This window comes from Dermacentor silvarum, chromosome 8, assembly GCF_013339745.2.
Source record: "Dermacentor silvarum isolate Dsil-2018 chromosome 8, BIME_Dsil_1.4, whole genome shotgun sequence".
NCBI lineage: Eukaryota > Metazoa > Arthropoda > Arachnida > Ixodida > Ixodidae > Dermacentor > Dermacentor silvarum.
The window spans coordinates 121,324,562-121,396,650 of NC_051161.1; the positions used below are offsets into that span (position 1 = coordinate 121,324,562).

At 47.2% G+C, this 72,089-nt stretch overlaps 9 non-coding genes across 9 annotated transcripts; all 9 read left to right on the forward strand.

The window, feature by feature from the left end:
• Positions 1-19,519: 19,519 nt before the first annotated feature.
• Positions 19,520-19,593, forward strand: Trnat-agu (transfer RNA threonine (anticodon AGU)). The gene has a single exon. It is a non-coding gene; the product is annotated as a tRNA-Thr (tRNA).
• A 1,815-nt stretch (positions 19,594-21,408) lies between these two features.
• Positions 21,409-21,482, forward strand: Trnat-agu (transfer RNA threonine (anticodon AGU)). The gene has a single exon. It is a non-coding gene; the product is annotated as a tRNA-Thr (tRNA).
• Positions 21,483-23,403: 1,921 nt separating this feature from the next.
• On the forward strand, positions 23,404-23,477 carry Trnat-agu (transfer RNA threonine (anticodon AGU)). The gene has a single exon. It is a non-coding gene; the product is annotated as a tRNA-Thr (tRNA).
• Positions 23,478-25,337: 1,860 nt separating this feature from the next.
• Positions 25,338-25,411, forward strand: Trnat-agu (transfer RNA threonine (anticodon AGU)). Its single transcript has one exon. It is a non-coding gene; the product is annotated as a tRNA-Thr (tRNA).
• Positions 25,412-26,644: 1,233 nt separating this feature from the next.
• Trnat-agu (transfer RNA threonine (anticodon AGU)) lies at positions 26,645-26,718 on the forward strand. The gene has a single exon. It is a non-coding gene; the product is annotated as a tRNA-Thr (tRNA).
• A 2,958-nt stretch (positions 26,719-29,676) lies between these two features.
• Trnat-agu (transfer RNA threonine (anticodon AGU)) lies at positions 29,677-29,750 on the forward strand. Its single transcript has one exon. It is a non-coding gene; the product is annotated as a tRNA-Thr (tRNA).
• A 1,325-nt stretch (positions 29,751-31,075) lies between these two features.
• Positions 31,076-31,149, forward strand: Trnat-agu (transfer RNA threonine (anticodon AGU)). Its single transcript has one exon. It is a non-coding gene; the product is annotated as a tRNA-Thr (tRNA).
• Positions 31,150-34,525: 3,376 nt separating this feature from the next.
• Trnat-agu (transfer RNA threonine (anticodon AGU)) lies at positions 34,526-34,599 on the forward strand. The gene has a single exon. It is a non-coding gene; the product is annotated as a tRNA-Thr (tRNA).
• A 2,856-nt stretch (positions 34,600-37,455) lies between these two features.
• On the forward strand, positions 37,456-37,529 carry Trnat-agu (transfer RNA threonine (anticodon AGU)). Its single transcript has one exon. It is a non-coding gene; the product is annotated as a tRNA-Thr (tRNA).
• The last annotated feature ends 34,560 nt before the right edge of the window (positions 37,530-72,089 follow it).

A 72,089-nucleotide genomic window follows, 5' to 3' on the forward strand; every position in this document is an offset into this window, starting at 1 on the left:
GAAGTTGTACGAGTGCACTGGCTGCTCGTTGCGTGGCAAGTGTCACGAAACGCGGTTACAATACTGAAGTTTCCTGCATATGGCGTGTTTCAACGCCATATATGCAGGAAACTCTGCGGTGCCGCTATCGATTTGTGCCGGTTGCTTGCGACATTTGCGTAGGTGAGCTAATCCGCGCCACTCAATAGTTCTAGTACACTCTAGCTTCGTCATCCAAAGGGAGATGGCGCTAGTTGACGAGGCATGGTAGCCTGCCCGGTGGCTAGACGGTTGAGCGCCAGTAATGTCGATGTCACACAAAACTAGTGTTCGGGAGCTCGTGCAAGCATAAATGGTCGGCTGATAAATTTTTTTTGGTCCATGTGCAAATATACGACATTATAGTAACACCGGGGCGCCATGGAAAGTAAATACCGCAATGTTTATCTGTCTGGCGATGGAGTTCAAGAGCAGCACATCGCAGCTATCGTATTTTACTTGCTCGGGATCGACTCGTATACATAGAAGCACGGAGCAGCACGCTTGGGAACACGTGTTGAAGTAATTCCTTACAGCAGTTGCAATTAACGTACACATTTTCAAGATAATACGTATATCAATCAGAGCATGCTTCTCATTTCATTGAAATAGAAATAGCGTGCTTCGTTTAGTTCGCCGAGGAGACCGAGAAAACCAACTGCATACCTCATATGACACATCAAAATCGAAAAAAAAAAGAGTATTCAGTAATCATTTTCAAAACATATCACCCTTACCGCGTCACTGGCTTAACAGTTCTTTTCTGTCTCGTCGTGTGCCTTTGACATTCTTTTTGTCATATAGCAATGCGAGGAATGTGATGCTGGCGGTGCGTCACCTCCGAAAAAACCCGACGCTGAAAGGGATAATTAACGCACACACTTCAAACTTTCCGTACATGTCACCCGTAACATAGCCCCAATTCTTTCCAAACTGCTGACACGTCTTTTTTTTTTTTTTTTTCGCCGCGGACAGGAAACTTTGCCAGCGCTCAATGTAACGTATCCCTCAAAAGAGGCTGACAACGAGAGTTCATTAACTTTTATTTAACAGTTAATGTTAGCTGTTACACTTCAATGTTAGCCTCCAAATCATGCCTAACATCGCACAGCAGCAAAGTGCTGGAGTGCCACTCAGTTGGCTTTACCACTTCGCTTTAGATCTGAATGCGTAAATTCAAATAAGTGTTCGTATTTCTATATACACAAAACTGGCAATAAAACAAGATATCTATGAATTACCTCCAGCGTATACACCGCCAACAATAATTGGAAGGAATGATATCGCGTCGTGTGCGGTTTCCAAGAACGTTTTACTCTGCAGCAATAATAATAAGATTTGGCAGCCGCATGAAAAATTTGCACGGCCATCTTTGTTGGCGTTATCTCGTGGCGTCTAATATGAAGCTGTGACAACACTATAAGAGGGATGCAGGGACAATTTTAACATGAAAGTGTTTTATGCCGGGGTCCACCAAGACTTCACTGACGTATTTCCGTCACGGAAATACGTCCGCGACGATAGATCGCCGAGCGTTTAACCCATTGCGCCACAAACGCATTTGCAGAGAGCTACACAGACGCGCCTTATATATCTAACACTCCTCCGTGTACCCGCGCTCTTGCTAGGTGGCGTTCTAGGTGGCGTTCACCGTACTCAGCACAGCGGAGCGTGGCCTCCGCAATTAGCTCTGAAAATGTTTCTGAAGTTGATCGCGGAGGCTGCAATTACGACGCGCTGTACGCGCTGATTTGACTCGGTGACGATTCAGTTACGTGCTTTGTCTTGCGCGTTGTATTAGTGTGTCAGTTACGTGCTTCGTCTTTCGCGTTGTGCTAGCGTGTGCAGCGTAGTGCAGCTTCCATATGCACGACGGTTGCTCATGGTCATCGACGTTGGTAGTCGTGATGGAGGAGACGTGCCACCAGGCGTCAGCGTGGGTGCATCAACGCCTAAGGGCGTTTTAGCCACAAAACACCAATAGACATTATATATCAATGTGCAATAAACATTACACTACTTCTGTGAAGACACGTTTCACTTTCGTGTTCTATACCGATTCCTATATAAGAGGGATCAACCACATTTTTTTAAACCGATAACGTTCACGATGACCTTGTTTTTTCTTCTTTGTTTTCTTCTTCTTCTTCTTCTTCTTTTTTTTTTTTTTTTTTTTTTTTGAGGCGCGCCAGCTGTTTGCGACGCCAATGCCATTTGAGGAGTTGATGCTGAGCTAAAAGAACTATATATATATATACAACCCAAGAGGAAAGTATACGTTCCGGAAAGGCCGAGCGCTTGCAAAATTACTAAATGAGTGCCATAAAAATGTGCCGCAAAAGATCGAACGGAGCATAAAACAGGTTCGGAAGCGAGGAGCCCGTAACGACCAAGTGACGATTTTCGGGAGAATTGTTTTATTGGCTGTTTGTATTGCGGCTGCGGAATGTCACGAAGAAGTGGAGGTTAAGAGTTTAAAGGACCTTGCCAAGTTCCAACACCCAATGAAGGTTACGTGTCTTGCTTGCCATCGAATTCACATCCTAGGGCTCTTTCTCCTTCAGCGTTCTCCCACGTACAGTAAATTTTGTGACATGAATGCAGTGACAGAGCATACACGTCCAAAATAATTATCAATGTGGTCGATCTCCTTAGATATCCTTATTATTGCAGACAGTAATCAATTATTGTTAAGTACGGCCCCTTCAACTGGAAAAAGTACGACATCCCGCGCAGTGTCACTGTGCCTCGTAGATACAAAAAGCCCGCGCTTTTGAAATTTGAATAGCTTGTTAGATAATGTGGCGTCTACTCGTTATAATGCTCTAACTCCCAAGTTTATTCCTTAATAACTGCCGTAAAAGTTCTCAATATCATGTACTCCATGAATTTTTTGCATCTAACGTCCTCACAATATAGACATGGTGTCCCAGCAATCATTCACAGGGTTTGTTAAAAAAAAAAAAGACACAATACTTTTATGCGTCTGAATCGAACTGTATGTGGTTAGCAGCAATTAAAAAACACCTCGTATTTTTTAGGTTTTGTAATTATTAGTTTGTATAATTAGTTACAAACTTCTTAATTTATATACCGGGTGTCTCAGCGAACACTAAAAACATTTTAGAGGTTGCCTGTGACAGATAGCACAATTCTAGTTCATGAGTTGGTCTACTCGAAGAGGCGGACATTACTTGCACAAAAAATAGAAATGTATAATCGACTAATTAACAAAACGTCACTAATTAGGTTTCTAACCAATTACCGTATGGCCCATATTGCAATTTACAAATTCTAGCCTTGGAGTTCACTCAGAATGACACCAGTTTCGAGATATTAATTCCCGAACTTTCCGCAGAAATGCATTGTCGTTACAGTTACTTTAGTGCTTTAATGCATAAAACGATGTTTTGTTACGAAAATAACTGGAACCCCAATGCATTTCTCTGCGAAGTTCGGGAATTAATATCTCGAAACTGGTGTCATCCTGAGAATTCATTCTAAGTGGATCCGTCTTGCTAACTCCACGGCTAGAATGTGTAAATTGCCATGTGGGACATTCGTTAATTAGTTAAAAACTTAATTACTAAAATTTTTGTTAATTAGTAGATTATGCATTTCATTTTTGTCTTCAAGTAATGTACGCCTCCTTGCGTGGACCAGCTCATGAACTAGAATTGTGCTATATCTGCCACAGGCAAACTCTAAAAAATTTTAAGGTCTTCGCTGAAACACCCTTATGCACGAAATACTACAGCGCTACGTGTTAGAGAGCCTAGCGTCGAATTCCAATGCCTTGTGGCGCGCTATCCTTAGCTTGACTCTTTTTTCCGCGTTTAACATAAGGCCCGCAAACTACACAAAAAGCAGCACACTTCAGCGATTTCTTCAACTATGAACTTGTTAACGGCGAAAACAGCCTTCTCTAACAGAGACGACCATCATCTTATTTTGGCTTGCCTGCTTTTTTCTCAAATATTTGAGCTCAACAACTACGGGGGAACGGGAAAGAAGCCAGTGGTTACTGGGTTCTTGGTTGAGGTGGGGGATCGTTGTGGTCGTAGAATAATTAGGGGCTGTTCATATATCCACCGAATCAAATCGAATACAAATAGAAAAGCGAATACATAGAAAAGCGACCTTACGGTACCGAACAGAATATCGAATATTTTCAATTTCTAAACAGTTATCAAGTTCATGTGGAATCCATCAAGCAAAAAAGGCGCATCTACGATTTTTGATAGAAAGTACGTGTAAATGTCATTCGCAACTCGACGTTAGGTAAACTGAGAAGCTTGTAAATGAGATACAACTGAAATGTGATCATAGCCAACTGGCGCAACGTGGCACTGACAGTAATTAAACAAAGGTAATGAAGCAATAAGTCTAGTGCGTTGTTTTAACTAAACGTAACAATACAGCACCGCACATAGTTGAGATGGAATCTACGTGCGATGAAATGGACCAATTCTAAATTGAAAGAGCGTAAGTTTGGGCGAGTTGGTATTCTATGTCTTCGCGGTATCAATTTATGCAAAGCAATTTAGAATTGTCTTATACTTTTTAGCGCACGAAAAGGGACGATACACAGATTTACGACGCGGACACAGCGTTACACATAGTGCTGTGTCCGCGTCGTAAATCTGTGTATCGTCCCTTTTCGTGCGCTAAAAAGTATAAGACAATTCTAAATTGCTTTGCATAAATTGATACCGCGAATTCGCAGGCTGCATGTGGTGATTTATGCTTAATTAGCGACTGGACGATATTGCACTGTACAATGGATCTTCTCTACGCGTTGACTCAGAAACTGTTGTCTCTGTGTGGCAACAGACACTTCCCTGCAGCTATATCATTCGGTAGAGCCTGCACTGGGGTGCTATGCAGGGACGCCCGAGTATGGCAAAGTTCAGGATCTCCACGAGCTCTGGCGACCCCCTAAGCTGAATGAACTAATGGTATATACCGAGATCTAAAATTCAACCCTTGGCACGCCTCCAGTCTCATTGGCTTATCTAGATTCACTATTGGGTTGTCATCACTTGGGCATTACCTCAGGGGTGACCGAAGAAGAAGTCACGTGGTCAAACTATTGGCGCCTTTTTTCGTTTGCTTATCGTTCCACCCAATGCATCATTGCCTGCGCAAGTTATAGGAAAAATAGTTTTTCTGGTGGACTTTCTTACGCACTTTATTGTAGCTTATAAGCATTTATCAGAGCCATTTATCATGGATCAGAGAGCAAACGGGGATAGCCGATATTCTAGTCGACATTAAAAGGAAAAAATGGAGCTGGGTAGGCAATGTAATGCGTAGGATGCATGGATAACCGGTGGACCATTAGCGGTACAGAATGGATACCTAGAGAAGGGAAGCGCAATCGAGGATGGCATAAAAATAGGTGGGGTGATGAAGTTAGGATATTTGCAGGCGCAAGGTGGAATCAGCTAGCGCAAGACAGGGGTAATTGGAGATCGCAGGGAGAGGCCTTCGTTCTACAGTGGACATAAATATAGGCTGATGATGGTGATGATAAAGAGTGTGCAAGATGTGCACTGAATGTGCTTCAACATAATTCGCAATTTATTTATTACATTTTGCGTTGGACCGCGAGGGAACGGTGGATAGACAGATAATGTCGGAAAGAGTGGACACGTCCGTGACGCGCCCCAGAAAGGCCTGGCAAGCTGCTTCCGCCGAGTGGGTAGATAACCTTCTAAGACTCCGTGTAATTAATACATTGCACATTGTCTTCAACTTTGCTGCGAAATTCACTCGGAAGTGATTACGCAAAATATTCATTGAGGGTGTGAAGTACGGTGCATGTGTAACTTTAAATAAGTGGTTTAATTTACTCATATTCTTGTCATCCGATTTCGAGAAATTTCACGCTAAATTGATCTAGACCTCTGTGCCGTCCCAGAAGGTATGTTTCGAAATCCCTGATATTGCGTGAAAATACCGGACGCGCGGCAGCAACATGACAATGTACTACACGTAGTTCAAGTCAATTCAAGTCAATTTATTTCAGCATTTCTTTTGTACAAAAACAGAAGAATGCTAGGACAAGCACAAAAAGCTGCTAAGCTTTGTGCTTCCACCTTCATCTCCGCGCTTACGCATGAAAGGCAGTTTTTACCATAGCAAAATTGAGGAGATGGAGACGCAGCTTTTGACATCTAACCGTGGCATATAAATTTAAAAAAAATGTTTTTCAAGTTCGTAACATAACAGAAATTAATAAAAACCACCTTGAAGAGCGATTATCTATATCTTCCGCACAAAAATTAGTAGCCCTTTCCCTGTCGAGGAAATGAGGGTAAGCGAAGCTTGGTCGTGTGCTTCTTCGGTGTTCCTCCGAATGAATTGCACTGACGAGTAGTACGTTGTGCTCGAACCACAACCGGTCACACGCACTGCAACTGGCTCCGAAGTTCTGGTTGAGAAGCTCGCGTTCAAACCTGGCCGTCGCACCGGGGAAGTTGGCGCTAGCGTTGCCGAGGCACGGCCGCTAGATAAAAAAAAAAAAAAAAAAGTGCGGCCTATAAAAAAAAAAGGATAAAAAAAAGGTGCTTTTTTTTATCCAGCGGCCGTGGCCGAGGCGTGCACCACCGTTGTCGGGTTCCTGGAGGGCTCGACGACGCTGACGTTTGGCCTCAACATCGTGCCCCCTCAACTCGGGGTCTGCGGCTTTTCGCTGACGTTTCGCCTGGGCTTCGGAAGCCCTCACGCAAGAATCGGCACGTCGACGACGAGCCCTTTCCCGAGCGCGTTCATTCTGGATGGATTTTCATGACATTTCTTCAAAATGAAATCTATCCGTTACGTAAGACAACGAATGGCTCAGACCCCCGTAAACGCAGCCTCCCCATTACGACGACAGAAGAGAAGTGAAATTCTACGCTGGAATGATTAGCGGCAACGCAGGCAGCTGTAGAAGCAGACGACGAACGCGGGCGAAGTGGCACGAGCGCGTGCCGACCATGTGCACCTGTGCAGATCTGAGAACAGCTGGTTTCTTTAGCGTTACATTGACGGCGCAGGCTAGCGTATACAAGCTTCGCTTGAAAAGATGGCGGTACAGTCACGGTTTTGCGATATTTCGTTGCTAACACTAAGCGGTTGCCTAGCCTTCTTTGTTTGAAACGAGGAAGCGGCCCGGCATGCGCAGAGTGAGCTCGCGTTGACGAACGTGGCTTTATCTCGGCATTTTATTGCCTGCTGTCTTCGCGCGTTCCCCGCCATGTTTGTTCACTGACTGCTGTCGAGCAAACTCCGGAGAGCGAGAAACTCGGGGCATCCTGCATGACGCCCTTGCATCGGTGTTTCTTCCTGTAGGCCACAACAGTTCTTCTTATCAGTCATAATTGATATCCGGCAGAAACAAATATTCGACAACTTTGAATTGTTCATTCTTAGTCGAATATAAATCGAATAGCATAGACTGTTCGATTCGTATTCGAAATTTCGAATATTCCCACAACCCTGAGAATAAAGTATTGAAAATAAGCAAGAATTTGAAACACTGAAATATTTAACATAACATTGAAAGGGTACCTGTGGTACGACCCAGCACTGCGGATAGCGGAAATTTCAGCGTTGACTGTGTTCATTTAATGAAACTGGATTTGAGACAATATGACAATTTTGCGATGGCGAATTAGTGGAGCCCATCAGAAATATGGCAATAACTCATGAGTTCCTCAAGTAATTCATCATTATACTCATCTTTGCACTCACCATAATCATTACCCTATTTAAGTTCCCCGCAGGAGACAGGCCACTGGTGGTGACCTCTAGTTCACATGTGCACTTGTTCCAATTGCAGTATTGTGACCATTCAGCGACCTAGGCAAGTCAACTCGGTAAGAATTCTAAGGCTATAGCACCGGTTTCCAGTCGCCTGTCTCCGAAATCTGGCAGAAAATGCACTGGTGTTACACTTACCAATTTAAACACAAATCCTTCATTTAGCACGGCGGAACAAAACACGGATGTGTGCCGTAGCTGATAAAGCAGCCCATCTCTGGATTCCTATTAAGTTCACGTGCGTCAATGACTGAACGGTGTCAATTTTGCATCTGGAATACAGTATTCAAGATTACTAATAAAACGTTCATAAATATTTGTGTTTTGAGAGCTTCTTAGCGATTCATAATTTGCTATATAGGAGACTTCCATAACACCGACCACCCGTGCTGCGGTCAGGCGACTCTGGTCATCGGCCGCCATTGTGAGACACGGGCAGGCCCTAGCAGCCGTTGTGCTTGCATCACCGCGTTCTTCTATACCTTTTGTGCTATACTGCTGCAGCGTTCTTACTCCGAAATTCCAGATGGCGACCTATACCTGTGCGTTGCTATGCAAGCTGTGTGTATACGTGTACAGCTCCGACCATAAGGTAAACACAAGTGCGCGCAATTCAATATGGCGTTTAATGCCCCGAATTCACCTTGAAATCGACCGAGTGTGGCCGTGCCGACCGTTCGCCTGTATTTTCTCACACTAACTGTGGCAGTCGAGTGCAGCAACATTGATTGACCAGTCGCTTATTAGTAAACGCAACAGAATGTAGCGCGCATATATGCTAGTTATTAGTTTTTCACACTCATGCGCTACAGCACAGTCGCATATTGTCACGTTGTATAGTGACGGCTAAGAACCACAACGGCACAACGAAAGTCGCGAAACTGGTTATTGGGCGAACCTGTCCCCAGCAAGATAAGTAACACTCAGCAGAAAGTGCCTCGACCAGTCGCGCGGCAATTTTGCGTGTATTCGCGGGCTTCTTTTACGCTCGGAAATACGATTTTATGTAGCACGTATTGAGCAACAGAAAGCTGTATCGGGAGTTTTAACAGCGGAGCTGTTTAAGCCAGCCGTAAGTCCGTGACGAGTCGGAAAAAAAATGTCGGCCGATCCATGGCGGTAGTACAGAAGGGGTCCAAGCGCAATGGCACATACCCCTGTGAACTAGCGAAGCTGAGCCTGGCTAAGTCTAGCTAAGCATGGTTAGGACTACTTAAGCTTATTATGTCATCGATAGCCAATCGATAGCCAATCAATAGCTAATCGATAATCGATCAATAATAAATACATTCCGGGAAATGCTTAGGGTGACTTGGTGGTGCTCAGCCTAGCCCTAATACGTGGCCAATACCTTGCGATAGTCAATCGATAGCTAATCGATAATCTATCAATAATGAATAAATTCCGGAAAATGCTGGGGATGACTTGGTAGTACAATTAGTGCCATTGTATGTATTGATGTTACTTTTACTTGAAAACATTACTCATTTAACCTAGCCCAAATACGTGGCCAATACCTTGCGATAGCCAATCAATAGCTAATCGATAATCGATCTATTATCAATAAATGCCGGAAATGCTGGGGATGACTTGGTAGTGCTTAGCCTAACCCAAAAACCAGGACTAGCTAGGTACCCATCGGCTCCGCTGTCTCTTTAGCATTGCGCCTACAGTGCACGCTTTGCTAATTTTTTAAATGCGAATGCATTTCTTAGTCGGGGCATGTCAGGCGTCTGTCGGTGTCCGCGCGCCGGCAGGTGTTATCTCTCCGCTCTCACTCCCTCTCCCATAGCAACGGCTGCGGGCGCGCGCGCTTATCCTCGCCCCTAGCAACCGGAGCCCGTGGTGCGGGCGGAGTAGCGGAGAGTGATGATGATGATGATGATGATTTATTGGCATCCCCTTTGAAACGGGGTGGCGACAAATAGTCACCTAGCCTGCTTGATTTAATCAGGTATACTACACATGTTCTTTATCTCGCATTTTTGTATACCTTTTTCAAAAATTTAGCTTGTACCGCTGCCTATGATTTTAAGAGATCAGGTCGTATCCATCTTTTCCCTGCTTTTTTTCCACCAGTACTCTAATCGTCTCTTGCTGATCTCTACGGCTGATCTGTTTATGTTTCCTTCCACTTTAAACCCAAGCGCTTCTGGGAGTTGCACGTTACCTACGGTTCTCGCTGGGTGGATCCCGTCGCATTCCATTAGGATGTGCTGAGTGGTCTCTGGATCTTTACTGCAGCATACACATGTCTCATCTAGTTCCGAATATTTGTTCCGATATGTTTTCGTCCTTAGGCAACCGGCTCGAGCCTCAAATAGCAAGGCACTGCCCTTTGTGTTATCGTACAGATTTTCCCTTCTAATTTCTTTCTTCTCATTCTTGTAAATCTCCATTGTCCTTTTCGTTTCCATTCTTTGCATCCAATTCACGGTCTCTATTTCTCTCACTTTCTTTCTGATGACCCCTGGTTGTCTATTTACAGTTTCGATTATCCTGTACTTGGTTGCCAACTTCCTTGACCTCTTCCTCCATTCTGTGTCCACGCTTTTCATGTAGAGATACTTGTGCACTTTAGCCGCCCATTTATTTTCATCCATGTTCCTGAGCCTTTCTTCAAAACTAATTTTGCTTTGTGCTTCTCTGACTTCAAAAGAGGCCCAACCCATGTCTCCATGCACTGCCTCATTTGTCGTATTACCGTGTGCTCCCAAAGCCAACCGGCCTACTGATCTTTGGTTAACTTCTAAACCCGCCAATATATCCGATTTTAAGCATATAATGGCATTTGCGAATGTTAGCGCTGGCACCATTACTCCTTTCCAGATTCCACGCACCACCTCATACTTATTGTGGCCCCACAGTGCTCTGTGTTTCATTAATGCTGCATTCCGCTTCCCCTTTATTTTCAGATTATCTTGGTGGTTGCTTGAGTAATTCTTTCCTTCGTTTATGTGTACGCCGAGGTACTTATATTGCTTCACTATGGGTATTACTTGCTGTTGAGTGGAGTGAGTGGAGAGGAGGAGCTCGCTCTGGCGTGTGAGGGCGCTCCCATCGCGGGAACTCGGCGGAGCTCCCGCGTGTGTGGAGAGAGTGTAGGAGAGGGTAGGTGCTGTGCTTCGCCGCTCATTCTCTCGCCGTTCGCTCTCTCTCCTCCCTGCGCCCCACTCTCCCGTTCGCTCGCTCGCACGTATATATAAATGGAGTGAAGCGCGCGCCTCACTCTCGACCGTTCGCTGGCTGGGCGCCTCTCAAGGCGATGGCAGAAGTCGGTGAAGGCGAATGTCTGACGGCAACGGTACTCCTAGCAAGAAGTGTAATACAATCCAACCCGAGCATTACACCTCTCGCTGGAGGTGGCGTCACTGCAGTAGCTTCAACGTCATCATCAACCGGAGGAGAAGAAGCGGAAGACAAGGCTGCGAAGAGCGCGTGATGCCGAACGCAAGCGAGCGAAGCGAGCTGCCGATACCGAACTCCGTGCTCGGGAAGCCGCTGCGAAACGCCAACGCCGAGCCGAAGATCCGGAAATGTGTGCTCGATACGCCGCTGTGAGACGTCAACGGCGAGCCGAGAACGCTGAAGTTCTTGTTTGAGACGCGGCGGAGAAACGTCAACAGGTGCCGATGAATGTGTAAATGAATGGTTTCGGTCCTCGTCTCGTCATTAATTTACGCCATTAAAATTACTATGCCGTGTACTGTCGGCGCAAGAAATGCATTCGCATTTCCTCACGATTCCCTTCGGGGAGGTGGGGGCAATTTTTTTCATCTGGCTTTGCAATCTTTCCATTGACACTTTTAATCTAATTACAACACTTGAGAAGTTGATTAATTAATCAAGACTAATTATGTAGTTAGGCGGAAAGCGAAAAATAATCTGAGTATCTCCAATGCGACGGCAAACAACATTACCTTGGTTCTGTCCAGCTACGTGACATTTGCATACTTTTACATCTTGGTGCATGATAGTTGGGACGCCCCGTATACGTATAGATTGCCCTCCTCAGCTCCGTCACCCGCACCCGCAGCTGTACGTAGGTGTCTGTTGCCGATGGGACGCTCGATCGCCGCTGGCACGCGGCCTCCTAACACGGTGCTCTCCTATTCCTCTGCACTTCTACTTTTTTTTTCTCCGCTATTACTCCCCTCCTCATCATTCTTGTTACAATCTCAAGTTTTCTAAAACGGATCTGTCCCACGCGCAGTGGGAATCCCACGCACTGTGCGAGATCGCCGGCCGCCTTCCAACCATACAAAGTGAGCGAAGTTGCTAAAGAAAGCTGTGGCTTTAAAACACCGACAACCCTTTCTATGAACGTATAAGAAATACCGACAAGCTTTCATGCTAATGAAGTAACAAAAAAAAACGGAATTGAAGACCCCGAAGACTCAATTTTTCAACAAAAAATTAAAAAAATGAAATTGAACAGGAAATTAGCACAGCGAGAGATGTAAAAAATAAGGCAGAACTTATCTCATGATAACTGTCGATAGTAATGCGAGTAGCATTCGAGCGATGTAGCGACGCGCGATATTTCTGAAGTTTGTTTAACACCTGTGCTTGTCATTCTGAGACGTACGTCGCTTTGGTTATGTGCGGTATAATGCGGTATCCTCCCATGATGGTATATAGCACTCGCTTGCCATGTAACGCTTGAGCACGGCGGCATGCCGATGACTGTACTATACGCCGACGCACTAACGACTATTAAATTAGAAGAAAAAAAATGACGTCGATGGAACGACAAAGGCGGCGTATGACGACAACGGCAGGATACCAATGAGATGACCATTCGTAAATGACGATGTTGGTATATAACGACGACGTTGTGACGACACCGATAAATGAAGACAATTGTATGACGACGATGACGGCATGACGAGAGACAGGTGACAAAGATGAAATGATAACAATGGAACGACCGTGACAGCATCATGACGAACGTTTATACAACCTGCTACAAACGTTGGTCATGACCACGAACCTAGTGGTCGGAGCAATTTTTTAACGCGATAGCGTTAAGGGCCCAGTGTCGCAGAAAATCAGGTGTCGGTGTCGGCGGCGTTGTCCGTTAGAGAAAATTATATTTAGGTATAAGTATACGCCACGCCTTGCTATGCGACATGTCGTATATGCGGGTTATATTGCCACATCATTCTATCGCTAAAGTTGCTCATTCTTACATTCTTGACAAAGATTTATTCCTCGGAATGTTGAGAATGACAGCCCACAAACAAATGCAATGAAACAAAACACCGAAAGCGCATGCCTTTTATGTTATATCTTCTCAGACTGAAACATTTAAAGTGCGAAAAATAACACAAACCTGCGAATGATGTAATTTCGTTTTTGGTGCGGCTGCGCACTTCCTCCGGGATCGGCCCATACAAGTGGCCGCGTTTCTACCAGAAAGCTCGCCTTCGTGCATATAGCGTTCGGCGCCAGCGTTTCCCGGTAAACATTACGGTTACATAAGCTGCAGTTGCCGGGAAGCGTGAGAAGCAGTCAGGGATCTTTGAATGCTGTCGCGTGCCACTCTTGAAGGCGTAGCTGAAGCGTCCTCCATTTTTTTATCAACTAATTATTCAGTTTTCTTAAAGAAAACTGGGCCCACTGGGTCGGCGTAAAAGGCGTGACGACAATGACATGACGAGTGTCAGACGACAAATCTGAAACGACAACGATGGAACGACCGTGGCAGCATAAGGACCATGAGCACATACCTAATGGCTCAAGCTGGTAGGCAACTTAATTGGGGCCACTGGGTTGGCTTAAGACTCTAAATAGATGCTAATATATAATTCTAACCACATTCACGTAATAGCAACATATATTTGATTTCGACTGCAACCCTCGTATATTCGCAGGTCCCCCAATTTGAAAAAAAGTTTGGCCCGCGACACGCTTTCTTTTGAAGGCACGGTCATAGGAGACAGAGCGATGCGAGCTGCAGTGACGTCACACACACTTGATGTAAAGCAAATGAAATGTTCACTTATGGTTCACTATAAGATGAGAGTTGTCTGTACAAATTCGAAACGAAGCCACAGGTACTTAGGGTGAAGCCCACTTTCAGTTTTCTTCCTGGTGTTGTTCCCGCCTATTGCTGAAAAAATTCCCGCAAAATATTTTTTTCTTTTTGTTATGCTTTTTCTCGATGTGTTTCGCACACGTACAGAGATAACAAGAATTTTTGGGGGTATTTATATGTACCGTTACTAAAGAGTTAACAAGTGCTCGATAGCGTTATATGCGCGGCCAATGTTTCTTACGGCCCAGTAATGTGCGAGCAGCATGTTAAAGTACGCGATTCAACTAAACGCAACTGAAATTATTAATGCAATTGTGCAAAAGAAACAGCTTTGATCGAGATTGGTTTATGATTCTGCAACGTCGCGCAATTCTGCTGCATTTTTTCACACTTAACGGTGTTTTAATGCAAATTCTGCTGCCTCATGTTGCTAGAATTCAACTTCCTTTCCCAAGTCCTACAAATCGCATTCGAAATGCGCTTAGCTCACTTGCGTAAACGCCCCTCCCCCTTTTCTTTTCAGGTTAGCAATAATACAGCGGTTGTTTATCTAGAACGTATATCTGGTGTTTGCAAAGGAGGAAGCAGAAAATTTTCAATGCGTTCGATCCACATGCCCTCTATATAAGCCCGAAAATTAAAGCGTCCTTCGTAATGTCGATTTAGAGTTCAAGAATGGCAGGTAAGCGGACCAATATCCTCGGCTGCTTGGTTTCTGATGCGTCGCTGTCATCACCTTTCCCGAAGTCCGCTTCGTAAAGAGCACACAATATAATAATTACGCTCCTCAAAACATTTCGCGCTGGCCCATTCAGACAAGTAGTAAAGCGTTTTAGTGACACGCCACGTACAAATGGCTGGTGACAATCTTCTTTCTAGGGTTTTACGTGCCAAAACTAGTTCTGATTATGAGGCACGCCATAGTGGAGGGCTCCGGATTAATTTTGACCATCTGGGGTCAACACACACACACACACACACACACACACACACACACACACACACCCACACACACACACACACACACACACACACACACACACACACACACACACACACACCACACACACACACACACACACACACACACACACACACACACACACACACACACACACACACACACACAACACACACACACACACACACACACACACACACACACACACACACACACACACACACACACACACACACACACACACACACACACACACACACCACACACACACACACACACACACACACACACACACACCACACACACACACACACACACACACACACCACACACACACACACACACACACACACACGTATTCACACGTGGTGACGCGGCCTGACATCGACGAAACCTAACGAGTTTCGTCCATGAGGACCACAGTTGTCAGCCTAACGGCATGTATGGACGGACAGACAGACAGAAGGGACATAGAAGGCAAATCAAATTTCGAACACTTCTGTCAATTAAAAAAAAGATTGTTATATGGATTCCAGGTACAGATCGATGTCTTCTTACTGGGAAAGCACCCCCATGTTATACTCGGAATGGGATAAAAATAACAGTATCTAACGGGTTATCAGAGCGCTCCGCATTGCTACGTGACATTCATACTAGCCTAGCTGGGGGATTACGCCACTAGCTCTCAGAACATGTCAGGCAGGCGCGTAGCCAGGGGGGGGGGGCTGATGGGGCTTCAGCCCCCCCCGAAATTTTTTCGTGCTGGCATGCACCGCCGACCAAAACTACCACCGACGCCGGGAATAATAATAATAATAATAATAATAATAATAATAATAATAATAATAATAATAATAATAATAATAATAATAATAATAATAATAATAATAATTTATTTCCCATGAAAAGAATTGCATGGTTGGGTTCTGAATAAAAAGTTGCACGCAGGCAACTTGACCAGCCCAAAAACCCATCAAAGGCAACAGAGGGCGTCGGGCGCTCACATGTGAGTAAACAGATCGGAAGGTGTCAATTTACAAAAAAAAAAGAAATGTGTATACGAGACAGGTAGTAATACAGTTTAACAATTAGAAAAACAAGTAGTCTGCATTAACAAGCAAATATTGAATTTATACGTTATCAATATAGATTACATATCGAAAGTCTTATTATACGCAAACAGGAAAAAAAAATAGGGGAAAAAAACATAACATAGCACTATATTCAGTGCAGCATAAACTAAAGCAAATAAAGGGGGGAAAAGGCATACAGTATTGCATATGAACAAACTCATTAAACAACAAGGATTAGTTTGACTGAAAGTAGTTGTGCAGGCTGCATAAGTACAGAAGGTTCTCGTAAGGCGAGGTTATTGAGTAAAGTCGGAACTGTATGTCGAAGCATTTGTTGACCATAATTCGTTCTTGACTGCGGAATGTTCCATTGTTCAGGTGTCTTAGTGTCATAGGCTGCGACATGTTCGTGTAGGCGAGCTATGTTCAATCATTCTGCATTCTGTCTACAATGTCTTTTTCACGCTCGAAAGACATTTCGGCACGAACATTGCGTACTCGAGCTGGATTTCGTGGCACCTAGGGTGGATTTCGTGGCACCTGGGGTCACGTAACGCAAGGAGCCCCATCCGAGCACAAACTTTCAAGAGCTTTTCGATAGCCAGCGGGCGCGTTGCGGCATCTCGCAGCGGCCGCGGAATCTATGGAGCCCATGGATTTCAATTCCGAAACTGTATGGGTGTAACGCTCTCAAACTTTTGACGCGAAAGGTGCACTGACATTTCCAAAGGCGTGCTTTAAAAGATTTTCAATTCTGGAACTTTATGGGGTTAATGCTGTTATAAACTTGGACCAACATGCGTGCACTGGAGCCCTCGTGTCCAAGCCGTTCCAGAAATTAAAGCACGCGCTCGCAATCTTCCACACACACGAAAATACTAAATATTACCGTGACTGTGAGCTAGCAGATGATAATTTTGTCCAAACATTTTCAGGACACGTGCCCAATGTAATCGATCAGCTGGACCAGGGCAGGCCAAGTAAAATTTGAGAAAACAGGAGAAAGGAAATGGCCTATTATTGAGGAAATTGTTTTTGCGGGCTACAAGGTCTGGCTCTCGTTGGCCACAGGGACAGTGGCCCTATGGATTTAAGCATAGGCCCCGCTGAAAATACAGGTATTTTCAGAGCGCTTCTTCGCATGCGAGCTGATTGTGGAGATACATATCTGAAGAACCATTTGGAAAGTTGCCCCAGTAGTGCCTCGTATTTAAGCCCAGATGCAAAAAACTAAATTATAAAAATTTGCGGCGAAATTATCAAAGAAAGCCTAGTTGCAAAAGCAAGCTGCTTCTCCATACTTCCTGACGAAACGACGGACATCGCTGGAATCGAACAGCCTACTGTTTGTGCAAGGTACCTAAACAAGGATGCCAACGACATCGAGGGAGTGTTTTAGGTTTTAGCACCGGAATAGATGCTCTCCCTCATTGCCACTGCAGGTTCTATGTAAATGTGTACAAACTGTTCCAGATTCTAGTCACCCTTCCAGTGACCACTGCCAGCGCAGAGAGAATATTTTTTAACAAGCGTTTACTAAAAAACTACTTGCGCTCTAGGATGTCTGTGGAACGCATGGTTAGACTGGTGCCTCTATACACCCACAGAGACGTCGGCATCAACGTGTCCGAAGTCATTGACCGCTTCGCTCAACTTCCCCGCCGAGAGAAGTTTGTCCTTTAGATACCCAGAGGGGTCTACTCGACCAGGCCCGGCGAGCAGCTCTGGCCAGTGGAGTCTCGGAATAGGGACCCACCCACCCGCTCCCAACACCCCTTTCCTGTCCAATCAATAAAATGTTATTCTCTCTCTCCTTTAGATAGCGAAGCCGCAAAAATCAATGCAAGTAAAAAGCTCTGTTCCTTCACGTCCATAAGCTCGTAATTATAAAAACGTATAACTGTTCGTTAGCTTTTAAAACCGCAGAAATTTTAGCCGTTTATTCTAGCAGTTAGCATCATGATCAAAATTATCATGCGAATACAGAAATTACGAGGACATCAGTAACCAATTTTGACCGACCTTGCTCATTGAAAGCCCGGCCCAGGCTGCGTTTGCCAAAAACGCACTCGGATATTGGGTAGTAACTTGCCGTATCATCTGTGGCTTTCGTTTGTCCTTTTCTTTCCTTTTTAGCTACCTGCTTTTATTTCTTTTTTGAAACGAAGCAAAACCCTCCTTTAATTTTGGGTGCATGATAATTGTTGCCGCTGTGCAGGCTGGTAAATTACACATTTTTGTACCGATTTCTGCATTATTCCTCTATTATTCTACCTGTATGGTGCTGTCGCGACCACTGCATGGCCCGAGTACATATCACGATTTCTGCGATCATAGTTTTGTTCTTGCCGAGATCATCTGTCTTTCTGTGCGCAAAGTTTACTATCTCTGACTCCGCAACGTGTTTATTTGTCTTGTTTGACGCATAATATACAGTGACGTTTGCTTAAATACGTAGATTTATTGGAGACTTAGACGTATATTTAAATATTTTGTTGCGAGGTTTTGTGTATACAAGCAGTGAACTTTGTTTCCAGCGACTCGTTTTTGCCCTTTAGCGAGTTGTATCTTCGCATTTGTATATTCCATTCTATCTTCGCATTTCTAATGTATATTTTGCAGAACTCCTACTTTTATGTGACTTCCACAGATAGGAAGATGAGAGGATTGCCCTTCGGACGGCTTTGGGGCACTTAGACGACAGGCCTTTTACGGAGGAAAAGATCTTGGGCGCGTGGCCTCGTGCGTCTGCTATGTGCAGGGCTACAAAGGCGCTGCTGTGCTTTTTGAAGTGCGCAAGCCTGTATGACCGCCTGTGTCGAAACTCAGCGATGAACGCTTAACTGTAAATGTGCAACGTGTGAACTGTGAACTTCTCTCTTCCTCCTCTTTCAATCCCTTCTCCCCCTTCCCCCGTGCAGGGTAGCCTATCGGGCTCAGCATGGTTAACCTCCCTGCCTTTCCCTTATGACTTCTCTCTCTCTTTTCTACTTTTTATTTGTACTCACTGTTGCCAGTATAATCTCGGTGTAATTACAATACACGACCGGTAACAGCTGCTCCTGCGTAATCTATTGCAACGAGGGACAGCGTCATTGAGGTTTTTTCCTGGCCGTTGCATATGTGCAAAAATGTAAACAAGGTTCTTGAATGACGAAGATTCATCAAAATATTTGCCCTCAACTTATTCATTTCATGGCCTTTACGTTCTTCATATCAGCTGTATACACTGCTTTGCTGGTTTTGAACTGATATAGTTCTAATGTCCGTGTGATATTTTCTTTCCTTATTAAATAGACAAAAAAAAAACGCGGCCGCATTGATATCAGTTATTTCTACCAGAATTTTTAGGACATATTCTTTTATGAAAAAATACTTATTTTACTTGACAGTGCGTAGCGTTCAATAATTAGTTTGCAGCATCTAATATACAATGGCATTGGCAATGCAGCTATTATTCATCTATATGATCCCTCGACAACTTCTATAAGGAGGAGGCCGCGCTGCAACCTGAGCCCCCCCCCCCCCCCCCCCCCCCGAACAAAATTTCTGGCTACGCCACTGATGTCAGGCACCGAAACTGGGTCATCGTAATGAGTTCTTGCAACGGCGGTCGTCGGCGCCGTGGCTTAGTTGGTTAAAGCGCCTGTCTAGTAAACAGGAGATCGTGAGTTCGAATCTCACCGGTGCCTTTTGTCATATTTCTCTTTTTTGTCACATGCCTTTAATTTCTACGGAACATTTTACTTGCACCTGCATTCCAACCGGCCACGAGATATTATCGCTCTGTCTTTAACATTATGAGGGTGACATGACTTCTCAATTACGTGCAATGACGTTTTTGACTCGGAAAGAGCTAGTGTCTCGAGAGAAAAAGCAAAAACAAAAAATTGGCCTCATAGCTGCTTGCTTCGCTGCAAATGACGTCGAAAGACGAAAGTCTTCTGCCACCCCTGGTACGTAGCACACTCTCTTCTTCCCCCTCCCACCCCTCATGCTGTTCCCCTCCCCTCTCACTCCTCCCATAATGGATGCAATTAAGGTTTTGCTGAATTCAACTCAAATTTCCCGCGTTCTTTCTGCTCTCACGCCATCTGTTGGGACCTTTTATTACTTGCAAAGGAAATGGTTATGCGCAAACTAGACACGGACAAGCGCAAACTTTCAACTGACTTTATCTAGAGACGGACGAGCGCAAAATTTCAACTGACTTTATCTTTTTCTACGTTGTCAATATATACTCGCAATGTCGTGTGTACAACAGCGGTGATCACATGACACACTTCAAAGATTACAACAAGCCGCGCAAGAACATCATCTCAGTTTCCATCAAAGAAATTGATGTATATCACTTATACAGGTATATCCTTTTGACGAAATATAAAAAGCTTCCGTCAATAGGAGATGCCTGTTTCTCTTCTCTCTCTCTCTCGCGCACACACACACACACACACACACACACACACACACACACACACACACACACACACACACACACACACACACACACACACACACACACACACACATGGACGCACGCGCAGAAATCACACTCACACGCACAGTCACGCACACATATTCAAGCACGCGCACACGAGCACGCACGCACACACGCACAGACACGCTCACACAAACACAGCCGCACGCGTGCACCCACACACGTGGTGAGGTGGCCTGACATCCTGGAAACTTGTCGTTAGGTGTCGTCGATGACGACCACAGTTGTCAGCCTCACGGCATGTATGGACGGACGGACAGACGGAAGGGACATATACAAGGCAAATCGTATTTCGAGCACTTCTGTCAATTTAAGAAAATTTGTTATCTGGATTCCAGGTACAGATCGATGTCTTCTTACTGGAAAGGACCCCCATGTTATGCTTGGAATGGCACAAAAATTACTCCATCTCCCGCCAAAAGGAACCACGTGTGGATGCAAAGCAGCGGGGAGATGGTTAGCTTGAGCGGGAGATGGTTTCCCGGCAGCGGCCCGAGGGCTCATCGCGGTGCTGCACAGGAGAGAGAATGAAGCGCGCGCGCTCCGTCATTTTCATACGCGGAACTACCGTGGCTCCCCCAGCGGAGTATGCAGCTGTCGCACCACCTGTCGTGCGCGCCGCTCCGGATTCCTAGAGGAGAGAAAAGGAGGAGCGTAGGAGAGGATAGAGAAGGGGAGGGGACGCGCATGTGTGGGACGCGGGCGCCGCTCCGTACAGTAGAGAATTCCTAGATGAGAGAAAGGGGGGAGCGTAGGAGATGAGAGAGAGGGGGAGGGGACGCGCATGCGCTGGGTGGGGTGGTGTGGGACGCTGCGGGAAGGAAGGACAAAGCCACCGCCATAAGCTGCTTCGCATCTCAAATACAAGCATCTAACGGGTCATCAGAGAGCGCCGCATTGCTACGTGACATTCATACAAGCCTAGCTGGGGGATTACGCCACTAGCTCTCAGAACATGTCAGGCACCGAAACCGGGTCATCGTAATGAGTTCTTGCAACGGCAGTGGTCGGCGCCGTGGCTTAGTTGGTTAAAGCGCCTGTCTAGTAAACAGGAGATCGTGAGTTCGAATCTCACCGGTGCCTTCTGTCATATTTCCCTTGTTTTGTCACATGCGTTTAATTTCTACGGAACATTTTACTTGCACCTGCATTCCAACCGGCCACGAGATATTATCGGTCTGTCTTTAACATTATGAGGGTGACATGACTTCTCAATTACGTGCAATGACGTTTTTGACACGGAAAGAGCTAGTGTCTCGAGAGAAAAAGCAAAAACAAAAAATTGGCCTCATAGCTGCTTGCTTCGCTGCAAATGACGTCGAAAGACGAAAGTCTTCTGCCACCCCTGGTACGTAGCACACTCTCTTCTTCCCCCTCCCACCCCTCATGCTGTTCCCCTCCCCTCTCAATCCTCCCATGATGGATGCAATTAAGGTTTTGCTGAATTCAACTCAAATTTCCCGCGTTCTTTCTGCTCTCACGCCATCTGTTGGGACCTTTTATTACTTGCAAAGGAAATGGTTATGCGCAAACTAGACACGGACAAGCGCAAACTTTCAACTGACTTTATCTAGAGACAGACGAGCGCAAAATTTCAACTGACTTTATCTTTTTCTACGTTGTCAATATATACCCGCAATGTCGTGTGTACAACAGCGGTGATCACATGACACACTTCAAAGATTACAACAAGCCGCGCAAGAACATCATCTCAGTTTCCATCAAAGAAATTGATGTATATCACTTATACAGGTATATCCTTTTGACGAAATATAAAAAGCTTCCGTCAATAGGAGATGCCTGTTTCTCTTCTCTCTCTCTCGCGCGCGCGCACACACACACACACACACACACACACACACACACACACACACACACACACACACACACACACACACACACACACACACACACACACACACACACACACACATGGAAGCACGCGCAGAAATCACACTCACACGCACAGTCACGCACACATATTCAAGCACGCGCACACGAGCACGCACGCACACACGCACAGACACGCTCACACAAACACAGCCGCACGCGTGCACCCACACACGTGGTGAGGTGGCCTGACATCCTGGAAACTTGTCGTTAGGTGTCGTCGATGACGACCACAGTTGTCAGCCTCACGGCATGTATGGACGGACGGACAGACGGAAGGGACATATACAAGGCAAATCGTATTTCGAGCACTTCTGTCAATTTAAGAAAATTTGTTATCTGGATTCCAGGTACAGATCGATGTCTTCTTACTGGAAAGGACCCCCATGTTATACTTGGAATGGCACAAAAATTACTCCATCTCCCGCCAAAAGGAACCACGTGTGGATGCAAAGCAGCGGGGAGATGGTTAGCTTGAGCGGGAGATGGTTTCCCGGCAGCGGCCCGAGGGCTCATCGCGGTGCTGCACAGGAGAGAGAATGAAGCGCGCGCGCTCCGTCATTTCCATTTGGCGCTGAGCCGTGCTCCCTCAAGGGCTGCAGAAGATAGCGTCAACCTTTCCCTTTCCTCAAGAACCACTTATCATCATCATCATTTTCATACGCGGAACTACCGTGGCTCCCCCAGCGGAGTATGTAGCTGTCGCACCACCTGTCGTGCGCGCCGCTCCGGATTCCTAGAGGAGAGAAAAGGAGGAGCGTAGGAGAGGATAGAGAAGGGGAGGGGACGCGCATGTGTGGGACGCGGGCGCCGCTCCGTACAGTAGAGAATTCCTAGAGGAGAGAAAGGGGGGAGCGTAGGAGATGAGAGAGAGGGGGAGGGGACGCGCATGCGCTGGGTGGGGTGGTGTGGGACGCTGCGGGAAGGAAGGACAAAGCCACCGCCATAAGCTGCTTCGCATCTCAAATACAAGCATCTAACGGGTCATCAGAGAGCGCCGCATTGCTACGTGACATTCATACAAGCCTAGCTGGGGGATTACGCCACTAGCTCTCAGAACATGTCAGGCACCGAAACCGGGTCATCGTAATGAGTTCTTGCAACGGCAGTGGTCGGCGCCGTGGCTTAGTTGGTTAAAGCGCCTGTCTAGTAAACAGGAGATCGTGAGTTCGAATCTCACCGGTGCCTTCTGTCATATTTCCCTTGTTTTGTCACATGCGTTTAATTTCTACGGAACATTTTACTTGCACCTGCATTCCAACCGGCCACGAGATATTATCGGTCTGTCTTTAACATTATGAGGGTGACATGACTTCTCAATTACGTGCAATGACGTTTTTGACACGGAAAGAGCTAGTGTCTCGAGAGAAAAAGCAAAAACAAAAAATTGGCCTCATAGCTGCTTGCTTCGCTGCAAATGACGTCGAAAGACGAAAGTCTTCTGCCACCCCTGGTACGTAGCACACTCTCTTCTTCCCCCTCCCACCCCTCATGCTGTTCCCCTCCCCTCTCACTCCTCCCATGATGGATGCAATTAAGGTTTTGCTGAATTCAACTCAAATTTCCCGCGTTCTTTCTGCTCTCACGCCATCTGTTGGGACCTTTTATTACTTGCAAAGGAAATGGTTATGCGCAAACTAGACACGGACAAGCGCAAACTTTCAACTGACTTTATCTAGAGACAGACGAGCGCAAAATTTCAACTGACTTTATCTTTTTCTACGTTGTCAATATATACCCGCAATGTCGTGTGTACAACAGCGGTGATCACATGACACACTTCAAAGATTACAACAAGCCGCGCAAGAACATCATCTCAGTTTCCATCAAAGAAATTGATGTATATCACTTATACAGGTATATCCTTTTGACGAAATATAAAAAGCTTCCGTCAATAGGAGATGCCTGTTTCTCTTCTCTCTCTCGCGCACACACACACACACACACACACACACACACACACACACACACACACACACACACACACACACACACACACACACACACACACACACACACACACACACACACACACACACACACACACACACACACACACACACACACACACACACACACATGGAAGCACGCGCAGAAATCACACTCACACGCACACATATTCAAGCACGCGCACACGAGCACGCACGCACACACGCACAGACACGCTCACACAAACACAGCCGCACGCGTGCACCCACACACGTGGTGAGGTGGCCTGACATCCTGGAAACTTGTCGTTAGGTGTCGTCGATGACGACCACAGTTGTCAGCCTTACGGCATGTATGGACGGACGGACAGACGGAAGGGACATATACAAGGCAAATCGTATTTCGAGCACTTCTGTCAATTTAAGAAAATTTGTTATCTGGATTCCAGGTACAGATCGATGTCTTCTTACTGGAAAGGACCCCCATGTTATACTTGGAATGGCACAAAAATTACTCCATCTCCCGCCAAAAGGAACCACGTGTGGATGCAAAGCAGCGGGGAGATGGTTAGCTTGAGCGGGAGATGGTTTCCCGGCAGCGGCCCGAGGGCTCATCGCGGTGCTGCACAGGAGAGAGAATGAAGCGCGCGCGCTCCGTCATTTTCATACGCGGAACTACCGTGGCTCCCCCAGCGGAGTATGCAGCTGTCGCACCACCTGTCGTGCGCGCCGCTCCGGATTCCTAGAGGAGAGAAAAGGAGGAGCGTAGGAGAGGATAGAGAAGGGGAGGGGACGCGCATGTGTGGGACGCGGGCGCCGCTCCGTACAGTAGAGAATTCCTAGAGGAGAGAAAGGGGGGAGCGTAGGAGATGAGAGAGAGGGGGAGGGGACGCGCATGCGCTGGGTGGGGTGGTGTGGGACGCTGCGGGAAGGAAGGACAAAGCCACCGCCATAAGCTGCTTCGCATCTCAAATACAAGCATCTAACGGGTCATCAGAGAGCGCCGCATTGCTACGTGGCATTCATACAAGCCTAGCTGGGGGATTACGCCACTAGCTCTCAGAACATGTCAGGCACCGAAACCGGGTCATCGTAATGAGTTCTTGCAACGGCAGTGGTCGGCGCCGTGGCTTAGTTGGTTAAAGCGCCTGTCTAGTAAACAGGAGATCGTGAGTTCGAATCTCACCGGTGCCTTCTGTCATATTTCCCTTGTTTTGTCACATGCGTTTAATTTCTACGGAACATTTTACTTGCACCTGCATTCCAACCGGCCACGAGATATTATCGGTCTGTCTTTAACATTATGAGGGTGACATGACTTCTCAATTACGTGCAATGACGTTTTTGACACGGAAAGAGCTAGTGTCTCGAGAGAAAAAGCAAAAACAAAAAATTGGCCTCATAGCTGCTTGCTTCGCTGCAAATGACGTCGAAAGACGAAAGTCTTCTGCCACCCCTGGTACGTAGCACACTCTCTTCTTCCCCCTCCCACCTCTCATGCTTTTCCCCTCCCCTCTCACTCCTCCCATGATGGACGCAATTAAGGTTTTGCTGAATTCAATTAAAATTTCCCATGTTCATTCTGCTCTCGCGCCATCTGTTGGGACCTTTTATTACTTGCAAAGGAAATGGTTATGCGCAAACTAAACACGGACGAGCGCAAACTTTCAACTGACTTTATCTTTGTCTATGTTGTCAATATATACGCGCAATAACATGTGTACAACAGCGGTGATCACATGACACACTTCAAAGATTACAACATGCCGCGCAATAACATCATCTCAGTTTCCATCAAAGAAATTGATGTATCACTTATACAGGAATCTCCTTTTGACGAAATATAAAAAGCTTCCGTCTATAGGAGATGCCCGTTTCTTTCTCTCTCTCGCACACACACACACACACACACATGGACGCACGCGCAGCCATCACACACACATACAGTCACGCACACATATTCAAGCACGCGCACACAAGCACGCACGCACGCACAGACAAGCTCACACACACAAACACCCGCACGCGCGCACACACACACGTGGTGAGGTGGCCTGACATCCTCGAAACTCGTCGTTAGGTGTCGTCGATGATGACCACAGTTGTCAGCCTAACGGCATGTATGGACGGACGGACAGACGGAAGGGACATATACAAGGCAAATCGTATTTCGAGCACTTCTGTCAATTTAAGAAAAATTGTTATCTGGATTCCAGGTACAGATCGATGTCTTCTTACTGGAAAGCACCCCCATGTTATACTCGGAATGGAATAAAAATACAAGTATCTAACGGGTTATCAGAGCGCTCCGCATTGCTACGTGACATTCATACTATAGCCTAGCTGGGGGATTACGCCACTAGCTCTCAGAACATGTCAGGCACCGAAACTGGGTCATCGTAATGGGTTCTTGCAACGGCGGTCGTCGGCGCCGTGGCTTAGTTGGTTAAAGCGCCTGTCTAGTAAACAGGAGATCGTGAGTTCGAATCTCACCGGTGCCTTGTGTCATAGTTCCCTTTTTTTATCACATGCGTTTAAATTCTACGGAACATTTTTGTCACGGAGCGGCATATTTTCGAATGGTTTGGACGCCGATTAACGACACGCCGAATTACGAGCGTCAAAAACGTGGGCTCCTGACTGTGCAGCGTATAATTTACTCGACATCGACACGCCGAATTACGGGCGTCAAAAGCGTCGTGGCTGCTCGGGGTGCCATCTCGATTCCGGAGGCGACCCGGCGATTACGGACCCAGAAGTGTGCTTGTACGTCTGCGTGGTATGCCGGGTTCGACCTTGGCCCTTGACCTTGGGGGAGAGGAGAATCTGCGGTTCTTCGTCCATGGTGAAAGGGAAGCGCCCAAGATTGTTGGGGAGCAAAGAGCCGTGAATTCGGAGAACTCTACATAGCGGCAGTTTCCCTACATAGGGAACTAGGGAAAGGAGAGGATATTTAAGCGCAGGTTTTGGGCCCTGCTGATTTTTCTAGAAGCTGAAACTATGCGCTGCTGAGAAGCCGTTAGGGGGCTAGTGCCGTCCAGTATCGCCTGGGCCGCCTGGCCACGTCGGAGCTCCAAGTAACTATATAGTTGGCGTACGAGACGTCAAACCAGCGTCTGCAACGAAGTTCACGGTAGTTCGCCTCAAGTTAGCTCAACCTGCTTGAGAGAACACGTCAGATCTAGACTCCCGGGAAACCCAGCCCAGCAATTGGCATCCACCTCGACAAGATCGGACCGCCAGCATTCTTCGGAAAAGCTTTGTGCACCGACTTCCATGGTTTATGGAGTTGCTGCTGCTGCCCGGCCATGCGTATGACACCATTTGCTTTCTTTTGAACTTTGATTTCTTTTGAACTTTGCCTTAGTGAAATACTGTTAAGTGTATTCTTGTGTATTTGATCCTCGCACTCTTTCATATGTATATGTACTGTTAATTGCTCGTATTTATTTGTCTTCATCATTGTGTGATATTAAGTTCAGGTGTGTTAGTCTCTCTTGTGTTTTTCTTATTATTTTATTTTATTAATTTGTGTATATTTATCAGCCGATAAATATCTTGTTTCTTTGTTTACTCCGGACTCTGACTCTTTTCACTGTGCTCGCTTGCTTACGGAACGACCAACCGGCTTGTCTACCCCGTCGATCGACTTCGCGCCGACGACAAATCGAGGACAGCTGTGACAATATTACTTGCACCTGCATTCCAACCACGCCACGAGATATTATCGCTCTGTCTTTAACATTATGAGGGTGACATGACTTCTCAATTACGTGCAATGACGTTTTTGACACAGAAAGAGCTAGTGTCTCGAGAGAAAAAGCAAAAACAAAAAATTGGCCTCATTGCTGCTTGCTTCGCTGCAAATGACGTCGAAAGACGAAAGTCTTCTGCCACCCCTGGTACGTAGCACACTCTCTTCTTCCCCCTTCCACCCCTCATGCTGTTCCCCTCCCCTCTCACTCCTCCCATGATGGATGCAATAAGGTTTTGCTGAATTGAATTAATATTTCCCGTGTTCGTTCTGCTCTCGCTCCATCTGTTGGGACCTTTTATTACTTGCAAAGGAAATGGTTATGCGCAAACTAGACACGGACGAGCGCAAACTTTCAACTGACTTTATCTTTTTCTATGTTGTCAATATATACTCGCAATGACCTGTGTACAACAGCGGTGCTCACATGAAACACTTCAAAGATTACAACATGCCGCGCAAGAACATCATCTCAGTTGCCATCAAAGAAATTGATGTATCACTTATACAGGTATCTTCTTTTGACGAAATCTAAAAAGCTTCCGTCAATAGGAGATGCCTGTTTCTCTTCTCTCTCGCACACACACACGCACACACACACACACACACACACACACACACACACACACACACACACACACACACACACACACACACACACACACACACACACACACACACACACACACACACACACACACACACACACACACACACACACACACATGGACGCACGCGCAGACATCACACTCACACGCACAGTCACGCACACATATTCAAGCACGCGCACACGAGCACGCACGCACACACGCACAGACACGCTCACACAAACACAGCCGCACGCGTGCACCCACACACGTGGTGAGGTGGCCTGACATCCTGGAAACTTGTCGTTAGGTGTCGTCGATGACGACCACAGTTGTCAGCCTAACGGCATGTATGGACGGACGGACAGACGGAAGGAGACATATAGAAGGCAAATCGCATTTCGAGCACTTCTGTCAATATAAGAAAATTTGTTATCTGGATTCCAGGTACAGATCGATGTCTTCTTACTGGAAAGGACCCCCATGTTATACTTGGAATGGCACAAAAATTACTCCATCTCCCGCCAAAAGGAACCACGTGTGGATGCGAAGCAGCGGGGAGATGGTTAGCTTGAGCGGGAGATGGTTTCGCGGCAGCGGCCCGAGGGCTCATCGCGGTGCTGCACAGGAGAGAGAATGAAGCGCGCGCGCTCCGTCATTTTCATACGCGGAACTACCGTGGCTCCCCCAGCGGAGTATGCAGCTGTCGCACCACCTGTCGTGCGCGCCGCTCCGGATTCCTAGAGGAGAGAAAAGGAGGAGCGTAGGAGAGGATAGATAGGGGGAGGGGACGCGCATGTGTGGGACGCGGGCGCCGCTCCGTACAGTAGAGAATTCCTAGAGAAGAGAAAGGGGGGAGCGTAGGAGATGAGAGAGAGGGGGAGGGGACGCGCATGCGCTGGGTGGGGTGGTGTGGGACGCTGCGGGAAGGAAGGACAAAGCCGCCGCCATAAGCTGCTTTGCATCTCAAATACAAGCATCTAACGGGTCATCAGAGAGCGCCGCATTGCTACGTGACATTCATACAAGCCTAGCTGGGGGATTACGCCACTAGCTCTCAGAACATGTCAGGCACCGAAACTGGGTCATCGTAATGAGTTCTTGCAACGGCGGTGGTCGGCGCCGTGGCTTAGTTGGTTAAAGCGCCTGTCTAGTAAACAGGAGATCGTGAGTTCGAATCTCACCGGTGCCTTCTGTCATATTTCCCTTTTTTTGTCACATGCGTTTAATTTCTACGGAACATTTTACTTGCACCTGCATTCCAACCGGCCACGAGATATTATCGGTCTGTCTTTAACATTATGACGGTGACATGACTTCTCAATTACGTGCAATGACGTTTTTGACACGGAAAGAGCTAGTGTCTCGAGAGAAAAAGCAAAAACAAAAAATTGGCCTCATAGCTGCTTGCTTCGCTGCAAATGACGTCGAAAGACGAAAGTCTTCTGCCACCCCTGGTACGTAGCACACTCTCTTCTTCCCCCTCCCACCCCTCATGCTTTTCCCCTCCCCTCTCACTCCTCCCATGATGGACGCAATTAAGGTTTTGCTGAATTCAATTAAAATTTCCCGTCTTCGTTCTGCTCTCGCGCCATCTGTTAGGACCTTTTATTACTTGCAAAGGAAATGGTTATGCGCAAACTAAACACGGACGAGCGCAAACTTTCAACTGACTTTATTTTTGTCTATGTTGTCAATATATACGCGCAATAACATGTGTACAACTGCGGTGATCACATGACACACTTCAAAGATTACAACATGCCGCGCAATAACATCATCTCAGTTTCCATCAAAGAAATTGATGTATATCACTTATACAGGTATATCCTTTTGACGAAATATAAAAAGCTTCCGTCTATAGGAGATGCCCGTTTCTTTCTCTCTCTCGCACACAAACACACACACACACACACACACACACACACACACACACACACACACACACACACACACACACACACACACACACACACACACACACACACACACACACACACACACATGGACGCACGCGCAGCCATCACACACACATACAGTCACGCACACATATTCAAGCACGCGCACACAAGCACGCACGCACGCACAGACAAGCTCACACACACAAACACCCGCACGCGCGCACACACACACGTGGTGAGGTGGCCTGACATCCTCGAAACTCGTCGTTAGGTGTCGTCGATGACGACCACAGTTGTCAGCCTAACGGCATGTATGGACGGACGGACAGACGGAAGGGACATATACAAGGCAAATCGTATTTCGAGCACTTCTGTCAATTTAAGAAAAATTGTTATCTGGATTCCAGGTACAGATCGATGTCTTCTTACTGGAAAGCACCCCCATGTTATACTCGGAATGGAATAAAAATACAAGTATCTAACGGGTTATCAGAGCGCTCCGCATTGCTACGTGACATTCATACTAGCCTAGCTGGGGGATTACGCCACTAGCTCTCAGAACATGTCAGGCACCGAAACTGGGTCATCGTAATGGGTTCTTGCAACGGCGGTCGTCGGCGCCGTGGCTTAGTTGGTTAAAGCACCTGTCTAGTAAACAGGAGATCGTGAGTTCGAATCTCACCGGTGCCATAGAATCTCACCGGTGTCATAGTTCCCTTTTTTAACACGAAAGTGTTTTATGCCGGGGTCCACCAAGACTTCACTGACGTATTTCCGTCACGGAAATACGTCATAGAACATAATACAAAGAAAGAAACCAGAAGAAAAAGTTCCACAAACATGCAAAATTTGGAAATCGAACGCACGACCTCTCGGTCCGCGACGATAGATCGCCGAGCGTTTAACCCATTGCGCCACAAACGCATTTGCAGAGAGCTACACAGACGCGCCTTATATATCTAACACTCCTCCGTGTACCCGCGCTCTTGCTCGGGGCGGTGCCGCCGCCTACGAGCCGAAAAGAGAAGTACTGCATTATTATGACACTAACGCGCACCGACAGTGAACGCTTCGGTGGTCTCAGCACTACGACGCCTCGATGCCAACATTCGAAGGGACGCTGGCATCAAGAAGCACTACCAACGCCACCTAGGTGGCGTTCACCGTACAGTGGCAGGCGTTTGACAAACGCCTGCCCTGCGTCAAAAGGGATCAGGACCACACACTTACTTACTTACTTACTTACTTACTTACTCAGCACAGCGGAGCGTGGCCTCCGCAATTAGCTCTGAAAATGTTTCTGAAGTTGATCGCGGAGGCTGCAATTACGACGCGCTGTACGCGCTGATTTGACTCGGTGACGATTCAGTTACGTGCTTTGTCTTGCGCGTTGTATTAGTGTGTCAGTTACGTGCTTCGTCTTTCGCGTTGTGCTAGCGTGTGCAGCGTAGTGCAGCTTCCATATGCACGACGGTTGCTCATGGTCATCGACGTTGGTAGTCGTGATGGAGGAGACGTGCCACCAGGCGTCAGCGTGGGTGCATCAACGCCTAAGGGCGCTTTAGCCACAAAACATTAATACACATTATATATCAATGTGCAATAAACATTACACTACTTCTGTGAAGACACGTTTCACTTTCGTGTTCTATACCGATTCCTATATAAGAGGGATAAACCACATTTTTTTTATCACATGCGTTTAATTTCTACGGAACATTTTTGTCACGGAGCGGCATATTTTCGAATGGTTTGGACGCCGATTAACGACACGCCGAATTACGAGCGTCAAAAACGTGGGCTCCTGACTGTGCAGCGTATAATTTACTCGACATCGACACGCCGAATTACGGGCGTCAAAAGCGTCGTGGCTGCTCGGGGTGCCATCTCGATTCCAGAGGCGACCCGGCGATTACGGACCCAGAAGTGTGCTTGTATGTCTGCGTGGTATGCCGGGTTCGACCTTGGCCCTTGACCTTGGGGGAGAGGAGAATCTGCGGTTCTTCGTCCATGGTGAAAGGGTCGCAAGCCAAGATTGTTGGGGAGCAAAGAGCCGTGAATTCGGAGAACTCTACATAGCGGCAGTTTCCCTACATAGGGAACTAGGGAAAGGAGAGGATATTTAAGCGCAGGTTTTGGGCCCTGCTGATTAGTCTAGAAGCTGAAACTATGCGCTGCTGAGAAGCCGTTAGGGGGCTAGTGCCGTCCAGTATCGCCTGGGCCGCCTGGCCACGTCGGAGCTCCAAGTAACTATATAGTTGGCGTACGAGACGTCAAACCAGCGTCTGCAACGAAGTTCACGGTAGTTCGCCTCAAGTTAGCTCAACCTGCTTGAGAGAACACGTCAGATCTAGACTCCCGGGAAACCCAGCCCAGCAAGTCGCATCAACCTCGACAAGATCGGACCGCCAGCATTCTTCGGGAAAGCTTTGTGCACCGACTTCCACGGTTTATGGAGTTGCTGCTGCTGCCCGGCCATGCGTATGACACCATTTGCTTTCTTTTGAACTTTGATTTCTTTTGAACTTTGCCTTAGTGAAATACTGTTAAGTGTATTCTTGTGTATTTGATCCTCGCACTCTTTCATATGTATATGTACTGTTAATTGCTCGTATTTATTTGTCTTCATCATTGTGTGATATTAAGTTCAGGTGTGTTAGTCTCTCTTGTGTTTTTCTTATTATTTTATTTTATTAATTTGTGTATATTTATCAGCCGATAAATATCTTGTTTCTTTGTTTACTCCGGACTCTGACTCTTTTCACTGTGCTCGCTTGCGTACGGAACGACCAACCGGCTTGTCTACCCCGTCGATCGACTTCGCGCCGACGACAAATCGGGGACAGCTGTGACAATATTACTTGCACCTGCATTCCAACCACGCCACGAGATATTATCGCTCTGTCTTTAACATTATGAGGGTGACATGACTTCTCAATTACGTGCAATGACGTTTTTGACACAGAAAGAGCTAGTGTCTCGAGAGAAAAAGCAAAAACAAAAAATTGGCCTCATTGCTGCTTGCTTCGCTGCAAATGACGTCGAAAGACGAAAGTCTTCTGCCACCCTGGTACGTAGCACACTCTCTTCTTCCCCCTCCCACCCCTCATGCTGTTCCCCTCCCCTCTCACTCCTCCCATGATGGATGCAATTAAGGTTTTGCTGAATTCAATTCAAATTTCCCGCGTTCGTTCTGCTCTCACGCCATCTGTTGGGACCTTTTATTACTTGCAAAGGAAATGGTTATGCGCAAACTAGACACGGACGAGCGCAAACTTTCAACTGACTTTATCTAGACACGGACGAGCGCAAGATTTCAACTGACTTCATCTTTTTCTACGTTGTCAATATATACTCGCAATGACGTGTGTAAAACAGCGGTGATCACATGACACACTTCAAAGATTACAACAAGCCGCGCAAGAACATCATCTCAGTTGCCATCAAAGAAATTGATGTATATTACTTATACAGGTATCTCCTTTTGACGAAATATAAAAAAGCTTGCGTCAATAGGAGATGCCTGTTTCTCTTCTTTCTCACACACACACACACATGGACGCACGCGCAGACATCACACACACATACAGTCACGCACACATATTCAAGCACGCGCACACAAGCACGCACGCACGCACAGACAAGCTCACACACACACACCCGCACGCGCGCACACACACACGTGGTGAGGTGGCCTGACATCCTCGAAACTCGTCGTTAGGTGTCGTCGATGACGACCACAGTTGTCAGCCTAACGGCATGTATGGACGGACGGACAGACGGAAGGGACATATACAAGGCAAATCGTATTTCGAGCACTTCTGTCAATTTAAGAAAAATTGTTATCTGGATTCCAGGTACAGATCGATGTCTTCTTACTGGAAAGCACCCCCCTGTTATACTCGGAATTGGATAAAAATACAAGTATCTAACGGGTTATCAGAGCGCTCCGCATTGCTACGTGACATTCATACTAGCCTAGCTGGGGGATTACGCCACTAGCTCTCAGAACATGTCAGGCACCGAAACTGGGTCATCGTAATGGGTTCTTGCAACGGCGGTCGTCGGCGCCGTGGCTTAGTTGGTTAAAGCGCCTGTCTAGTAAACAGGAGATCGTGAGTTCGAATCTCACCGGTGCCTCGTGTCATAGTTCCCTTTTATTATCATATGCGTTTAATTTCTACGGAATATTTTTGTCACGGAGCGGCATATTTTCGAATGGTTTGGACGCCGATTAACGACACGCCGAATTACGAGCGTCAAAAACGTGGGCTCCTGACTGTGCAGCGTATAATTTACTCGACATCGACACGCCGAATTACGGGCGTCAAAAGCGTCGTGGCTGCTCGGGGTGCCATCTCGATTCTAGAGGCGACACGGCGATTACGGACCCAGAAGTGTGCTTGTACGTCTGCGTGGTATGCCGGGTTTGACCTTGGCCCTTGACCTTGGGGGAGAAGAGAATCTGCGGTTCTTCGTCCATGGTGAAAGGGACGCGGCCAAGATTGTTGGGGAGCAAAGAGCCGTGAATTCGGAGAACTCTACATAGCGGCAGTTTCCCTACATAGGGAACTAGGGAAAGGAGAGGATATTTAAGCGCAGGTTTTGGGCCTTGCTGATTAGTCTAGAAGCTGAAACTATGCGCTGCTGAGAAGCCGTTAGGGGGCTAGTGCCGTCCAGTATCGCCTGGGCCGCCTGGCCACGTCGGAGCTCCAAGTAACTATATAGTTGGCGTACGAGACGTCAAACCAGCGTCTGCAACGAAGTTCACGGTAGTTCGCCTCAAGTTAGCTCAACCTGCTTGAGAGAACACGTCAGATCTAGACTCCCGGGAAACCCAGCCCAGCAATTCGCATCCACCTCGACAAGATCGGACCGCCAGCATTCTTCGGGAAAGCTTTGTGCACCGATTTCCACGGTTTATGGACTTGCTGCTGCTGCCCGGCCATGCGTATGACACCATTTGCTTTCTTTTGAACTTTGCCTTAGTGAAATACTGTTAAGTGTATTCTTGTGTATTTGATCCTCGCACTCTTTCATATGTATATGTACTGTTAATTGCTCGTATTTATTTGCCTTCATCATTGTGTGATATTATGTTCAGGTGTGTTAGTCTCTCTTGTGTTTTTCTTATTATTTTATTTTATTAATTTGTGTATATTTATCAGCCGATAAATATCTTGTTTTTTTGTTTACTCCCGACTCTGACTCTTTTCACTGTGCTCGCTTGCGTACGGAACGACCAACCGGCTTGTCTACCCCGTCGATCGACTTCGCGCCGACGACAAATCGGGGACAGCTGTGACAATATTACTTGCACCTGCATTTAAACCACGCCACGAGATATTATCGCTCTGTCTTTAACATTATGATGGTGACATGACTTCTCAATTACGTGCAATGACGTTTTTGACACGGAAAGAGCTAGTGTCTCGAGAGAAAAAGCAAAAACAAAAAAATTGGCCTCATTGCTGCTTGCTTCGCTGCAAATGACGTCGAAAGACGAAAGTCTTCTGCCACCCCTGGTACGTAGCACCCTCTCTTCTTCCCCCTCCCACCCCTCATGCTGTTCCCCTCCCCTCTCACTCCTCCCATGATGGATGCAATTAAGGTTTTGCTGAATTCAATTCAAATTTCCCGCGTTCGTTCTGCTCTCACGCCATCTGTTGGGACCTTTTATTACTTGCAAAGGAAATGGTTATGCGCAAACTAGACACGGACGAGCGCAAACTTTCAACTGACTTTATCTAGACACGGACGAGCGCAAGATTTCAACTGACTTTATCTTTTTCTACGTTGTCAATATATACTCGCAACGACGTGTGTACAACAGCGGTGATCACATGACACACTTCAAAGATTACAACAAGCCGCGCAAGAACATCATCTCAGTTTCCATCAAAGAAATTGATGTATATCACTTATACAGGTATATCCTTTTGACGAAATATAAAAAGCTTCCGTCAATAGGAGATGCCTGTTTCTCTTCTCTCTCTCTCTCTCGCGCGCGCACACACACACACACACACACACACACACGGACGCACGCGCAGACATCACACTCACACGCACAGTCACGCACACATATTCAAGCACGCGAACACGAGCACGCACGCACACACGCACAGACACGCTCACACACACACACCCGCACGCGCGCACACACACACGTCGTGAGGTGGCCTGACATCCTCGAAACTCGTCGTTAGGTGTCGTCGATGACGACCACAGTTGTCAGCCTAACGGCATATATGGACGGACGGACAGACGGAAGGGACATACAAGGCAAATCGTATTTCGAGCACTTCTGTCAATTTAAGAAAAATTGTTATCTGGATTCCAGGTACAGATCGATGTCTTCTTACTGGAAAGGACCCCCATGTTATACTCGGAATGGCACAAAAATTACTCCATCTCCCGCCAACAGGAACCACGTGTGGATGCGAAGCAGCGGGGAGATGGTTTCGCGGCAGCGGCCCGAGGGCTCATCGCGGTGCTGCACAGGAGAGAGAATGAAGCGCGCGCGCTCCGTCATTTTCATACGCGGAACTACCGTGGCTCCCCCAGCGGAGTATGCAGCTGTCGCACGACCTGTCGTGCGCGCCACTCCGGATTCCTAGAGGAGAGAAAGGGAGGAGCGTAGGAGAGGATAGAGAGGGGAAGGGGACGCGCATGTGTGGGACGCGGGCGCTGCTCCGTACAGTAGAGGATTCCTAGAAGAGAGAAAGGGGGGCGCGTAGGAGACGAGAGAGAAGGGGAGGGGACGCACATGCGCTTGTGGGGGGGAGGTGTGGGACGCTGCGGGAAGGAAGTACAAAGCCCCCACCATAAGCTGCTTCGCAACTAAAATACAATTATTCAACGGGTTATCATAGAGCTCCATATTGCTACGTGACATTCATACTAGCCTAGCTGGGGGATTACGCCACTAGCTCTCCGAACATGTCAGGCGCCGAAACTGGGTCACCGTAATGAGTTCTTGCAACGGCGGTCGACGGCGCCGTGGCTTAGTTGGTTAAAGCGCCTGTCTAGTAAACAGAATAGCGTGAGTTCGAATCTCACCGGTGCCTTTTGCCATATTTCCTTTTTTTATCGCATGCGTTTAATTTCTACGGAACATTTTACTTGCACCTGCATTCCAACCGGCCGCGAGATATTATCGCTCTGTCTTCATGGTGTCTTGAGAGAAAAAGCAAAAAAAAAAAAAAAAAAAGGGCTCATAGCTGCATGCTTGCTTCGCTGCAAATGACGTCGGAAGACGTCATTCTCCCTCCTCTCTTCTCCCTCTCTTCTCCCTCCCACCCCTCATGTTGTTCTGCACCCCTCTCACTCCTCCCATGATTTGTGCAATTAAGGTTTTGCTGAATTCAGTTCAGCGCGTGCCGAGCGCGATTCGAACCACTGGCCTCAGCGCAGGCAGCTATAGAAGACGACAAACGCGGGAGCAGTGGCAGGAGCGCGTGCTGAACGCGAGCACGAACAAGACTATTGAGGGACTATGCTTCAGCTGAGCCAGCTGTGGAAGACGGCAACGATGAACGCGGGAGCAGTGACACGAGCGCGTGCCGAACGCGAGCACGAACTGCCTGCTTCAACGCTGCCAGTTGTGGAAGACGATGACGACGACGAACGCGGGAGAAGTGGCACGAGCGCGTGCCGAGCGCGATCACGAGCCGCTTGCTTACCGTGACTACGCAGACGACGACGATTACGACAGGAGACGCCGACAGCCTGAGCGCATAAGGTGCTTCGAGCGCGAGCACGAGCCGTTTGCTTATCGCGACTACGACGACGACGATTACGACAGGGGACGCCAACAGCATGGGCACATAAGGTGCGTCGCACCGAAAATTTCCACACGGCTATACAGAAGGGTACGATGGGCCCTTTAAGCAGACGCCGCTGTGGTTATGAAGGAACCTTCAGATAAATGTTGCTAGAAAGCTCCGGCGCATATGGATAAAAACGAGTACTGTGAGTGGTTGGCATCATTTACCCAAGCGCGCACAAGGACGCAGCGAAAGGAAGACGATGAAGGCGCGCCTCGGCTCGTGTGTGGTTTTCGCCATATTGCCTGTTGCACGTGTACATAGGCTCCTGTAAATACATATTTTTCCTCTCGCTTTCCTTGTTACATTTTGGTGGAGGTGCTGGCTAACGCCACGGCAACACGGAACTCTGCAGTGGACTCCTCGTGCGACCGAAGGCAATGGCGATGCATACTGGACTACTGGATAAAAAACTATGGGGTTTTACGAGCCAGAACCACGATCTGATTATGAGGCACAGCGTAGTGGGGGACTTCGGAAATTTGGACCACCTGGGGTTCTTTAAATTGTACCTAAATCTAAGTAGACGGGTGTTTTCGCATTTCGCCCCCATCGAAATGGGGCCGCCGTGGCCGGGATTCTACTGGAGAGTCAAAGTGAGTCATCCGCAGTTGCCTCGCCGTCTGCAACACCATCGGTCATCTTAGCACAAGTTCGTGACCCTGGTACGTTTACCGGAACTGGCAATGTCTACGTAGACGACTGGTTGAACTGGTACGAGCGCGTCAGTGCCTCCAACCGCTGGGACCCGACGTTGATGCGGGCAAACCTTGTATTCTACCTGCAAGGCACAGCTTGCGTGTGGTATGACACGCACGAAGCGGAGCTCACAAGCTGGGACCTTTGCAAGCAGAAGCTTCGGGATCTTTTCGGTCAACCAGATTGTCGTCAGCGCGCCGCGAAACACGAACTCGCCTCTCGAGTGCAGACCACTACCGAATCCTACATCGCCTACATTTAGGATATTTTGGCTCTTTGTCGAAAGGTCGATGACGAGATGTCGGAATCGCACAAGGTTGGCCACATATTGAAAGGAATCGCTGACGATGCCTTTAATTTATTCGTCTTCAGGAACTTCACCACAGTGGCTGAGGTGTTACTGCAGAGTGTCGGTGGTTTGAGCAAGCGAAGAGTCGCCGCATCCAGTCGATATTCGTCCCATGGTGGGGCAGTGGGGTACCCCCCACTGCCCCACCAAGCTCCTCCAACAGAAGACGTGGTGCGCATCATTCGACGCAAGGTAGAGGCCGCTGCTTTTCATAGCCGCAACCACGAAGGCTGGACCAAGCATTGCGCCAATTCAAGCTGTTGTGCGCCAGGAGTTGGAGCACGCTGGTGTTAGGCCTGTTTGTGCATTAAGTAGTGCGGCTGTGGACTCGTCGCCCATTCGACTCCGGGAGCCCACTTATCGCCGATATCGTGACCCAGCAGAGTGGCGTACACAGGATGACAGGCCGATCTGCTTCAACTGCAGAGGAATTGGCCACATTGCTCGCCAATGCCGCGATCGGACGTATCCGACGTATCGCTCCTTCCTGCCCAACAGCCGCCATGGATTCCAGATGCCCAAGATTTGGGGAGAGCTCTCAAGTGCATCATAATGACGCAACCTTGCCTTCACGGAGTTCCAGCCGTTACCTGTTGCCACGTAATCGTCGGTCACTCTTCCCACTACTTCATCGGTCCCCATCGACCAATTCCGCTGGACGCTTCTCGGAAAATTAAAACATGTAGCGCCCGGAGGTGCCGCTGCATCGTCTGCCCGACCTGAAAATCCTCTTTTTACCGTGCCCACAACTGGAAACCTCTTGGAGGTTAAAGTAGACGGTGTGAAAGTGTCGGTGCTAATTGTCACAGGCGCACATATATCAGTAATGAGTTCGCACCTTCGTCATTGTCTCCAAAAAGTGCTCACGCCTGCTACTTCGATCGCCGTAAGAGTCGGCGACGGCAGTACACCTCCCGTCGTTGTAATGGGCCCCGCTCGCGTGAGCATCACTGGACACAATGCCACAGTTCTGTTCGCCGTCCTTGACCAGTGCCCCTACGAACTAATCCTTGGCAATGATTTCGTATCGTCCCACTCAGCCCACATCGATTGTGCCGCCGGTCTTCTACAGTTGGAACTTCCTCTGCCCCAAGATGCCGCCGATAAACCACTCGCGCACTTGTGCTCCGTCGAATATGTTAGGCTGATGCCGAAAGCCTCTGCGTACGTTCCTTTGTCACCGACCCCACGGGTACCTGACGGCGACTACGTGCTATCACCGACGCTACACGTGATCCTTACGCGCAACGCAGCCCTGCCGCATGCATTTGTGACGGTCGCTGACAACCGCACGTACGTTCCTCTTTTGAACTTCGTCACCATCCCCCAAATCTTACCGCAAGGCATATCAGACTGGCGAGTGTATCTGTCCTTAAAGAACACGCCCAGTTTGCTATTGATCCTGATACCGCCTTGCCGTTTCCTTGCCCCAAGACACAGTCCAAGATACCCGACAACATCGATAAAATGATAGCACCTGACCTTTCTACGTCCATCCTTCAGGAGCTGCGCCTAACATCATACCGGGACATGCTTGATTTTGACGGTGGGCCATTGGGCCAAACCTCTAAAGCAGCACGCCGGATCAACACTGAGGATGCTCGCCCATTTCATCGGCGTCCTTATCGAGTGTTCGCGACTGAACGTCACGTCATTCAGGAAGAAGTCGACAAGATGCTCGAAAAGGAGGTCATTGAGCCTTCTTGCAGCCCTTGGGCTTCCGCTGTTGTTCTCATAAAGAAGAAGGATAACAGTTCGCGTTTCTGCGTCGACTATCGTCACCTAAACAAGGTCACTAAAAAGGATGTTTATCCATTGCCGCGAATTGACGACCTGCTTGACTGTCTCCACGGAGCTACGTATTTTATTGCGATAGCAATTATATGGCCACTTCAACCGGATTTCTGCCGTCGGCGTCGCCGTCGTCGTCGCCGTCGCCGTGAGGTTCCCTATAGATAAAATCTTCGCCGCGTGCCGTATGCCCGAGCGGAAGCGTGCGGGGACGCGCGCTATCACGGAGAGTGAACGCACTCAATCTCCCACGCGCAAGCAAGGAAGCGGGAAGCCAGCGCCGGAGGGAGAGGGGGGGGGGGCGCACTACCACTCTGCCAACAACCGCGCTCGTCGCTCGCTCGCACCGTCTCTTATCTCCACACGGCTCTGACCTTTCTGTGCCGTGCATTCGCCGCTCAGTTTCCGTTGAAGCGATAGACCGCACGTACTTTCGCCGCTGCGGCGTATCCGCTTGCTGCCAGAGTTTTGACGATCGTTGTCTGCAGTCATTCAGTGTGATCTATTCGTGTTTGTTTGTGCGCGCTCACACCACGCTTGTTCATTCAGTTAGTAATAGTCGGGCCACATTTTCCAACGCACGCTACACATGCAATGTTGCCCGGATCGGCAGTGCAGCGCTACAGGTGTGTCCCTTCGCACGCGCTGCCCACGGGAAGTGCCTCTCATTAACACCACCGTTTCACACGCGCCTTCTCGTGGTCATCGAGTCTCTCTTCATGTCGGTCTACTTACGCCGCAGCACACCTGCTTACTTAATCAGCTCATGTTTACTACAATTCATATTGCTACCAAAGCCGCTCACCTTACTTCGTATGACATTGCTGTGTTGCTATCGCATTCATTGCTTCACCCTTAGGGCGAAACTGTGACATTTTTTCCTCGATCGACCTCCGTTCGGGTTATTGGCAAATTGCAGTGGACGACAGTGATCGGGAAAAGACCGCGTTTATAACACCAGACGGTCTTTATCAATTCAAGGTCACGCCGTTTGGTCTGTGCAATGCCCCAGCGACATTCGAACGCATGATGAATTCCCTTCTACGGGGCTTGAAATGGTCCACTTGCCTATGCTGCCTCGACGATGTCGTCGTGTTTTGATCTACTTTTTCAAGTCACTTGCAGCGTCTGTCAGTGGTTCTCAAAGTGTTCCGGAGAGCTTGCCTGCAGTTGAATTCCTCCAAATGCAATTTCTGTCGCTGGGAAATTACAATCCTTGGGCACCTTGTTGACGCTGCAGGTATCAGGCCAGACATACCCCGACAAGGTTCGTGCAGTGGTCGATTTCCCCGTACCACATTCCATCCATGACGTTCGCAGCTTTTATGGCCTCTGCTCGTATTTTCGTCGTTTTGTGAGAGATTTTGTGGCTATCGCCGGGCCACTTACCAAACTTCTTAAAGACGTGCTTTTCTGCTGGGGTCCTTCACAAGCTTCAACTTTTGCCACGCTGAATACCCTGCTTACGACACCCCCTTGTTCTGGCTCACTTTGATGACTCCGCCCCTATGGAGGTCCGCACCGATGCAAGTGGTCATGGCATAGGCGCTGTTTTAGCACAACAGCAGCATGAACACGACCGAGTGATAACAGCAGCATGGACACGACCGAGTGATAGCTTACGCCAGCCGTCTTCTTTCGAGATCCGAGCAGAACTATACCCAATCACCGAGAGGGAATGTTTCACTCTTGTCCGGGCCGTCACAAAATTTCGACCCTACCTCTACAGCCGACAGTTCTCTGTTATCACTGACCACCATGCACTCTGTTGCTTTTCATCTCTGAAAGATCCAACTGGCCGCCTCGGTCACTGGGCTTCGCGGTTGCAGGAGTACTCCTACTCCGTCATCTACAAGTCTGGTGGATTACATCAGGATGCGGACTGTCTAGCCCGTCACCCGGTGGACGTGCACCCGACTGTGACTCCGGCGACACTACAACAGCATGTGTCATGCAGATCTCGAACCTCACTCATATTGGAGCTGAACAAAGACGTGATGTAGCACTGCAACACCTTATTGCACGGCTGAAGTCTTCTTCTTCAGAGGTCATCATTTTCAAGTTTTACGAAAATTTTAAAAATCGTTTGTTGCCGATCACATAATTCTAGTCCTTGAGTTATATTATTCAGAGAGGGGGAGATTACTTGCGCGAGAAATCGAAATGCCTATTCAAATAATTAACAAAAAAATCACAAACTAACTTCTTAATTATTACTTTAAGGCACATATGGCAATTTACGTATTGTAGCCGGTGAGCTTGCAAGGCGTATCCACTTTCAATGAATTTCGAGAATGACCCCAGTTTGGAGATATGCGGCATCAAAAATGCACTGTTCCCCTTACTTTTTTTTTTTTTTACAGAACGCTCTTTTATGCATTGAAGCAAGAAAGTAACTGGAACGCCCATGTATTATCCCATACTTTGGGAAGTAATATATCTTGAAACTGGTGTAATCCTGGAAATTCATTTTAAGTGGATCCGTCTTGCAAACACACGGGCTATAATTCGTAAATTGCAATATGTGACATAAAGTAATAAATTAAGAAGTCAAATAGCAAATTTTTGTTAATTCGTTTAATATGTGTCTCAATTCCTAGCGCTAGTACTGTCCACCTCTTCGACTAATGCAGCTTAAGGACAAGAATTATGCTATCTGCCACCGATGATTTTTAAACATTCTGTAAAACTTAAAAATTATCACCCCGTATAAAACGCAAGTAGCCACGTAGGGCTTGCATAGTGAGAAGCAAACCTGCGGGAAGATGAAAATTGGTTGCATTGTGCTTGGCAGGCATTCGAAAGGATTCCATGGCACTGAAACTTGGAGTACAACTAGAATACTTGCAGTAGAGCTAGGAGCAATGTACTAACTTGTGCAAAGAACAGAGCGCTTGCTTGTTACTCCGCATGGAGAAGAGAACATACTTTTTGAAAAGTTTAATGTTACTCTAACGCTAATGTCAGGTAAGCGAATGGCATAAATGTGTCGAATAAGTGACGCTCAAAGTAAAATAAATTTACTTGAAAAAAGAGTTATCGGCTGCATTTACTATAATTGCTCCTGATATGCACTTCTAATTTCGTTTCAGCCACACTGTCACATCGCGCATGATCACCCAATCACAACAATATATGTTGTGATTGGGTGATTACGCGCGATGACGACAGTCGCGGCTGAGGAGGCACATCTCGGAAGGCCAAGGCATATTTTCAGTGCTTGAGCTTGAATCGACTGGAGGACGTGTACGTCTGTTCTTCGGATCCTGTCCAGCACAGGTAAGCTGCAGCACATTAACCCGAGGAAAAGTGCAGTATAAGGTTGAAGCATCGCTCATACAGCTGCACCCCACGATTTTCCCGGAAGAAATCTTAGCACGTGGGTGATCATGGTCAGTTTCCTTTTCATGTAGGCAATGTGAGGGCTCCAGGACAGGTCGCGATCTATTATGACTCCCAGAAAGTGATGGGTCTTTTCATAAATAATAGCCTGTCCATTGATTTTAATGACGTACGGACCCATCACCTTGCGCGTGAACGCAACCAGTCAGCACTTCTCAGATGACAGCTCTAGTCCCCGTCCTTGAAGGTAGTTTGACGTCAGTGTAGCCGCTCTCTGAAGCCTGGCACGTGCGTATAGATACGTCACCCCTTATGCCCAGATGCAGATGTCATCTGCGTATATCGGAAGATGCACGGACCGCGGAAGTACATCGACAAGGCCGATGAGTGCAAGGTTAAAGAGCGTGGGGGTCAGGACTGCACCTTGAGGCACACCGTGACAAGTGCAGTGGTGCGTTGTTGTACCATCTTCTGTTTGTTCAAAGAAGATTCTGCTTTTCAAATAACTGTAAATCCATTGGTAGACACGGCCCCCCGATCAAATGTTCCCCATTGCACCCCGAATAGCTTCATGCGATACATTGTCGTATGCGCCTTTCACGTCCAAGAACATCGCCGCAGATAATCTCTTTAGGCTTTTTTTTTGTTGTTGTACAGATGAGACAAGGTCAATCATGTTATCTATAGAGGACCGTACACGCCGAAAGGCGGTCATAGCATCAGTGCATATATCGTTATGCTCCAGGTACCACTCTATGCGAGTCAGTACCATCCTCTCCATCACCTTTCCAAAAAAGCTGGCAAGTGCGATGGGGCGATAGGAGGCCAGGTCCAGGAGATATTTACCTGATTTGAGCAGAAGAACGAGGTGGCCGGACTTCCATGGAGGAGGAATCAATCCGTTGCACCACGAGTCGTTGTATACGGTTAGAAGGGCACGCCGAGCTGTTTGACCGAGGTTACACAGGACCATGTAGGTGACACCGTCAGATCCAGGTGATGAGAAACGTTTGCATGCTGCCAAAGCTGCTTTAAGCTTGGGTTCATAGAAAGGCAGTCGCAATCCACAAAAGTAGAAATCCACTGCCAGTTGACAGAAGAGTGTGAAAGCTAGCATACCTAATGAAAAGGGGAGACACATGAATGACTATATACATGGACATTAGGCGCGAAGTCTCTGTGTCACACACACACACACACACACACACACACACACACACACACACACACACACACACACACACACACACACACACACACACCACACACACACACACACACACACACACACACACACACACACACACACACACACACACACACACACACACACACACACCACACACACACACACACACACACACACACACACACACACACACACACACACACACACACACACACACACACACACACACACACACACACACACACACACACACACACACACACACACACACACACACACACACACACACACACACACACACACACACACACACACACACACAACACACACACACACACACACACACACACACACACACACACACACATGCGCGCGCGCGCGCGCGCACGCACGCACGCGTGCACGCACGTGTCTGCACATGAAGCAGTGCACAGCGATAAACACTAACATGGACGTTCGTGTGAGCGACTCATTGTAGAAATCAATGCACCAGTCAACTTTGTGTTCCTATAGCGCACCGCATTTCTCTTCGTTTCGGAAGAGCGTCTCGAATTTTGAGGAGGTATACATCCTCGGGCCCTTGCTCTCTTTCTCTCCCGGAGAGTATTATAAAACGTGCTCAGAGCTGAGTAAGCATTCAGTCATGCAGCTTTTCACTCCTTTCTTCTCTCACACAAAAGTCGCAGCAGAGAGAGGATGGAAGGACCATGGCTGCGTGTGAGATGTGCGATTAAAGCGAAGCTGAAGGGCTCTAAAAATTATGATCTTTTTCCAACAACATTAAGCCTTAGGGCCTGTCTACGTTAGATATGATCATTACCCGCGGTAAATGTTAAGAACCTGCAAAGAAAATAACAGTACCTCCCGCACAAATACTGCGATGTTATGTACAGCTCCGTGGCCATCCAGCGCAGCGCTTCATTAAAATATGTGGTCATATCGCAAGCAAAATGTTTTCCTTATACTGATGTCATGTCTGAAGTGTGCCGCATTACCGTTATTCTTTGTCTGCTTTTACGTGCCAAAACCAGTTCTGGTTATGAAGCACGCCGTAGTGAAGGGCTCCGGATTAATTTTGACCACCCGACATTCTGGATATGTGTGCCATGCCATGACATGCATTTCTCACATTAATGACATCTCATGCCACACATGTCATAAAACAATTGACATGAATGCCGTGGTCTGTATGTCAAGCAATGACATGATTCCCACGAATGTCATGATATATGAGATAAATTCATGAAAAGGCATACATGCATGCACGACATCACATTACCATGACAAGAACTATGCTGACCCGGTGGACCAAGTTGTCGACTAACTTGTGCCGACGACTATTTGCTCGTGTTTGTGATGCCGCGATGGTCGTTGTATCTTCATTCCAGCGTCGTAATCCGACTCTCGTGTCTGATTCTCGCGTGCCATCTACGCTCGAGCCAGGTGGCATGCGTAAGAGAATCCCGGCATCTAGGCAGCAGAACACCCGGTGGTGGTTGCACCCGTTCAAACAGCGATTGAAAAGCAAGTTTCCCACGAGCGTTGATTTCCGAGCTACGTACACCAACTCACCGCCTCCTAGTACCTCCCAAAGGTCGTGCCGGACTTTCACGGCCCTGTTCGTCGTTACCAGGCCGCTTAATCAGACGTAGGGGAGTGCTCTTTCCTGGTGCACGCAGTGTCCGAGAATTCCACAATGACAGCGTCAACACGTCTCGGCCAAGGCGAGCAGCTGCACCACGCCACTCGTCCGAATGGCTATGAAAGGACACGGGCTTCAGGTTGTGCTACAGTATCGCCGTCAAGTCACCCGTTCGTGTCCTCTAAGTGCGATACCACGTACTGCCGTTTATGAGCATTTAGTTTGTGTGTTTCATGCCCATCTCGCGCACCTCCATGCCGTTTGTTCACATGAATTAGATCGCCTGTAGAAATCATGGAATCGTCGTTACCATTGTAGTCGTTTTGCTGCTGTCGTCACACACACGCACATTCGTTAATTCTAGTTCACTGTACTCGGCGTCACACTCACAAATACTGGATTTACACAAACACATTGGCAACCTAGTAGCGCTTTGCGGAATCCCAAACAATGCTGCATAGCCAGCTGCCTGCAACATGCTTCGCATAACGTCGATTCCCACAGTGTGTGGGATCTGCACAATGTTTGTGAATGTACGTGGTAAAGTGTCCCAAAGATCAAACCGGTCACAGCAAAGAATAAATCGGCGTTCTATAGCTCCAGGTTGGTTGTAGCCAACAATCTACATTACAAGACGCAAATGTTTTTTTTTCTTGAAGCCATGTTTTAAGTATAAAATGAAAGTGTGGAGTCTCGAAAAAAAAATGTTGGTCACGCACCCCGTAGCAACAAAATGATTTGCGAGGGCATTAGACGATACTTTATTGTTTTTAGAGCGAAGCTCTTAGGCGCCCGTTCCTGCGGCGAGCGTCGGCGTTGACGTCACTTGTAACCGAGCGAATGAGCACAGCGAAAGACGAGAGCGAATTCGGCGCGCAGCGGGGAGTGAAAAAAGCGGTGAGTGGGAAAGGGGCGCGAGGCGGAAAGCGGAGAGGAGGGTGCAGCGGAACCGTGAGGCGAAAAGCGGAGGAGGGTATGGCGAAAGTGGGAGAGGAGAAACGTAGTGCGGCGAGTATGGCTACGAGATGGCGAAATAGTAGCGCACGTCGTCTGGGAGGTCTGTCGGCAGCGGCTGCTATGAATCGCGCCCACGAGTCGAACACACGCTGGCTCTCGCAGTCTCCCGATTAGCGAGGCAGTCGCGGCCACACTTCGCTCCGTTTGCAACTTGCCGCACGAGACAGATTGTACGCGCCAGCCAATATATCGCTAAATGAAAACACGTATAGAGAGAGCTGCGCTCAAATTTCGCAGTAGGGAGTATCGTAAGCATCGGTGAATTTTTTAACAGCGAAGCTGTTTAAGGCGGTGGTTGCGCCGTTAGGTGTACGCCGAAAAACCTCGCCGAGCGATTACGTCACATGCGTCGCCTAGCAACGCCACGCACCTACTCGCACCAGCTGCGGGAGCCGAGCCTTGACGTCATCGCGCGCTCCGCATCGCTTCTCCTTAGCTCTGTTTAGCCATGACGTCACCACGCCGTGCGGGTTGGTGACCGCCGTGGCGTCAGGGTCCCGCGGGGTATATGAAGCTCCGCGTCACCACCGCGTCGACATCGCTGCGGAGAGGAATGGGGCGACCAACGAAGATCGTCACTCCCGAGGAAGAAGAAGCGCGGTGCGAAAGACAGCGCGCCGCTACTCGAGAGCGGATGAGAGTACTTCGGGCCGATCCCGCGATATGGAGCAAACCCGTTTGAGCAACCAGAAGCGTCGCCAAATCGACCCGGGCCTGCGAACCCTGGATAATTTCCAGTGGCAAGGGCGGAGAGCCACGGGAGGTGCCCACGGACGGTTTGCCCACGCGTTTCTGAACAGCGAGTTTGGGCACAGTTGCCGAGTGTGCGATAGACTGTGGTTCGACACACACTCGTCTACGTGCGCGACTGCGAAAAGCGAGAGACTGCGGTGCCGATCATAGGAGAAGCGTTTCGCAGCGAAGCTAGGTGGGGCTGCCAGCTTCGTTGTTCTTCGTTTTTTTTTCTTTTCTTTATTTGTTTCCATTGCTAAAATACAATGGCGCGGGCTAAGATAAAAGCTGCAGTGAGGCAGCTTCAGGTGCCCTTAGCCCCCGTGTTACATGGTGGCAGTGAGTCGCGCAATGAACCGTATGCAGAAACATTACATATAAATGTTAACGTACAATAATGAATCATTTCAAGAGAATTTTCAACAAGGAAATTGGACAATGGCAAGTACAAACAATGCAGATAGTACACACCACCACATTACATACACTTGGCAATACATAAATAAAAGTGAAAATTGCGTACATTTGACGATGCATAATTAAAGGTGAAAATAAATGGTGCTAGATGAATATTGGAATGATTAGGAGAAAGAATAGGATGAGCAAGAATTATGCCATTACAAACATTTAACAATACGCATATGTGAATACAGGTGAAAAAGAAATTACGCTTGATTAATTAATTAGGAGAAGGTTCGGATAAGCGACAACAGTTCTGAGCGTGTTATGTTGATGATGTCAATGCCGGCGTCATGAAATGAATTAATTAGTCTGGGTAAGTTATTTTTCGTGATTTGCAAGCCATAGTTTGTTCTTGAAGGGGGTATAAACAAATATTCTCTATGACGGGTCATATAGATAGCTGTATTTTTTGCAGACAAGCAATTTCATTAAATAAGCTGTTTTCAAAGTTTAATTTTGAGTGCCATATACGAAGGAGAGAGCGTTTGTGTAGGGAATAGATTGAGGGTATGTTGTAGTTTTTAAAAAGGTGCTCACTGTGATTGTGATATGGCACGTTTGCTATGATACGTATGATATTTTTCTGTAGTAAGTGTATTTTTCTGAAGTTAGATTCAGTTGTTGTGTACCTCACAAGGTGGGTATAATTAATGTGTGATGCAAATAATGAGTGGTAAATTAATATTTTTTACGGATGTTGGTGGACGATGTCGCACGCACGCACACACGCACACGCACGCACACACGCATTTCCGTTAATCGCTTAAGAATGTTCGGTTATTTTATAAGTAATATGGTCCCTTCTTAAAGGCAACACATCTGCATTACTATCCGAGAGAACAGATGCATAAAATTCATCATTTATTCGGCTGCTTGATATTACAACCTTGGCATAGGACTACGTACCACACGCACACACAAGCCATCTACTGTCGTGCACGTAAAATATCAAGTTCAGGAAATAAAGAAATCAAGGCATGTTACGATGCATGTCAAGTTGAATTTGAAGTCCACTGTAGATTATGCAACACTTCCTCAACGAGAGCGCTAGAGAAAACACAAACTACAGCATTTAGTTTGAGAAAACAAAGGTAGATACAACCCTGCTTTCTATGGACGAATATTTTGTGGTGCGACCTCAAGGTGTAAACGGCATGGGAAGCATCACGCATCGTCCCTTTCCCTTCTCAATTCCCACTACAGTAAGCTTTGTGAGAACCAAGAACGTCTGGTCAATGCGGTTGTCGGCCATAGGCGGAAAAGTTAGAGACACTACGGGTAACGTATGACGACACTGGCTGTAGAAGTACGCAGGCGTGGCGTTTCAGTGCGACAGAGGCGACGGTTTGCACTCGTCGCCGGCGTTGACGGGAGTGTGGTGGTCGCACCCGAAGGCGCGCGCAAAGTGACCCGAGCGCCGGAAGAGGCCGTCGCAGTCGAGTTCGGGTGCCGCGTCCATTAGCGGGGACGCCGACAATGGGTAGGTAGAGGAGGCGCCTCCGGGACACCGGGCGTAGCATGCAGCCACGAAGAAGAGCTGCGCTGGCGTGAGCTGCTCGAAGCCCACCAGACGCCGGTCGCCCGCCTCTGCCGCGGCCCTGTACGCATCGAAGAGCACGCTGAAAGACAGCACCTGCGGCACGCGCCATGGAGGTGTAGAAGCCCAACATCGCCAGAAGCCGCTTTAGGCTAGACGAAGACGTACGGCCGTTTTTGGGCACACCACTGTCATTGGCACTTTCACTGCGGTAAAAATGTCAAAGCGTTGTCAAAATCATAAACGTTATCATTGTTTATGCTTACTGGAATATCGAAGCTCCTTCCCAGTCAAATTCAATTACCGCTGCACAGAATCAGTCGACTGAACCCGATACCTCTTTATTTTGTGATTTCATCACGCAGCATGATTCTTTGACGTTGTTGTCTACGTTTACCTCTTCATGGTACCCTAAATCTGCAACACGGATAAACCACTGGTTACCTGGCTGCTCTATGCACTACATGACTTAACCCACTCTATGTCTTCCTCTTTATGCTTGCTACAGTATCAGCCACACCTTTGTTAATTCATATTCTCTTCCTTAACCTCTTGTAGTGTTCACTGTTTCTTAAAGTTATCACTGCACCTCCTAGCTTCATACACTAATCACTTATCAAGGAGGAACAGCGAACATATGAATGAAGCAGTATCAATATGATGGGCGATTGTAAGGCAGCTTCTCAAGGCACGGAAAGGATAATTATAGGGGCATAAGCAGCAGGACAGACGTACCAGTGGAGCGAAAAAATATTTTGTAGCATAATATGAGCAATATAAAAAAATTTACCCACGATTACGATACTCCTTAATGCGACATTTGAGCACAGCTTATACGTGTTTCCATTTCGCGATATATTGGCTGACGCGGACAATCTGTCTCATGCGGCACATTGCAAACGGAGCGAAGTGTGGCGCGACTTCCTCACTTATAGGGAGATCGCGAGATACAGCGCGTGGGCGACGCGTGGACGCGATTCACAGGGGCCGCCGCAGACAGACCTCCGCTCATGCAGGGCTTTGTTTCCATCCCCGCTGAGCTCCGCGTTCGCGCTTTCATCCTTGGCTATGCTTGTTCGCTCGGTTACGCAGAGGGACGACGTCGATGCGAAACGCAGGAATGGGCGCCTAAGATACAATGCAACGGAATATTATAGGGGCCCGCGGGGTATATATAGACCTTGATCTCGAATATTTTAGCGACATTGATACCTGAAACATTGAGGGTTGTAGGGCTTTGTAGTCTCTGGCGAGAATTAGCCTAATAATGAGCGCTCGATACATCGGCACTAGCGGTACTATTATATATATATATATATATATATATATATATATATATATATATATATTAAATAACACTTCGAATACATAAACACACTTAATGACGGCCGACATTGCTGAACGTGCTGCCTGTGCGTCGTCATGTCATTCAAAGCTTTGTCAAGGTATATCTTTTTTGGCACCTCAGCCCCTCAGCGCACCCATGAAGGATCTCCGAGGGTTGCAGTTCTGCAATAAATCGTAGATATATACATATTGTAATGAAGACAATGAACGCCTGTGCAGATGCAGCGGCATGAAGACCGCATCGTGCACTGCAGGAGCTCGAGCTGGGAGACTAAGCTTGTTTGATCGCTCTACGTGTCATCGCTTCAGAGTTCAATAAACCTCCATAACACTGCATATATATAGGAAACAGTACGATGCCACCTGCATAGTTGCACCACTGTGTCAGCCACAGTGAACGAACGCTGCTGACGCGTGACGGCTGTCGTTAGCAAAAGAGGTGATTCTGGCTTTGTGAAAAGGTACAATCTTGGCCTGATTTGTAAAGGACCCCAGTGACATTCTGCTTCTTAATGGAGCAGAAGGCAACACCTATGTATAATGAGCCGAAAAACGACTTTAAACTGCGCTTGCATGGAGCTTTGGGTGCATATTGAAAAAATCCGCGTCTTACATATATTTCAATAAGTAATTTAATAACAGGATTTAATACGGAGCTGGCGTCGCATTGTCCTGTGTTCCTTTGAGACGTCTGACACCGCAAGCCCATCAAAAACTCTGCACCGCGCTTCGCACATGTGTTCCTCTCGGCAGCACGTTTACATGGGAGGTGCTGTGCACTTCATGCACATTGTGAAATAAAAACTGAATTGTCCAATGATATTTCAGATGACATTGTCCTGCTGTTCGGAGCTATAGTTCATAATATCCGACAACGTAGATACAGAGAAGAAAACCTTATGATGAAAATGATTCGCGCATCGCATGTGCAGAAGCCATCGAGCAGGCCATTTCAGAATGTCGCAGTATCCATCAGAAAGACTTGCTGCCTTTGCTCGATTTTGATTACACCAGGTTGAGCTCTTCTGGAATGTTTTTTTCTTCTTTTTTTATGGGACATGGTTCACACAGCGTTAAATGTGGATGTCGTAGCCTGCCCGATGCCTTTTGTATTAAGGACACTAGGGAAAACGTGGATGAATTTGCAGTGGATACCAGAACATGGAGCTGGAAGGCTGGCGGCACAAATGAGAGAAGGTACATCCAATGCAGCAAACTTTCGAATAAACGTTAGCGCGACGACCCATTCTTGCAGCACGCCAACGCACGATCCTTTAACGCATGGTCAGTCGCAGTTCGAACCATATAGCTGCGTATGTGGTGTAGTGCTAAGGAGTTTGAAGGTATACACCGGGCGCAAGCGTGTCATCGGGTAAGAGCGGAGAGGAGTGAGAGGAGGAATTCAAGTTCTCACAGGTATACGCTTGCTTTTGGCGGCGGTGTTGTCACGGAATGCCGCGAGAGGCGTGTGCTCTACGGGGTTTTGGAGTGCCAGCACAGTTCCTCTTGCGGCCGTGCGTGAGCCTCTGGGCCTCTTCGATATGTCGTCCAGGACTGTCCCGGACTGCCCGAAACGCTGCATACGCAACGCTCATTGGCTGAAATTACCGCCTACTCATCGCGTCACTCGTTTTCTGAATGACTTGCGCGCTTGCCATTGCTTCGTCATCACAGGGGTTCATATGAAATGCCACCCAACGAATTTTCGGCGGATTTCAAAAGAACTAAAGCTGTGTTCGACGTATAATATTGTCAGTTCCTGCTCGAACTTTTTTTTCGTAACTACGCCTAGTGTATAAAGATATTCAAGTATAATGGCACACCGGCAAGGTAAAACTAACGAGTTTGCATGCTATATATAGCCCCGTTTTAAAAAGTGCTGGAAGAAACAATTTTACCAGCAGCACTATCACCACCACAATCACTGCCGCCATTGTCATTATGGTCATTGCAAGTGCCTGTATTTTGGATATTTATTGCTGTCCAAGTTCCCGTTAGTTGTACCGAACTTTCGCCATTTTCAGTCCCATTCAAAAACACCGCATCATGAATTTTATACTAAATCAGCTGCCCTCCTTTCCATATTTATTAAAACTTTATGAAAGTGCTTGCTTTTAGTCCTCAATACGCGATGAGCATATAAATGACATAATTTTAGGACACGAAGAATGATAGCGATTATGACATCAGCAGTGACGAAGTGATTTGGCAACATAATATAAAACCGTAAAAATAAAAGCCGGCAGATCCCACGCCCTGTGGGAATCGATGTTATGCGAAGCAGTGTGCCGGGAGACCTACAAGTTAACGAAACGGCCATGAGAGCACCAAGACGTAGGCGGCTGTTTCATGACCTACATGACACGCATGTCATGACGTTCATGTCATTAGTTCCTCAGGAGTCCCTTTAGGTAGGCCGAGAGACCTTAAGGCGAAAACCTTAGCCATGCTCATCACTATGACTTCTACCATCGACCTTTAGCCTTTTCCTTCCCTTAGTACCCACGTCCGTACCCATTTCAGTGGTTTTTGAGTGTTAATGTTTTCTCGCTGAGTCATTGTCATTCTTGCTGAGTCATGCCCATGACTATGACTTCTACTACCATCCTTTAGTGTTCCCTTCACTTATAGTAGCATCGTCTGAACCCATTTCAGTGGTTTCTGAGTGTTAATTTTTTGCTGAGTCATTGTAATTTTTGCTGAATCATGCTCATGAATATGACTTCGACGATCATCCTTTAGTGTTTCCTTCACTTAGTACGCACATCAGAACTCATTTCTGTGGTTTTTGAGTGTTAATATTTTTTTGCTGGGTCATTGTCATTTTAGGCGGCTGTTTCATGACCTACATGACACACATGTCATCACATTCATGTCATGACCTATCATTTATCTTCGTCATGCCCTGTTGTCATACTATTCCAATTTGGTACCTACCTACAACAGTGTATGACGAACACAAATTATGGGTCATGACATGAATATCATGACATGTGTGTCATGTAGGTCACGAAATAGCTGTCTACATTTTGGTGCTCTCATGGCCGTTTTGTTACCTACATGACACACATGTCATGATATTCATGTCATGACCTATAATTTGTGTTGGTCATACACTGTTGTCATGCTATGCCAATTTTGATAAATACCAAGTTAACAAAACGACCATGAGAGCACCAAGACGTAGGCGGCTAGATATATATATATATATATATATATATATATATATATATAGATAGATAGATAGATAGATAGATAGATAGATAGATACGGTCAAAGTGGCAAATGTTCGCCAAGCAATGCTTGGCATCTAAAAAGAAACGGTATGGTAGGAAGTCAAGAAAAATGGTTATCAAGAAAATAATATTGATAGAGACAACGTGAAAACAATTAAGTGAAAAGCTGTGGAGCAGAAAACTATTCATAGCGCCCTATCGGGATAAAATAAAGGTGGTCGAACAGCGAGGGATTCTTGTTTTTGAGTTTGTGCATTATTTTAACAGCGGAGCTGTTTAAGCTCTTGGTTAGGCCGCGGAGTGCGAACAAAAATTGTGGGCCGATCCTGGAGGTTGTCCAGAAAAGATCAAAGCGCAATGGCACATACCCCTGAGAACTAGCGAAGCTGTTTAAGCTCGAGGATGGTCCATCGAGTGTACGCCGTAAAGCCTCCGCCTGGCGATGACGTCACCATGCGTCGCCTAGCAACGCTTCGCCCCAGCTGCGTGAGCCATGACGTCATCGCGCGGGCCGCATCGCTTCGCCTTAGCTTTGCCGAGGCAAGACGTTACCGCGTCGTGCGGAGTGGTTGCCGCGGCTGCGCAGACACAGAGCTAAGCCGTGACGTCACTGCACTGACCCCCAGGATATATTGACCCTTTTCGCGGCGATCCCGTGGGCGCTGCCATGTTTGATCACGTGGTGACGCGTCCATTGCTTGCCTCAACTTCCTCCGTTGCCTCCTTGTTTACAATGGAAGTGTATGACGCCGGCGCGGCTTAGAAAACCTCTGTTTTCGGAGATATCGTTAGACAGTGACTAGGTGGATGACACGAAGCTTTGATGACAGCTTCTGAGAACATGCAAAAGCGCTTTCAGAGCTGATTAAGCTATGTCCAAACGGCGCAAGCAGCGTATATGGTGCTTGTTCTAAAAGCGGGGCTAAATATGTATTCCAAGCTATCCCAGCTTTCCGATTGTGAATTCAGTCAGGATTAGTGTGTTTTGCTCTTTGTTCTTTATTCGGCAAGTATATTGAAGCAGTGGCTTGTCAGTTTCTGACTCGGTGAAGTTCCTCGGTGCGGCCACTATCCGATTATTTTCTGAGTAATCGCTCGCGGGTGTGTGTGCTCAGTTCCGATATATTTGTTCTTGCTGCGCACAATGCTTGAAACGTAGCTGTTTTGTACATTGTAATACCTTGTAGCAAATATATATGACAGCTAGTAACTCGCTTGCTTTTGTGGACCGTCACGAAACATTCAGCTTTGACCATTCGTGCACCATAGGTGTAGTCCGTCCTTTATTGTGCGTATACAGTGCGCATACATTCAAGTGTGCGCCCATTCACTTATTCTTGATACGTCGGCGATAGAGTGGGCGTAAGTTTTCTTGCCATTTGGGACAGATGTGTATAGATAACGTGCGCGAAACTTACTATGACAGGAAGCGGCGCTACTCCCTTTGTCATTGTTTAACGAGTGGTACTCACTCTTGCCGACGTTCTGGGGATGAAGCCCTTTCTTTGAAGGTTAGCGATACAAGGCTGGCGGATGAGCAAATTTCTGTATCCTCGAGGAATTAAAGCCGTACATCACGAAGTGCCGGTAACACTTTCGGACAGTTGCAGCAGCGGTCCGCGAACTTGGCCACACAGATTCATTCTATTCCTTAACATGCCAGTCACTATTTTTGCAGCCAACTACTGCACACGTCTTCAATCCACATGATTCAATCTAGCATGATTGGAGCACAGTGTGTTAGCGAAAACTCAGTTGCATTTCCGACAGCTGATCGCACAGAAGCAAGGAAGCGGTAATGGTTTCGTATGCGTGCGCGGTCGCTGAGGAGCCATGCTGAGGAGAGATATGGCGCGCCGCCGTGAGCGCCATCTCATTTCTCTAAAACAAACTGCACCGCGAAAAGGGTCAATAGCTCCACGTTGCCGTCGCGGCGACACCAAAGCCCCGCCGTCTCCGCGACGAGCACATCGCCGCGAAGATGGGGCGGCCGAAGGAGAGCGTCACTCCCGAAGAAGAAGAATCGCGGCGCGAAAGACGCCGCGCCGCTGCTTGAGAGCGAGTGAGACGACTTCGATCCGATCCCGAGTATCGCGCCGCCGAAGCGGCGGCGAAGCGTCGTCGATTCGCAGAAGATCCGGAGTTACGAGCCCGCGAAACGAGCAAAAAAGCGTGTGAGCGTCCAGAAGCGTCCAGAAACTTTAATGACCGAGTGTTTGTTGCTCCTTGGGCTGTCGATGATTCCGGGTGATCTTGCGCAAAACGTGGCCGAGTCTCGAAGCATAACCTCACAAAAACCTGACCGAACCGAGATAAAGAAAGGTGGGGTCGCCAGCTTCGCTGTTTGTGTCGCACCACTAGTGTGAAGCTGCCCCTAATGTTTTTGGTACTATGCTCATAGCTATCTTCATTTCAAGGCGAATAGCTTTCTTTAGATCATTTTGGCCGTTTTTGTGGTAGGTCGGTGGGACGACGGTGGTCGGACTTGAAAGGGAAGGCGAGGAAACGCGCCGAGGGAAAGCACGCGTGCTCTCTGGCAACGTACTTGATGTCGCGGGAAAAAGTGAAGGAGGGAACAAATACAACAAAATACCGTCTTTACGTATTATTTGTGTCTGCATTTTGTGCGTGGTTCTGAATTTGCTTTTGTTCATCTTCATCATCGCGAAGGGGACTAGGACTAGAGTGTTGCCATTATGTGAGGTCCAGATTCGTCCCGACAAGGCACTATTTCTCTGACTCTGCTCAGTTTAACATCTGACTTTCTATTGGATAACCGTTTAATTTCTGTCGGACACGCCATGTGTCGCTTCCTGAGCCTAAGTAAACGAGAAAAGCTCCCACCGCGCCTCCGTCTGTGTCCTTTAGTGTTTGCAACGCTTTCCATATTATGAATCTCAACCAAGGAACCCATCGCTCAACAATTCCAAAATTTGAGGAGCTACTCTGCCGTTCCATGTAAACGTAATAGGAGTCAAACAGAAAAACTTGGAGAGTCAAGCTCTTCACAGTCAACATGTCCGACGCGGATCCCACCTGTAGAGCTTGTGCCTCTGCGTGGGGTGTAGTGACATTGTTGAGCCCCAGGCACTTCGTGAACTGGCTGATGGACTCCATTGCCTGGGATGTGCTGTCGCGGTATGCCTTCAAGAACAGTTCGCCGAGAGCCTGCGCAACCTGCGGTACGCCGCGGTCAGTATTGGTCACACAGACTCATGCTTCATGAAAATATGAGCGAACAACAATGAGACTAGGTCGAATGGCTTTCCAATTCGGGCAACACCTCTTGCTCGCAGAATGCATTTGGCGACTCGTAATTCTCGTCATCGTAATTAAGTCGTCTACACGTGAAAGAAAGGGCCCCTAGAAGATGAACGGGAATTTCAATTATTTGCACCCGAGAATTGGCCGTTTAGCGAGGCACGTTAAATGTAATATTCTAAGTAAGAAAATTGTACGTAAATAACTGTTCAATTACTATTATGGGCAGATGGAACCGACTCTGTAATTACTAGAATTAAAATTGAGGCGCTTAAATTAGAGATGAAAGAGTTGGTTTCTAAAATTATCCAATTTAATTAGACCACGAAACTGACTACCTCTTCATACTGGGCTCATGCAAGGCAGTGCAAGCACGTACTGTGCCCGCTGTCTTGCCCTATAATTACGCCTTGACACAGCAAGGCACCTGCCTGCTGAAGCAAAATGAGAAGGGCTGGGATGTAATGCTCGGACACACGAGTTCTCAATTGGATGATAAAAAAAAACTGAAAAAAAACACAGCAAATATGGTGGCAGCGCTGACAACCTTCAAAAACGGTTTTCCTTTAACTCAGATAAAAAGTTCACCAGATTTCCCTAGATTTTTTTTAATGCGGTTCTGCAGTTTTGTAACATGATTTCCCCAATGATATATTTTTGCACGCGGTTTGCAAACAGACTGCGATTTTTATACTTCACATTTATTTGAAATCTCGTTTTAAATTGTTCAAATAATGAAATAGCTGGAGTCAATCTGAAATAATGTAGTAGATCAAGCTGTTTTATTGACAACACAGCCCCTGCTTGAAGCCACAATCGCAAAAAGACGTCGCTTGTTGTCCAGGGTTGTTTTACACGGAACTTTATTGGAATTGTAAGAAAGATGGGTGCCGGACCTCTTTAAAGAATGTAACATGTCAAAACAGGGCGGTACCTCATTACATCAATGTAAAAGATATGATTCCTTTTTTTGGTGCTGTGCACTGAGGTAGCACCGCCACTTTTACGGCCCCAAGGCCGTAAATGCAACGAAGCATGCAGCTACTCGACTAATATTTATTTTTCCTCGAAAGCTAAAACCAGCCCGAACATATGATTACTGGGACTCTGCTCAAGGTTGCTCCTTCGCGTGTTCCCAGTAAATTATACGCATGCATAGTCAGCTGTTCAGCGCCCCTACCGCATTATCGTGCTCGGCGCTAGCTATGTATGTCCGCTTACGCCTAGATTTGCACATGCTGCTTTGTTTGGGGTAGAAGCATACGCTTGTTTCGCCGATTAGAGATAAATATTTCATTCAGGATGCACAGACATCGACAGCATAGCTAGACGTAGTAACGGCAAAATCGCAGTAGCAGTACTTCGTTAAAGGGCAAAGGGAGTCCACATACAGTCGATTATTACGCAAGAGCCGTTTAATGTGCTGCCGTTCGATCGAAAGTAATTAGTTCGCATGCTAACGCGAAGGTATCTTGCAAGACAGTGAAATCAAAACACACCGTCCCGTCATCAGTTTCACCGTCTCAATGTCTTGGCGCGAAATTTCCGTAAGTTGGGACAAAGTTCCCAGTTTCTCTAAACAATACATGGAATCCCTAGATCTAGGGAATATTTCCCTAGAGTTGGCAGCACTGGTAAGTGCGTTAACTTACGCTACACACAACTGGCCACCTTACTTTTCAGGAGGAGGAAATAGAGACAAAATGAAGAAATCAGATTCCGTATAATTGCGCACGACAGAGGCAGGACATTTTTTCAACCTTGTGCCACATTTGCCTGGGAAAGTAGGCACACGAGTGTCTCTACGCATCTTAACGTTCGGACGCGATAACACGTTCTCTTTGGACAGTCGAGTGTGAACTTGAAGCGTTAGTTCGGCCTTTAAGAGGTGTTCAAGTAGACTAGCAGCTGTTCGGAGCAGAGTCCCTGTATATCAGGCTGATAATCAGCCAGGCTGGAAACGACCGTAAGCAATAGTGGAAGATAACTATTTGGTACTTGAAAATGTCTCCACCTGAATCGTCCATTTTGGAAGTACGCTAGCTCTGCTGATATTTATAACAATCCTGCTGATACCGCGAACGCCTCTAATGAATGCTTTTGTGACAGCCCCACACTCCAGCCTATTACCTGTGAACTATGTACGTAACACAAACGTATCCAATCATTCTATCTTTTTCCCAATGGTTCAGATGAAATTATTGAAATCACGCAGCAACTTAAGTAGACCAGTGCTATACTCGATAACATTAGGCCTCTACACTTGAACTTAAAGTGTATGACTCACATCACCGCGATTTCCTTATTTCCCATAATCAATCTAATCTTTAAAACGGGTAAATTTCCTTCGGCATTAAAAAAAACAACTATTTGTCACTACACAACAAATATATTTCGTGCTCTCATAATCCGTTTTAAACTATCATGTCGTCGCAATTATGTCCTCTTTCAGCAAAAAAGTAAAAAGTATTCAGAAAGGATTAAACAAACACCAAATCTGCCTTGTTATCACCTCTTTATTTTGGCTTCCGTTCTGGATTATCGACAGATATCGCACGGCTTTCTTTTGCAGATTTCGCTAAATAAGCCATTGATTCTGGCTATCTCGCCGGTGCTTTGTTTGTTGATCTAACCGAGACCTTTGATTCAATCATACGTGGCACAATAGTGAAATAAAGTCACTGCGATAGGAGTAGTTAGAAGTGCCCTAAATCTAACCAGATTACTTATCTAACAGTGAAGAAGCGGTTTGGGTTTTGCAAACTGTTCTTACATTAGAACTACTAACAAAGGGGTGCCACATGGCTCAATAATTTAACCCTTTCTGTTTCTTATGTGTATCAATCACCTCGCTAACTGCCTTACATTTTACCAGGCCTTTCTATATGCTGATGATACTGCGATCGTTCCTGCTGGCACCTCAATAGACCGTATACTTAATAATAAAGCACTGATAGAAAACACTTATCAAACTGGTGCACATCTAATGGCCTAAAAATAAACGTGACCAAAACGAGGTTAATGATGTTCCACTCGGAACATAACCCCGTCACATTGAATCCTTGCATCATTTTAATTGAGTAGCGTCTCTACAAAGTGTCACACTGTAAATTTCTTGGAGTTATGCTTGAGACAAACCCAACATTTTCTAATCACGTCTCCCATCTAAAACAAAGGTTTCTCAGTGGATAAGACCACTAATAAAGACACGTCCATATTTTAGCCCACATCCTCTGCTCACCATGTAATACGCTTTAATTCATAGTTACATGTCGTACATGATTTCATTGGCTAATACTTAATATACTCACATTTTACCGCTACAACATCTGCAGAACCAAGCTATATTATATATATATTTTCGCACACGAAGCCCACTCCTAACAAGTGCACTTCCATGACTCCAGGAACTTGGAATGCTACCTGATAGATAGATAGATAAACTTTAATTCAAAGATAGTTTTGTCTTGCCCCAATGGGGCATCGCTAATGGTCGGGGCCCCTAGTCCAGGGCTCCGCTGGCTCTTGCCACCTGTATTCTACCTGTACGCCGTTTGTTCAAACACAAACTTGGCATACAGAACACTTAATGGCAACAAAACTGTCTTTGATGCGTTCAAAACAGCTTATTTAATTTCAGCCCAACCAGGTTCGTTTCCAACAATAGCATTCTTTTACTATTGGTACGTACTAACTATGGCAACCACCATATCCCATTCTTTTGCAGCCATCGACTTCCGGAATAAGTTCCTATTAGCTATTAAGCAATCATAATCATCATTATTATTGCTTAAAGAAACTCTGTTTTCCTATGTTTTAAGTCTTAAAACTTATGTAAAAGGATACCTTCAGTTTGTACTGTGCTCACTATTATTCTTGTATCTTTCGTTACTTGATAATTTGAATAATAATTATTATTTTACTGTTATCTGTATGTATTCAATTCACCGTAATTTTATTTTCTATAAGATCCTGTACTGTTGCACCATATTCTTGAAATTTTTTTTAGTATTCTAGGGAAGGAGGTTCTCTTAGAGCATTGTGCTATGAGACCGCGCTTTTTATATTCATCTATCCATGCATTTGTACACATTGTATAAATAAATGATTGAGTGACTGAGTGATTCACTGATTGATTGATTGATATAGCGCCATAAACAGGAACACTAGTTTGGGGGGCATCAAGGTGACGTGCAGCGAGCTCTTGCGGGAAAGGTGTATAAATGTTTTCGCATCTGGTTGTCTCCGCAGAGCCGTTGCACAAAATACCTGGCCTCCCAGTCCAGCGTAGTTGATCGCCAGCATTGCATCGGCGTCGTACAACGGAAACGCGAAGGCGTACGGAAGCAGCGCGAAGTCGTTATCAACCTCTGCGTGGAAAGCCAGCGCCTCAAGCGCCGTTAGGGTGGACTCTCGCGACGGTGACACCATCGTACGGCCGGTAGCGGCAGCACTGAGCCAGTTCGTGACCACCGAGTCGCCCATGTCCGGATATGGGAGCTCGATGTGAGGCATGAAACCACCACCGGCCTCTCTTATAGCAGCTGCCACGACCTGCGAAGGAAACACTTCACGCTGTAATCACATGCCCCCACGCTGTCTTCCCAGTCTATAATTTCCTTGCCAACTGTACAGGTTTCTTACTCGGTTAAAACATGTTGCCATCGGCAGAGTTAAGCCTGATTGATACAGCCATCATCTGTCTCGTCCCGTCAACATTAAAAAATAAAAATAAACCAAATTGTGGGGTTTTACGGGCCAAAACCACGCTCTGAGTATCAGGCACGCTGTAGTGGGAGATCCGGATTAATTTTAGATGCGAAGCATCTTATGCTCGGGGCTATGTCACTCCCTCCCTCCGCCGTGCGGCGTCCACTTCCGGTTCCGCTTCCGGTTCCGGAAGCGAGCTTCCGGCTTCCGGAGAACGCTTCCGGCGTTTTGCCCGAATGATCCCCAGGCGCTTCGCCCACTCATCATCAATCACTTCGTCCTCTCATTCTCCTCCCGCAACGCCGCGACGAGTGCCAGCGTCAACGCCAGTGTCAGCGCCGTGGATAGTGCCGCGGAGAAGAGGGCTCGAGCCGCTGCCACGAAACGGCAGCGGCGACAGGCCGATTTGAAAATTAATGGGAACTTGAGTCGACCCCATGACTGCTTCGCATATACTACTCAAAGTTGCCCTACGGGAAGATGATGCAATTTTTTTTTACCACGCGGGGTTCTTTAATGTGCACGTAAGTCTAAGTATGAAAGCGTTCATTCACTTCGAGTTCACCGAAATGCGGCCACCGCGGCCAGGCCTCGAACCCGTAATCTCGTGCTTAGCAACGCAATGCTATAGCAGCCGTGGTGGGTCCCCGTCACTATAATGATACCGGCTTCCGCCAGAAGGCAGCCTGTGCTCAGCCGTTTCTTCTCAAAAATAGGACGCTGGTGACCTTTACTGTTCCACCCAACGCCGCATGTGTCCACATTTTGTGGAGAAAAAGCCATAGAAATTCTGAGAATTGTCTATTAAGGTGTAAGCATTGTTTGGCTCGGCTGCGACTTCATGTTTGCTTAGTTTTGCTTACTTGCCTTTCCTAGCTTATGGACGTCTACCCATGGCCTTTCCGGTGGCAAAGAGTGCTTAGGCTTTAGTAGACAATTGTCAGATTTTCTCGCCGCATACGACCCCTTCAATGCAATCGTATCAATTGCACCGGAACGCCGGGCACGAGCGCGTCTCGACGAAGCAGAGCGGTCGAAAAGGAACAAGAAAGGGAAAGAGCTGCCGCAGTAACGCGTGAGGTGTTGCGTGAGGCGTCATGTGCATCGCCGCAATGGCATGTCACCCTCACTGTCACCCTACAAGCCTGTGTTATGCGCGCGTTCCTTGTCCTCACAAGCTCTCGCCTGCGTTCTGTACGAGCCTCGGTAAGGCCAGGTGGCATTGGTAAGGCTCAATGAAAACGCGCCAAGCGTCTCAACGTGCCCGCTTGCCCGCGAGGTGTTCATTTTGAATGACAATCAGCTCGAAGGACGCTCAGCAGCGTTCAATTGGACGTTGGGCACACACTCAAATTTCAAGTTCGTCCACCTACAAATGTCAAGTTGACCCAACCCCAAATTTTAAGTTGACCCACTCCCAAATTTCAGTTGGCCCACCCCTACTATGTAAGCTTCCGCACGCACTTTCCAAGGAGCCCAATGTATCTCTATGAGTATTCTCTTTTTATCTTTTTGCTTTGAATTGTTTCTTATTGCTTAAATAGCTACAAATAATCTACATTAACACTATCATAACGAGAACAAGTTAAGGACCGCACAAAGAGCGATGGAACAAGAAATGTTAGGCCTAACGTTAAGAGACAGGAAGAAAACGGTGTGGATCAGAAAGCAAACGGGGATAACCGATATTCTAGTTGGCAATAAACGGAAAAAATGGAGCTGGGCAGGCCATGTAATGCGCAGGATGAATAACCGGCGGACCATTAGAGTTACAGAATGGATACCAAGAAAAGGGAAACACAGTCGAGGACGGCAAAAAACAAGGTGGGGTGATGAAGTTAGGAAATTCGCAGGCGCAAGCTGGAAGCAGCTATAGCGCAAGGCAGGGGTAATTGGAGATCACAGGGAGAGGCCTTCGTCCTGCAGTGGACCTAAATATAGGCTGATGATGAACGAATAAATGTCTTTGCAAATACGCATTTTTGTGCAGATACAAGGCATAACAGGTTTCATGTGACAGGGCTGGGAAGCTTGCCAAAGAAAGCTTACGCTTTCAAGGCTGCGTCAACAGTTGCTCAGCAACCTTCCCAGGAAATATGACCAACCCTTGCCCTGTCGTCGAAATGGGGGTAAGCGAAGCTTGTCGTGTGTTTCTTCGGTGTTCTTCGCAACGAATTGCACTGACGAGTACCACGTTGTGCTTGAACCACAACTGGTCACACGCACTGCAACTGGCTCCGAAGTTCTGGTTGAGAAACTCGCGTTGAAACCTAGGGCGCGATCTTGTACGCGTTCCAAAATGGAACGGAGGCGTTCCGTTCCATCGAGCCGCACACGATTGGTCAATTTGAACGTCGCGTGTGCGGCTCGATGGAACGGAACGCCTCCGTTCCATTTTGGAACGCGTACAAGATCGCGCCCCTAGCCGTCACACCGGGAAAGTTGGTGCTAGCGTTGCCGAGGCGTGCACCACCGTTGTCGGGTTCCTGGAGGGCAAGACGACGCTGACGTTTGGCCTCAACATCGCGCTCCCGCAACTCGGGGTCAGCGGCTTTTCGCTGACGTTTGGCCTGGGCTTCGGAAGCCCTCACGCTAGAATCGGCACGTCTACGACGAGCCTTTCCCCGGCGGGGTCCGCGGTGCCGTTGCTCAAACGCAGCCTGCTCATCAGTGTAACGCATCACGCCAGGCCTTCCCAACCGGTCACCGCGACTGATCTGAGGCGAGAAAAGCCCGGCGGAGCGCGCACCAATCCCATTTCCTTCCCTTTCCCTCTTCGCGACAAACCAAACGACCTTGATTGGCCGCGCACGTCACGTGAATCGGCTCCGGCGCAGCTGGAACAGTTGCTCTACTTTGGAGCAGCCGTTTTTTTTTTTTTTTTTTTTTTTTTGCGTGACCGCGACAACGTCACCGAAACCTGTGAGCCAATATAAGCTTTGCTTGAAAAGATGATTGGCAAGTGAGAGCGAAGAGGCTGCGAAACTGCTACCAAAATGACGATGCCCTCATCGTCGTTGGTATGACGTCGTAATCATGTCGCTTCGATCGTCATCACGACTGCTTTTTCGTGGCATTGCCTTCTTAGCACCACCGTCTTCAGCGTACCATTATAACCGCACCATCCTTTTGCTGTCCCGACACTGTCATTGTGCCGTCGATGTCGATATCACGTCCCTATCATCATATCGTATAGTCGGGCCTACATCGTCGCCATGCCACCGTGCCATCGTCATACCGCTGTGGACAGCGTGTTGCGGTGCCGCTCTGCCCAGTAAATGACTGAATAATACCAAAGATGTGCGTCTTCTACGCTACGTTGCTGCACTTAAACTTAGGCGCGGCAAACGAATATAAAAAAAATGAATATGTTTTGAAGCTAATAACTGCTGTACGCAGTAAAAAAAAGTAAAAATTGTTGCCCGCGATTATCAAATCCAGGAGTACTTTTCTCGAATTCCGCTGCGTTATCATGACGATTTCATTCTCATCCGTATAATACCATGAGGAGGCAGTGGTATTCCTGAAAGCCATCGCCGACATTGAAAATGGTCGGCAATGATTTAGAGTGTAATTTTTGTACACTCATCGCTGCTTGACGATCGCAATAACTGTTACGTTTGCGGCAAAGATGTTGCTTCTCTTCTTCGCTCGTGGGCACGGAGCATTTCTTCTCAGGTTCTGCACCACGCTCCTTTGTTTCAACCTTCTTGGTAGTATAACAACGACGAGATGCTTTTGCGCGAAGTTTCCACTTTTCTATCTCAGCTGGAAAAAGTATGCGTTTAGAAGACAATTTCGTATCACCACCTATCATAATTACACTATGGTTTATTTAGACTACAATAAATTATGCTATGTATAATGACTTATAAAGTTGTAAGAAATATTTATTTCAACCACGTAAGACCAAATGCTGGACAAGCGTGCGGATCCGGGATGCAGGAGGCATGGCGACGAGTGAGGTACGTGCAGACGCAACTCTAACTAAAACTGACTCTGTCAATCTCCGTAGCACGGCACTACGTGACAACACCCGCTCAGCAGTGTGCCACGCATCTACACTTTTCTCTACTTTTCTCTCCTCACTTATTTTCACTACGCGACACCTTCACATTCCGTTGTCTTCTGCGCATTTTTCACGCAATCAGAGGCTTGCGTGTTCAGTTAGAAGAGAAATGAACGATCACGAAATGTCTAAGACTATCGCTTTAAAAGGAACACTGAGGAACAGCCCTCTTTTATAAACACGCCCGTGTACTCCGAATGCCGCAGTACCCTGAACATGACGTCCGTCGAGTTCCAGTCGGCGACGATGGTCACGTTCTCGTTCCGGTGCAGCCACTGGACGACGCTGCTGTGGAACTGCCGACGCACCACCGTGGCGAGCGCTTCGGCTTGTCTTCGCGAGCTGGCGTACAGGACGTCGGCGCTGTAGCCGGAGAACGCGGCGTCGCCGAAGAGCTGGTAGGTTCGGGCCAGGCAGAAGGCGCCGTGCATCAGCTGGGCTCCCTTGTGGCTCCCGTAGAAGCTCACAATGAGCGACCGCCGGGCAAAGAGTGCGACCAGCTGCAGAACGCGACCAACGTTAATGAACTTGCTCGCGACTGCAATCGAGCTTCCTATAAAGAGTGCTAGAGCGATATCTGGCGCTTCTGTCCACGGGAGCTGTAAATATGGCGGTTCTGCCATTTGTTTCAGCCAGCATGGGAGTCGAAATACTTTTATTTCTTTCCCAGCAAAGCTGTCTATGGCTAAGGCTCTATGCATTTTTCGTGTCCATCAACAGATCTCCGTGTGCAAAAACTCAGCTCCCGAATTTGATACAAAATCACTTCCTTCTATGCAAAAGCTTCTAGGTCTCATCACTTGGATATGCATTTTCTGTAGATTAGTCATCAATAGGCCACATTCTAAAAATCAGTAGACTTTCTGGTAGATAATGAGGGTTTCTCAAAGATTTTCCGCTGTGCACGCCACCCGCATCGCCCATGTGTACGCTCGCACCGCCCTCTCTTTGTCGTCGTCCAATCGCTTGCGTGCCTAGTTTCCTTCCGCTCTGAGCGCTCTCCCGGCGTGGCGGTCCCGTCGCGCGGTTTCTGGTTTCCTCCGGCTCCCCGAGGTGGCGGTCGTCTTCCACGCGAATGTATGCCGCCGATCAAGACCGCCGATCAAAATAAAAGTGTGTGCGCGTGTGCTTTCTTCGGGATGACCGCCGTCGCCACTCAAGAGATAAAATTTGCTCACACCTTTGACCCAAATTCTGTGTCACCTCAATGTCGTGTTCCACCTTCCCAGCAGTGGAATGGCGCGTGATTTTTTAGACTTCGTCGTTCTCACTTCTAACGGCTTTGCCTGTTTCATCAAATCGCTGGGTAATAAATGCCATTGATAAGCAAAATTCATGCTCGTGCGCAGAAAGTTACTGGACGGCCTCGAGTTTGACCTTGTCTCTAACTAGGCAAAGAAATGATTCGCAATAAAAAGAAGAAAAAAAAAAACATACATTCCAGCTGTGTTCGGGTGGATGACAATTTTCATTTTCATGGGTCTCCCCACACATTGCGGATTTCCACGGAATTGATTTACCGTGACACGTTTAATGGGACTTTATTATGGGACTTTATTGAGAGTAGGCGAAGTGGTTTGGTCGCATTCCTTGCGGGATGCCGTCTTAGGCAAGGAAGTCATGTAACCTGGTCGCATGCCTTGGCCTTTTCATCATGACGAGGTCTATATGACGAAAACGCAGTGACGAAGGAATGGCGAAGGAGTGACGTCGATAAAACGACAAAGGCGTTCTAATGACGACAACACAATGAGATGTCAATTCTTAAGTGCTGACGATGGTATAGAGAAAAAAGCGCGACTACGATGACTTGAGGAGAATGAGATAACGACGATGGCATGACAAAGGTATGAGGACAATGTGATGACGACGAGTGTATGATGACAATGGCGTTACGACGATGACTCTACATTACCTAATTAATTAATACCTACAGTGCGCCACTTAAGGGATATTACATGAGGGGTGACACTTTTATGACAGGAAACATTCTTGAAGGTATTGAACAGCTGAAGCAAACTGCTTGAAAAAAAAAAACATGCAGTTCTTGAAGCTGGTGGCTTGGCAGTGCAACGCAAGGTCAGGAGTGAGGGCATTCCAATATTTCGCAATTTTTACGAAGAAGGGGCGGAGATGGGCGGAGGTGCGAGCGTGGCCAGGGTAAACAGCTTTGCTGTGGCTTGCACGACAAGATGAGCGGTGACTAGGAGTGATGACGCAACTACCGAGCTGTGAATGATAGCATTTATAAAAAAAAAGGCAAAGGCGGGGTATTTGACGTTTGGATTCCAAGCAGCAAAAGTTAGCACGTGCTTTGAGTTGGGTGACGCCGGAATGGTAAGAAAAAGCTGAAAAAATGAACCTATAGCTGCACGGTTCTGAAGAATTTAAGTGGTTTTAGATAGGCCAGATTAGTGGGGATCCCACATCGAGCATGCGTGTTCTATAGTTTTGGATGAACTTGAGTACGCCGATTTGACAGACGGTGCACCTATGCTTGCGCGTAAAAAAGCAAATACCAGCCTCCGGGCCTAGGTCGGTGTCGTATCTCCGATATTAGGAAATCCAGGCAGGAGTTCACAATATGGGAGAGTTAAAATGAGGGCCGTGAACCTACGCCCGCAGGCCACCCGTGTCGATAGGTGATATTAGTCTTCGAGGAAGGTGCGTTATGAAAATTCAAATCCAAATCACCATACCTAAATTTGGGCGCAACAAATTACAACAAAAACGACTTTTCTTGGTATTCCTTTAGTGGTCGGTGTCTTTCTTTTTACCTTTCCTCGTGATACCTCCCGACCAGACGGGCTTCCGTCAAAACCTAGCCTTCACACTGCGATTTAGTGTCAAACTTTTGTTTTCGACCTCGCATAGCGGTTACAGTCACTATACTGCATATGAAGCTGTGGAACTAGCAAAAGAACGCGATAACAGGAGCCAACGAGAGAAAAAAAAAAGATTGCCGATCAGAGCTGGTTTTACTGCAGGCGCGTGGGTGACTGTCCCGAGCACAAAACCCTCACGGTTCCACGTAAGCATTGGAGTGCCGATTGCCGTGGGACCCTAGGCCAGCTGACGAGTCAGTGCGACTGTTAACAATGCCCTTGACAAGACTATTACGGGGCTCTCCTTCAAGACAGCTGGTGAATGAATAACCAGTGAAAATACAAGCAGGTTTGAAAAACCGTCATGTACACAGGACGATGGCTACACTCGTGTGTGTGTGTGTGTGCGTGTGATTGCCTGTCATAGCTACTTGTCTTGTTGAAGCTATACGAAGCATAGCTTGCTTCCCGTAACGAACAAACGCGCGGCCGAATGCACTTAGTGTGGCGACGGAAGGCGGCTCTATACTTACCCAAGAAAGGCCTTGTTCTATGGATGGGGCATTTACTGGTAGCAACTGTTAGTGGCAAGCCAGTACCAGTAGTTGAGTATAAATCTTCAGTGCATTTGAATTCTATGAGGATGGTAGTGAAATTCATTCAACAGCATTCATTCTGTCGGTCAAATCCTAGTGAAATACCTTGTAAAGTATAATGCACATCGCCTTTTCAAAGTTAACACGCCAACAATCGCGTAATACTTTCATATCGGATGTGAAGTTCGGTGCCCGCGGAATTAGTACAGCTGTATAGAAAATGTTTAGTCGTAATTTGCCGTCAGCGTACGAGAAAATCCACACACATGTCATCTAAGCCGTTGAGTTATTGCAGATGACGAAAAGCACCCCTGAAGTCTGCGTCTAATACCGCGATATGACTAGGGAAATTAAGGATGCCACGTCGAAATGGCAAGTCACCACGTCTTCACAGCCATCACAGGTTACCTCCTCATCTCTGTGTTTAGGCAAAAAAAAAGCGCATTTCGAAATTTCTTATATGAATTGAATACACTTAAAAATAGATCTAACGAAACCGGATTTTTCGAAGTTCACAATATAACGAAAACATTTCCATTCCCCGGCACGTACCCATAGGGTTCAATGTTGCCATCAACCCGAATTAACAAAACTAATGGCCACCAAACCCGATATAACGAAATTTTTCCTGAAATAAACGAGTAAAGAAAGGGGTGATTTCTTTCTAATTTTGGCACGGACAGGTTTTTATTCAAGCGTGCGCTTAACGCTATCGCTTTAAGTCATGTAGGTGCCCTAGTGACGGTCTTTGCGCCAGCGTCATTGCACATTGGCATTATGTCATAGCTTCATGTGACCGTCCACCTGGCTTGCATCGCACATCGCACAAGCAACTCGGACCGCTGTCGCGCGCTTTTCACGCAGGCGTGGGTTAGCGGTAAATACAATGCCGCGGTAGCTTTTGGGTTTCACTACGTTACTGTTTTAGACTTCGAAGAATCCAAAAATCTCTTTCTCGATTTTATGAACTTCCCGATTCAATAAAATAATTCGAGCG